This window comes from Oncorhynchus keta, chromosome 19, assembly GCF_023373465.1.
Source record: "Oncorhynchus keta strain PuntledgeMale-10-30-2019 chromosome 19, Oket_V2, whole genome shotgun sequence".
In the NCBI taxonomy this organism is placed as follows: domain Eukaryota; kingdom Metazoa; phylum Chordata; class Actinopteri; order Salmoniformes; family Salmonidae; genus Oncorhynchus; species Oncorhynchus keta.
In genome coordinates this window covers 59,130,680-59,202,768 of record NC_068439.1, presented here as the reverse complement: position 1 = coordinate 59,202,768, position 72,089 = coordinate 59,130,680, and the positions used below count along the sequence as shown (strand labels likewise).

The following is a 72,089-nucleotide window of genomic DNA, read 5'->3' as shown; positions in this document are numbered from 1 at the left end:
TAAGAAGTTAAATAAATGCTCATTGTCTTAGACATGCTGGATAGAACCCTAAAAACAGCAGAAAGGAGACATGTACATATGGGCCATACATATTAGGCGTCAGTGTAAAGGAGGATGGAGAGAGTGCAGGGGGAGAGAGAGTGCAGGGGGAGAGAGAGTGCAGGGGGAGAGAGAGTGCAGGGGGAGAGAGAGTGCAGGAGGAGAGAGAGTGCAGGAGGAGAGAGAGTGCAGGAGGAGAGAGAGTGCAGGAGGAGAGAGAGTGCAGGGGGAGAGAGAGTGCAGGGGGAGAGAGAGTGCAGGGGGAGAGAGAGTGCAGGGGGAGAGAGAGTGCAGGAGGATGGAGAGTGCAGGAGAAGGGAAAGTGCAGTAGGATGGAGAGAGTGCAAGAGAAGAAAGAGTGCAGGGGGAGAGAGAGTGCAGGAGAACCAGACTGCAGGAGGAAGGAGAGTGCAGAAGGAGAGAGAGAGAGTGCAGGAGGAGGGCGAAGAGAAAGAGAGAGTGCAGGAGGAGGGCGAAGAGAAAGAGAGAGTGCAGGATGAGAGGGCGAAGAGAAAGAGAGAGTGCAGGATGAGAGGGCGAAGAGAAAGAGAGAGTGCAAGAGGAGAGTAAGAGTGCCAAGGAGGAAGGAGTGCAAGAGGAGAGCGAGAGTGCAGGAGGAGAGACAGAGAGAGAGTGCAGGGGGAGAGAGTGAGAGTGCAGTGTGAGAACCTTTCTTACCATTCTGCTGTGCTTCTTGTGACAAGAAGGAGAGGCTGTTGTTCTTGATGCTGTAGTGAGCCACGATGTAATGCACGTCCAACGCGTGAGGCTGAGACGGCAACTCGTGCCACAGTGTGACGTCATATCCTGTGTTCAGGTCTTCCCCACCATAGACAATAAGTAGTTGTAGCGATGAGACAAGATAGCAGCTACTAAAAACAATTGGATACCACGAAATTGGGGAGAAAAGGGGGTGAAATTGGTGAAGTGAAATGAAAAAAGTAACTTGTTACAAAAATAAATTAAAAGTTAAAAACGGAAAATTGGTGCGTGCATATGTATTCACCCCCTTTGCTATGAAGCCCCTAAATAAGATCTGGTGCAACCAATTACCTTCAGAAGTCACATAATTTGTTAAATAAAGTCCACCTGTGTGCAATCTAAGTGTCACATGATCTGTCACATGATCTCATTATATATACACCTGTTCTGAAAGGCCCCAGAGTCTGCAACACCACTAAGCCTACCATGTGAGTTCTGTTACACTCACAGACAGGCACCTCCAAGCAACCGGCACCATGAAGACCAAGGAGCTCTCCAAACAGGCCAGGGACAAAGTTGTGGAGAAGTACAGATCAGGGTTGAGTAAAAAAAAAAAAATTGAAACTTTGAACATCCCACGGAGCACCATTAAATCTATTATTAAAAAATGGAAAGAATATGGCACCACTACAAACCTGCCAAGAGAGGGCCGCCCACAAAAACTCACGGGCCACGCAAGGAGGACATTAATCAGAGAGGCAACAAAGAGACCAACATTTTTTTAATATATTTTTTTATTTCACCTTTATTTAACCAGATAGGCTAGTTGAGAACAAGTTCTCATTTGCAACTGCGACCTGGCCAAGATAAAGCATAGCAGTGTGAACAGACAACACAGAGTTACACATGGAGTAAACAATTAACAAGTCAATAAATAACACAGTAGATAAAAAATATAAAAAAATAAAAATAAATAAAAAAAATTATAAAAAAATAAAAGATAACCCTGAAGGAGCTGCAACGCTCCACAGCGGAGATTAGAGTATCTGTCCATAGGACCACTTTAAGATGTACACTCCACAGAGCTGGGCTTTACAGAAGAGTGGCCAGGAAAAAGCCATTGCTTAAAGAAGAAAAAAATAAGCAAACACGTTTGATATTCGTGTGGGAGACTCCCCAAACAGATGGAAGAAGGTACTCTGGTCAGATTAGACTAAAATGTAGCTTTTTGTCCAACAAGGAAAATGCTTTGTCTGGCGCAAACCCAACACCTCTCATCACCTAGAGAACATCATCAGGGACTGGGAAACTGGTCAGAATTGAAGGACTGATGAATAGCACTAAATACAGAGAAATTCTTGAGGGAAACCTGTTTCAGTCTTCCAGAGATTTGAGACTGGGACAGAGGTTCACCTTCCAGGAGGACAATGGCCCTAAGCATACTGCTAAAGTAACACTTGAGTGGTTTAAGGGGAAACATTTAAATGTATTCGAATGGCCTTGTCAAAGCCCAGACCGCAATCCAATTGAGAACCTGTGGTGTGATTTAAAGATTGCTGTACACCAGCGGAACCCATTCAACTTGAAGGAGCTTGAGCAATTTTGCCTTGAAGAATGGGCAAAACTCCCAGTGGCTAGATGTGCCAAGCTTATAGAGACATACCCCAAGAGACTTGCAGCTGCAATTGCTACAAAAGGTGTCTCTACAAAGTATTGATTTTGGGGGGGGGGGTGAATAGTTATGCACGCTCAGGTTTTCTGTTTTTTTTGTGTCTTATTTCTTGTTTGTTTCGCAATAAGTAAATAAAATTGCGTCTTCAAAGGGGTAGGCATGTTGTGTAAATTAAATGATACAACCCTCCCCCAAATAATCCATTTTAATTCCAGGTTGTAATGCAACAAAATGGGAAAAATGCCAAGGGGGGTGAATACTTTCGCACAGGCACTGTATGACTACTTTCCATTTACCTCTCCTTCTCTGCAGGTTGTCACTAAACTAACTGAGCCCTCCAGAAGAAAACTATCTTTTTAAATACCTGTCTAGATCCTCCCTCATTTCCACGAGGATTCTTTCCATGGAACTCAACAAAGTTATAGAATACCTGTTACTTGGGAATGTGATCACGTCACATCACAACGATGGCATTGTCAGTGATTGACTGACTCTGAAAGAGCACCTTCACACACACACACATTGACACACATGCCAAATGGGGGGCGTCAGTTATCCTCATTTCACACACTCATCCATCTGTTTGTTTGTGGTTGTGAGCTAGATATACAGTACCAGTCAAAAGTTTGGACACACCTACTCATTCCAGGGTTTTTCTTTATTTTTGGACTATTTTCTACATTGTAGAATAGTAGTGAAGACATTAAAACTATGAAATAACAGATATGGAATAATGTAGTATGCAAAAAATGTGAAAAACAAATTTAAAAAAAGGCCCTTTGCCTTGATGACAGCTTTTTCACCCTGGCATTCTCTCAACCAGATTCATGAGGAATGCTTTTCCAAATGTCTTGAAGGAGTTCTCACATATGCTGAGCACTTGTTGGCTGCTTTTCCTTCATTCTGCGGTCCAATTCTTCACAAACCATTTGAGGTCAGGTGATTGTGGAGGCCAGGTCATCTGACACAGCACTCCATCACTCTCCTTCTTGGTCAAATAGCCCTTACACAGCCTCTTTACAATCAACCAAGAGGAGTCGCTTGATCTGAACTATAGTGGAGTTTCTGAGAACTTCAGTGTGGCATATAGCAGGGAGAACGTGTGTTATCCCACTTGTAGAGAAACGCGGGCATTGTGTCAGAGCAGGCTACGGGACAGAGGACACCACCCAATGACATGGTCCAGTAACAGCTCCTGTAGTAGACAAATTAACAAGTCTAATCAAATTACTCCTCCAATTTACTGAGGCCTTCTCTTTACCACAGTGTTACTGCAGAATTATGCGTGTAGGACACTCTCTCTCCCTCTCTCTTTCTCTCTGCCCCTATGTCTCTCTCTCTCTCTTTCTCTCTCCCCCATATGTCTCTCTCTCTCTATCTTTCTCTCTCCCCCTATGTCTCTCTCTCTCTCTCTTTCTCTCTCCCCCTATGTCTCTCTCTCTCTATCTTTCTCTCTCCCCCTATGTCTCTCTCTCTCTCTCTTTCTCTCTCCCCCTATGTCTCTCTCTCTCTCTCTTTCTCTCTCCCCCTATGTCTCTCTCTATCTTTCTCTCTCCCCTATGTCTCTCTCTCTCTCTCTTTCTCTCTCCCCCTATGTCTCTCTCTTTCTCTCTGCCCCTATGTCTCTCTCTCTCTCTCTCTCTCTCTCTCCCCTATGTCTGTCTCTATCTTTCTCTCTCCCCTATGTCTCTCTCTCTCTCTCTTTCTCTCTCCCCCTATGTCTCTCTCTCTATATTTCTCTCTCCCCCTATGTCTCTCTCTCTCTCTCTCTCTCTCTCCCCTATGTCTTTCTCTCTCTCTCTTTCTCTCTCCCCCTATGTCTCTCTCTATCTTTCTCTCTCCCCCTATGTCTCTCTCTCTCTCTTTCTCTCTCCCCCTATGTCTCTCTCTCTCTATCTTTCTCTCTCCCCCTATGTCTCTCTCTCTCTCTCTTTCTCTCCCCCAATGCCTTTTCCTCTCTCTTTCGCTCTGTCTGTGTCTATTTTGCTTGATTGTTCATTTTGCCACACTCATACTGTGTGTGTGTGTGTGTGTGTGTGTGTGTGTGTGTGTGTGTGTGTGTGTGTGTGTGTGTGTGTGTGTGTGTGTGTGTGTGTGTGTGTGTGTGTGTGTGTGTGTGTGTGTGTGTGTGTGTGTGTGTGTGTGTGTGTGTGTGTGTCTGCGACATGTATATACAGTATGCCTGACCTTGTGTGCGTGTGTGGTTGTTCGCCTACCCAATTTTCTGTTTACCCATTTTCATCTGACTGTTTATTTATTTCCAATCCTCACATCTCGCCTTGTGTGTGTATCTGTTTGTGTGTGTGCGCGGCACACTCTGTGTGTGTGTGACCGTTAATGCCTCGCTGTGGGATGCATTGATTAGTGCCCCGCTGTGGCTCAGTTCCCAGCTGTCCCTGCGGCCGGCCACTGATTGAAACCAATCAGGCTTGCGATGGCCCCACCGCCGTGACCCTTCACCCCGCCCACCCCCGCCCTAATCACCTGCTGATTGGCCCTCGCTGAACAACCCCTCCCGTCGGCATGGAAGGTTAATTTGGCCGTCGGATGGAGCGGCCGGGAGGGAATAGGAACGTGCGTCTAGCGATATTGAATGGATATAGCCCACCTGTCAATCAGACACACTTAGAGGAGCTGGGAGGCTGGCTGGTTGGGAGGAACGGTGGTGCTGGCATGGCAACGTTGCATTTTGGTTTTCTGTCTGTTTGGAATTATTCATACATGTTTCAGTTCTTTATGCTTCAAAAACTTGGGTACATTTTCAAATGAAAAGCACAAGCAGCTATTATAAAATGTTACTCAGTAAACAGGACGTTCCAAGTATTTACCTTGTTTTTATACACATAAGGAAGCAATATTATGGGGTCATGACGGCGATGTTCATATGTGAGTGTGCCTGGTCTATTTCAGAAAGATCTATCATTGAATGTGGACAGCTTCTCTCACTTCTCTCAGCTGATGATCTTACTCACTTTATGTCTTCTTACACTGCAGTAGTGTAAGTTGAACAGAGGGTGGCACTGTTGCACTGACAGGCATATGCTCCACACCATCCTCAGAGAGGAAGAGGAAAATACGAGAAAATACGAGAGAAGAGCGCTCTAGAGTAGGGTCGTCACTAGTTACCACAGCCACAAAGTCCTAAACCCCGCCCATTTCCACAATTTATCTTCTTACAATCTGATTTTAAACCTTAACCTTAACCACACTGCTAACCTTATGCCTAACCCTAACCTTAAAGCAAGACCAACATTTTTTTTTATTTTTACGCTCCGGACTATTTTTATTTGTGGCTGTGGTAACTAGAGGAAACCCTGCAGGTCAACATCTTTTTCAGTTCAAGCTCATGGGTAAGGCTACATTCTGGTATTGCGGTTCATGTTGTGGGCTATGGTGTTGTATTGTGTTGAAGACAAGACTTTTTAATTAAATCTCCCTCGTCTTAACACACACTGTTTGGCTATAAGTCCACTGACTTCTTTGCTGAGAAGAGCATTCAAACTATCCTCACTACCCCAGCTTTCAGCATTCTCCTTTCTTACAACTTGATAGCACACCTCCCCTACCTCCCGTCCCTATAGTCTCTTTATTCTCTCAGTCAGTTAGTTTGTGCTCTGTGCTCTGTGTGTGTGTGTGTGTGTGTGTGTGTGTGTGTGTGTGTGTGTGTGTGTGTGTGTGTGTGTGTGTGTGTGTGTGTGTGTGTGTGTGTGTGTGTGTGTGTGTGCGTGCGTGCGTGCGTGCGTGCGTGCGTGCGTGCGTGTGTGTGTGTATGCTTGTGTGTGTCTGTGTGTGTATACAGCGTGTGGCAGTTCCTCTCCCTCTCTGTCTCTGGTGAGTAGAATAACTCTGCCAGATTACCATATCATTACCATATAATTTCCATGTCATTACCTTACCGCTGCCTGTGATGGTGTGTGTGGACTCAGTATCAGATCATCAACTCTCTCTCTATTCCTTTCTCTCGCTCTTTCTCTCTTGCTCTCTCTCTCTCTCTCTCTCTCTCTCTCTCTCTCTCTCTCTCTCTCTCTCTCTTCTCTCTTGCTCTCTTCTCTCTCTCTCTCTCTCTCTCTCTCTCTCGCTCTTTCTCTCTCTCTCTCTCTCTCTCTCTCTCTCTCTCTCTCTCTCTCTCTCTCTCTCTCTCTCTCTCTCTCTCTCTCTCTCTCTCTATCTATCTATCTCTATCTCTACCCCCCCTCTCTCTTTCTCTCTGACACTCTTTTTCTCTTTCGTATATTGTCTCTCCTCTTTTCATGTAAACATAGTATTGTGACAATGATAATGCCAGTATGCTAATTGAAATAACAGCAATTAGCACTTTCCCATTAGTGCAATGTCCATTTCATGATGGCCACTTATTTTTAATGGATGGATGGACCTAAGAAATCCATTCTCTGTGTTGTACTTTTGACTGTTAAAGCGGGTATACTTTCTGGTTTATCAAGCCAGACTCTATTGGATTACGAGCTAATAATGCATATTTGAAATGGAGTGATTTCTCAAGAAACCAGGACAAAAAGAAACCATGAGGTTTGGGATTTCCACGAGATTTAATCAATAGAATGGTCCTTTGGAGTATGGATTGTTGCCATATATTTGACTATTGTATTTAAACGCATAATTGAAAAATAATTGATCAAAGTTGGCATATTAATGACGTTTTGGCCTTACACAGGCCTCGTAATCATGTTTCATCTGTAGGTGCTACATATGAAGCTTTACCACTTGCTCTGTAATATGAGTAGTATTTTGAGTTCAATAATAATTTCCTTACATGATTATTAAAAAAACTAAATGTTTTATTTGGCTAATTATTCAATATATTGTTGAACATAATACTGTATACTTTGCTGGCATAAGTTCCAGAGTGGGACCTCTGCTACTTTTAGATTGATGACCCAATTTGTAAGCATTACCAACAGAATGAATGTGAAAATGGATTCAAAATGGTCACCGTCTGTAGCGCCATGCGATCGAGGGCGGTGATATAGCCATGCCAGGCAGTGATGCAGCCAGTCAAGATGCTCTCAATGGTACAGCTGTAGAACCTTTTTCAACCTCCTGAGGTGTGTGTTTCGACCATTTTCAGTCTAAAATGATTTGGATATATATACTCTACGGGCATATCAAAGTCCCAGCGTGGGATTTCTGCTAGTTTTGAAGTTATGGTTTATTTTATACAGATACATTTGGCATAGTAGTCAATGTAACAATTCACAGCCTCCCTTTTAATTGTCTCATTGCACATCCTCAAAATCATCAGCCAACATGGCCGTCAGTATGACCAGGGAGCTGATCGTGTACTACAGGAAACGGGCGGGCGAGTTCGCCCCCTCCACATCGACGGGGCTGCAGTGGAGCAGGTCGAGAGCTACAAGTTCCTCTGTGTCCAAATCACTTTAGACTTCAAATGGCCTCAGCAGGTTGAAAAAGGTTATACAGCTGTACCATTGAGAGCATCTTGAATGGCTGCATCACTGCCTGGCATGGCTATATCACCGCCCTCGATCGCATGGCGCTACAGAGGGTGGTACATCACTGCCTGGCATGGCTATATCACCGCCCTCGATCGCATGGCGCTACAGAGGGTGGTACATCACTGCCTGGCATGGCTATATCACCGCCCACGATCGCATGGTGCCACAGCGGGTGGTACATCACTGCCTGGCATGGCTATATCACCGCCCTCGATCGCATGGCGCTACAGAGGGTGGTACATCACTGCCTGGCACGGCTATTTCACCGCCCTCGATCGCATGGCGCTACAGAGGGTGGTACATCACTGGGGTCAAGCTACCGGCCATTCAGGACATCTACAGTGGGGCAAAAAAGTATTTAGTCAGCCACCAATTGTGTAAGTTCTCCCACTTAAAAGGATGAGAGAGGCCTGTAATTTTCATCATAGGTACACTTCAACTATGACAGACAAAATTAGGAAAACAATCCAGAAAATTACATTGTAGGATTTTTTATGAATTTATTTGCAAATTATGGTGGAAAATAAGTATTTGGTCACCTACAAACAAACAAGATTTCTGGCTCTCACAGACCCGTAACTTCTTCTTTAAGAGGCTCCTCTGTCCTCCACTCGTTACCTGTATTAATGGCACCTGTTTGAACTTGTTATCAGTATAAAAGACACCTGTCCACAACCTCAAACAGTCACACTCCAAACTCCGCTATGGCCAAGACCAAAGACCTGTCAAAGGACACCAGAAACAAAATTGTAGACCTGCACCAGGCTGGGAAGACTGAATCTGCAATAGATAAGCAGCTTGGTTTGAAGAAATCAACTGTGGGAGCAATTATTAGGAAATGGAAGACATACAAGACCACTGATAATCAAAATGATCACAAGAACGGTGTACAAAAATCCCAGAACCACACAGGGGGACCTAGTGAATGACCTGCAGAGAGCTGGGACCAAAGTAACAAAGCCTACCATCAGTAACACACTACGCCGCCAGGGACTCAAATCCTGCAGTGCCAGACGTGTCCCCCTGCTTAAGCCAGTACATGTCAAGGTCCTGGAGTGGCCTAGCCAGTCTCCAGATCTCAACCCCATAGAAAATCTTTGGAGGGAGTTGAAAGTCTGTGTTTCCCAGCAACAGCCCCAAAACATCACTGCTCTAGAGGAGATCTGCATGGAGGAATGGGCCAAAATACCAGCAACAGTGTGTGAAAACCTTGTGAAAACGTTTGACCTCTGTCATTGCCAACAAAGGGTATATAACAAAGTATTGAGATAAACTTTTGTTATTGACCAAATACTTATTTTCCACCATAATTTGCAAATAAATTCATTAAAAATCCTACAATGTGATTTTCTGGATTTTTTTCCCCTCATTTTGTCTGTCATAGTTGAAGTGTACCTTTGATGAAAATTCCAGGCCTCTCTCATCTTTTTAAGTGGGAGAACTTGCACAATTGGTGGCTGACAAAATACTTTTTTGCCCCACTGTATATCAGGCGGTGTGGAAGAAAGGCTTGGAAATTTGTTAAAGACTCCAACCCCCAAGCCATAGACTATTCTCTCTGCTTCCGCACGGCAGGCGGTACTGGTGCATCAAGTCTTGGCACCAACAGGCTCTTGAACAGCTTCTATCCACAAGCAATCAAATCAAATCAAATTTTATTTGTCACATACACATGGTTAGCAGATGTTAATGCGAGTGTAGCGAAATGCTTGTGCTTCTAGTTCCGACAATGCAGTGATAACCAACAAGTAATCTAACTAACAATTCCAAAACGACTGTCTTATACACAGTGTAAGGGGATAAAGAATATGTACATAAGGATATATGAATGAGTGATGGTACAGAGCAGCATACAGTAGATGGTATCGAGTACAGTATATACATATGAGATGAGTATGTAGACAAAGTAAACAAAGTGGCATAGTTAAAGTGGCTAGTGATACATGTATTACATAAGGATGCAGTCGATGATGTAGAGTACAGTATATACGTATGCATATGAGATGAATAATGTAGGGTAAGTAACATTATATAAGGTAGATTTGTTTAAAGTGGCTAGTGATATATTTACATCATTTCCCATCAATTCCCATTATTAAAGTGGCTGGAGTTGGGTCAGTGTCAATGACAGTGTGTTGGCAGCAGCCACTCAATGTTAGTGGTGGCTGTTTAACAGTCTGATGGCCTTGAGATAGAAGCTGTTTTTCAGTCTCTCGGTCCCAGCTTTGATGCACCTGTACTGACCTCGCCTTCTGGATGATAGCGGGGTGAACAGGCAGTGGTTCGGGTGGTTGATGTCCTTGATGATCTTTATGGCCTTCCTGTAACATCGGGTGGTGTAGGTGTCCTGGAGGGCAGGTAGTTTGCCCCCGGTGATGCGTTGTGCAGACCTCACTACCCTCTGGAGAGCCTTACGGTTGAGGGCGGAGCAGTTGCCGTACCAGGCGGTGATACAGCCCGCCAGGATGCTCTCGATTGTGCATCTGTAGAAGTTTGTTAGTGCTTTTGGTGACAAGCCGAATTTCTTCAGCCTCCTGAGGTTGAAGAGGCGCTGCTGCGCCTTCTTCACGACGCTGTCAGTGTGAGTGGACCAATTCAGTTTGTCTGTGATGTGTATGCCGAGGAACTTAAAACTTGCTACCCTCTCCACTACTGTTCCATCGATGTAGATAGGGGGGTGTTCCCTCTGCTGTTTCCTGAAGTCCACAATCATCTCCTTAGTTTTGTTGACGTTGAGTGTGAGGTTATTTTCCTGACACCACACTCCGAGGGCCCTCACCTCCTCCCTGTAGGCCGTCTCGTCGTTGTTGGTAATCAAGCCTACCACTGTTGTGTCGTCCGCAAACTTGATGATTGAGTTGGAGGCGTGCGTGGCCACGCAGTCATGGGTGAACAGGGAGTACAGGAGAGGGCTCAGAACGCACCCTTGTGGGGCCCCCGTGTTGAGGATCAGCGGGGAGGAGATGTTGTTGCCTACCCTCATCACCTGGGGGCGGCCCGTCAGGAAGTCCAGTACCCAGTTGCACAGGGTGGGGTCGAGACCCAGGGTCTCGAGCTTGATGACGAGCTTGGAGGGTACTATGGAGTGGGTCTAGGGTGTCAGGTAGGGTGGAGGTGATATGGTCCTTGACTAGTCTCTCAAAGCACTTCATGATGACGGAAGTGAGTGCTACGGGGCGGTAGTCGTTTAGCTCAGTTACCTTAGCTTTCTTGGGAACAGGAACAATGGTGGCCCTCTTGAAGCATGTGGGAACAGCAGACTGGTATAGGGATTGATTGAATATGTCCGTAAACACACCGGTCAGCTGGTCTGCGCATGCTCTGAGGGCGCGGCTGGGGATGCCGTCTGGGCCTGCAGCCTTGCGAGGGTTAACACGTTTAAATGTCTTACTCACCTCGGCTGCAGTGAAGGAGAGACCGCATGTTTTCGTTGCAGGCCGTGTCAGTGGCACTGTATTGTCCTCAAAGCGGGCAAAAAAGTTATTTAGTCTGCCTGGGAGCAAGACATCCTGGTCCGTGACTGGGATGGGTTTCTTCTTGTAGTCCGTGATTGACTGTAGACCCTGCCACATGCCTCTTGTGTCTGAGCCGTTGAATTGAGATTCTACTTTGTCTCTGTACTGACGCTTAGCTTGTTTAATAGCCTTGCGGAGGGAATAGCTGCATTGTTTATATTCGGTCATGTTGCCAGACACCTTGCCCTGATTAAAAGCAGTGGTTCGCGCTTTCAGTTTCACGCGAATGCTGCCATCAATCGGCAGTTTCTGGTTAGGGAATGTTTTTATCGTTGCTATGGGAACGACATCTTCAACGCACGTTCTAATGAACTCGCAGACACAGACTATCTGAGTTAACTTTGTATCTGTATTATTTAGTTTTAGTTTTGCACTCTCTGTGCACACTCACAGGGCCCTACACACACACAGGGCCCTACTCACACACAGGGCCCTACACACACAGGGTCCTACACACTCACAGGGCCCTACACACTCACAGGGCCCTACACACACACAGGGCCCTACACACACACAGGGCCCTACACACTCACAGGGCCCTACACACCCACAGGGCCCTACACACACACAGGGTCCTACACACTCACAGGGCCCTACACACACACAGGGTCCTACACACTCACAGGGTCCTACACACACACAGGGTCCTACACACTCACAGGGCCCTACACACACACAGGGTCCTACACACACACAGGGCCCTACACACACACAGGGTCCTACACACTCACAGGGTCCTACACACACACAGGGTCCTACACACTCACAGGGCCCTACACACACACAGGGTCCTACACACACACAGGGTCCTACACACTCACAGGGTCCTACACACTCACAGGGCCCTACACACTCACAGGGTCCTACACACTCACAGGGCCCTACACACACAGGGTCCTACACACTCACAGGGTCCTACACACTCACAGGGTCCTACACACTCACAGGGCCCTACACACTCACCGGGTCCTACACACTCACAGGGCCCTACACACTCACAGGGCCCTACACACACAGAGGGTCCTACACACACACAGGGCCCTACACACTCACAGGGTCCTACACACTCACAGGGCCGGGCCCTACACATGCACAGGGCCCTACACACTCACAGGGCCCTACACACTCACAGGGCCCTACACACATACACATACTCATTCCATCATCTGCTCACTCACACATAATATGCACATACATTTATACTGACTCTACACACACGCACACTCACTTAAACACATGCAGTTGCTACTCTGTTTATCTTATTTCCTGTTGCCTTGCCACCTTACCCCTATATATACAGTATCTACATCTATTGATCTACTGTCCCTGCACATTGTAAATATGGTAATGGAACTAACTTTGCATATAGTATACTTACTTACTTACTGTGTTCTTCATATTTCTTCTTATTTTTAGTGTGTTGTTTTCTAGTATTACATTTAACTGATTATTGCATTGTTGGGTTTTGAGTTTGCAAGAAAGTCATTTCACTGTGCTCGTGCATGTGACATTAAAAACTTGAAACAAATGTACATCAAAAATGTTCATTTTTATTATTCATGTCTATAATTGTTCAATATTAATGTAAGAAAATTGGTATTAAAATAAAAAAACTATTGATATTACAGAACAAGCAATACTTTTAGCTTTGAAACATTATGGAGTCGTGGGTAGTGGGTAAGGCCACAATGTCATAAATGTGCAAAATATGATCAATTATTTCTCAATTATGCTTTTAGATACAAATATTATATATATTATGTCAACAATCTTTGTAAAACAGGAAATGACAACTTTCCCTAAATAATTTTACTTCTGGGTGAGCGAGATTAGTTTGAACCCTATCCCAAACTTGAACCCTTACCTTAACCACTCAGAATGAATGCCTACATTTAACACTGTTGCCTAAATTTAACCAAAACCTCGGAATTCATTCCTAAATTTAACCAACGAGGTAAGTTTCTGTTTTGTGCAGAGTACCTCACAGTCAGCCATGTTAGATCCATTATTGACTAACCCCTATCTCACAAAGTCAGCCATGTTGGCTCCATTATAGACTAACCCCTGTACCTCACAGTCGGCCATGTTGGCTCCATTATAGAGTAACCCCTGTACAGCACAGTCAGCCATTTCGGGTCCATTACAGAAAAGCGGAGCCATTTAGAAAGGGGGCCATGTTTGAGGTCGCGCCCTTGTTTATATGGGGAGCTGAAGCTGATGGTTTTAAAATGGCGTCCAGCTGGTGACAGAGCCTTGATTGCAGCAGAGGGGCTTCTGCGTACCACCCACTCCTGCTGTCCAACTACACTCCTCTATCTTCTATCACTTCTCTATCCCTCCTCTTGTTGTCTCTGGGCTCTTTATTTACTCTCTCCCTGGATCTGTTTCTATACTGTCTCTGTGTTCTCCATCAACTTATCTCTGTATTTTCCCTTTATTCTAAAGCTCTCTCTTACTCATTCACTCACAACCTCTCCTTTCTTCCCTTTGTCCCCTTCCTCTCTCTCTCTCTCTCTCTCTCTCTCTCTCTCTCTCTCTCTCTCAAACACACACACACACGCACGCACGCACGCACGCACGCACGCACGCACGCACGCACGCACACACACACACACACACACACACACACACACACACACACACACACACACACACACACACACACACACACACACACACACACACAGTTATACAGTTCTCCTGCAGACCCAAGTGATGCATGGCAGTAGAGTGTGTACATTGTCTGTGTGATGGATAGGACTACCCATGGGTAAATTACAGTGTGTCGCCTCCACCCCCAAGCTTAAATAAAAACACTCCTCTATATTGAGATCGAGAGAGGGAGAAGGAGGGACATGGAGAGGACAAGAGAGGGATAGAGGGGGAGAGGAAGAGAGAGAAGGGAAGAGTGGAAATGAGTGATAAGGAGATGGATTGAGTGAGGTGGAGAAGGAGAAGGAGGGAGAGGGAGGGAGAGCGGGAGTGCGGCCACCTGGGAAAAAGGAGTTTGTATGTTGTTCAGAGTTGATCTTGTCTCAGGTGTTCACTGGACTCATCGTGATCATCATTCCCAAGACTCTCTATCCTAGAGAGGGAGGAAAGGAGGGAGGGAGGTGAAGAGGGAGGGAAGGAGGGAGGTGGAGAGGGGAGGAGGAGGGTCGCAGGCAGCAGATACAGATGTTGTGATTGTTTTTGTGTCAGTGTGAAATATGATTAGTGTTCTCTCTCATTAGGGAGCTGATCAGCCTCGTGCCTGGCCCCTCACACACGCTCGCTTATGCACACACACACACACATATGCTTGAGCTTTTATTTTTGTGTGGCATCAGTGTGTGTGTATGTTTGTGTGTGAGAGTGTGTCCTCATCTCAGCAGCGAGTGAGTGATTCCACAGGCTGTTGGCATTGAGCCAATGGAGCTCAGAAGGGAAAAGGAAAGAGAGGAGAGAGATGGAATTAAGAGAGGAAGAGAGAAGAGATGCAGATCGAGGGGAAAGGGAGAGAGAGGCAGGGGCTGTGTAATTAGTAGCAGGTTTTATGCAGTTCTTTGCTTTTCTGTAATTAAAAATGGAGAGAGAGAGAGCGAGAGAGAGAGAGAGAAAGAGAGAGAGAGAGAGAGAGAGAGAGAGAGAGAGAGAGAGAGAGAGAGAGAGAGAGAGAGAGAGAGAGAGAGGCAGACAGGCAGGCAGGCAGGCAGGCATAGTTATTCTCCCTTTTACTCTGCTTCAGGGGCAGGTGTGTATAGGTCTGGGAGAGAAGTCCAATAAACCTTGCCATTTGCCAAGTGAACTTCACATTGCAATTGATGAAAATTACTGTGTTGAAACAAGCTAATCATTGTCTTTTGTCATTGGTGAGGATGAGGAGGAGGATGAAGAAGAAGATGGTAAAGAAGAAGAGGTTACTCAAAGTATTTGGGCCAGTGCATTGGGGAAGATGAGGATGATCATCTAGAGGTTATGTGTTAGGTCCTGAGGATGATGAGAATGATGAGGATGAAGGAGTTGGTGTGCTGTAGCAGTGATGCGTCATTGATATTCATAGCAGAAGATGCTGATGAGGAACCCTATGCAGTAACCCTGGGCTACCTCTATACTGCTGAGCTGACTCTTTCTCCGAGCAAAGTTGGCTCTTAAGTCTTCTCTCTCACTTCCTCTTTTCTCTGGCTTCCTCCCCCCTTCCCTCTCATCTCTTCTTCAACTCCATTTATGTCATTTCTCTTATCTGTTTTTTCTCCCGTCTCTTTCGGGATCACTTCCCTTCACTCTCTCTTCTCTGCTCGTTTTCCTGTCTCCCCCTGACTCTCCCAGGCTTTTGAGTTAGGCCCGGCTGATGCATGCAAGTAACTCACCCTACCAACCACATCAATCCGACCTGCCCACCCAGGTGAGGCACAGCAGCCATTTTGTGCCAGAACACTCACCACACACAGGCAGTGGCGAGCCGAGCAGTGGTTGTGCCAACAAGAAGCTGGGGATAATTAGGTGACGTACTGTGAATTGGGACTTCAGCCAGGACACTGGGGTTAACACTGCCACGAGTGTCATGGAACATTTAGTTCCCACGTATTAACAGAGTGAGGTCCTTGGCGTAACATTGCCCACAGGACGGCACCCCTTTCAGGGAAGTATCCCCGTCAGCTTTCAGACTAGAAGGAAGTGTCCCTTAGTGGCCCTCCAGCACCAGAATTCTGATTTTCACAGACCATGCCTAAACTTATGTAGGTTCAAATAAAATACCAGCAGAGGGATAGCTGTGTGTGTGTGTGTGTGTGTGTGTGTGTGTGTGTGTGTGTGTGTGCGTGCGTGCGTGCGTGCGTGCGTGCGTGCGTGCGTGCGTGCTTGTGTGTGTGTGTGTGTGTGTGTGTGTGTGTGTGTGTGTGTGTGTGTTGAGTAGCTGCAGTCCAGAGATACAGCCTCTGCAGACAAATATGAAGAATGACATTTCTCTGTGCTCTCTCTCTCTCTCTCTCTCTCTCTCTCTCTCTCTCTCTCTCTCTCTCTCTATCTTTCTGATTGTCTCTGTGTCTCTCCTCGTCTTTTACTCTCTGAAATACTTTGTCTCTCTCTCTCTCTCTCTCTCTCTCTCTCTCTCTCTCTCTCTCTCTCTCTCTCTTTCTCTCTCTCTATCTCTCTCTCTCACACACACACACAGCTTCCCAGGGGCTCTCAACTGTGATAGCAGTCCAGCACAACCTTGTCATTCATCCGACTACTGATACTATCCTCTTTTCCCTCCTCCCCTCCCTCTTTTTTTCTGCTTCTCAGAAGAGAGACGTGAGCGTGTGTGCAAGAGAGAGCAAACTGAGAGGAGAGCTGAGAGGAGAGCTGAGAGGAGAGCTGAGAGGAGAGCTGAGAGGAGAGCTGAGAGGAGATGTTGCAATGTAGCCAGAGAGAGAGAGGGAAAGAGAACGAGACAGAAGCAAAACAAGTGAGAGAGAGGGGGCGAGGGAGATAAAGAGACAGCCAGCGAGAGGGAGAGCTAGCACGCTCACGAAAAACACTGATATCCTCTCCTGCTTCTTCTCCCCTCTCTTCGTGCTCATCTTCCCCTCCTCCTCCCCTCCTCCCTCTCCTCCTTTGTGCTGTGTCTCAGTGGTGCTGGCTTTTGAGTGGCAGGCCGTCACAGATCAGCTCCCAGCTAAAGCAGGGCTGCCAGCCCTGGGCTGACGGATCAGGACCAAGCCTAAGTGGGTTTATCAGTCCGGCGTAGAGCCCCCCTCCAAGACACAAAGAGTGGGGAAAATACACACACACACAGAAGCACACACACACAGACAAGCAGACACACACAGGTTAAATCACACGCGCACAAGTTCAGATACGCACACACACACACGCAAAGAGGAGGGGTTATTAGACAACCAAAGCAAACCTGCGAGTGAAAGTGCCTTACTGCCTGCCTGCTAGCAAGAGATGTGACTGGATTCTTAAGCAGCCAGCAAGATGGAGTGAGGGGCTGCTGGATACACACACACTCACAGGCTGAGAAGCGCAGGCGTGCGCACAACTGAACACACACACAGGGTTCAGGTACATATGCTCAAACTAGAGTTTGTCTGTGCATCCATAGTAGCAATAAAATCACAGTATCGAATTGCAGTACGTACAGAATCGTGAGAATCGCGATATGCATTGTATTGGCACCAAAGTATTGTGATAATATCGTATCGTGAGGTCCCTGGCAGTTCCCAGCCCTACTCTGGATTTGGTATACGTGTTTGTGCAGATTTCCCTGTCTGTAAGTGTAAAGACTTTGCTTTACAGTATTTAAGGAATCGTCATCCATGAGAAAAGAAAAACTATTTTGAACACCTGTTGAAACTATACTTGCTTAAGTAACCAGACACTTTCAGGGTATACTGTACAAACAGCACTGTCTTTCTGATTTAGGAAAACATAAACACCAACACTACTTCACATCCCTGCAATGGATTGTTTTGAGATTATAATCAGGTGAGAAAGTAGTACTAAACTATGTAAAGTAATTCTACATGTCATTCTTCAGGATTTGGATAAATCGCTTATTTCTCCTCAGTAAATATGTGTGTGTCGATATGTTCTCTGTGTGTAGGCCGAGTTCCTCTCTCACTGTGTGTAGTGGGGATATCTCGTTGTGTAGCTGTGGAAGAGGCAGTGCTAATTATGTCATTAACACAGTAATTAGCTGCATGTGTAATTGGTGGTGTATACATAAGGCAGGCTTCAGGTTGGAAAACACACACATCACCTGAACTCATCAACACCAACCAACCAACCAACGGCCCATCGTCATATCAATGTAGACATATACACACACAGAACCCTCATGATATCAAACATCTACACACACAGACACACACACACACACACACACTTGGCCATGTCAATAAAGCTCTTAGAGGCTTGAGATGTAAGGGTTGCAGGTATGGATCGATTGGCTGGAGCTCTAAGGAGTGAAGTGTGTGTGTGTGTGTGTGTGTGTGTGTGTGTGTGTGTGTGTGTGTGTGTGTGTGTGTGTGTGTGTGTGTGTGTGTGTGTGTGTGTGTGTGTGTGTGTGTGTGTGTGTGTGTGTGTGTGTGTGTGTACTGTAGTAGGGGGTAGAGACAGAGAGATGACATTTTCATCTACTGGCAGGTTGACACATCCTCTGGGAGGGGCCATGAGAGGGGGAGGGGTTAGACAGGGTTGATTGACACGTGTGTGTGTGTGTGTGTGAGAGAGAGGAGATGGAGGAGAGAGAAAGGGAGAGGGTGGTGGAGGAAGAGGAAGAATGAAGGCGATATCAGAGAAGAGAGGGGACAAGCAGCAGCTAGGAAGAGGAGGAGAAGGGAGGATTGTCAAGGTGACGCTCTGGGTCTTATCCATTACACATAGGTTCTGTTTGTTTAGAGGAAACGACATGTTCGCCTTCCCAGGAAATGACTCCTTTGCCTGTGTAAGATCCTCCCTGGAATGGAGACCGCTGCACTCAGCTCTTTTCCTCCTTTCTCTTTTTTCTCTCCTTCCCTTCATCTGCCCCACGCTCCATCCATCGCTCGTCTGTCACGGCGGGGGTGCAGCCAATCCATCACGGGTCGGAGCTAGGCGAGGCATCAGTATGTTTGTTTGTGTGTGCGAGCGTGTGTATGGCACATTCAACCCCTCCAGTTAGTATGTATCGATGTGTGTGTGTGTGGGGGGGTGTAGGTGTGTGTGTGAGTCTGTGTGTGTTTCCTCCCTCCTCACCTGTGCTTAGGCTTTAATAAACACTACCCTCTATGTGGTGTGACATGCAGGAAATAGATGTGCTGTAGATTGGTTCTGAGTGCTCTTTGCATTCTGATGGATTGCTGTGCAGGGCACAACCACGCCATGCAGGCCTGGAAATATGATGAAATAATACCACCACGGTGAGTGTAAGAGAGAGAGAGAGAGATGCAAGAGGTGTTGTAGAAATCTGTGAGGCATCGGTTCCCTCTATTCTTGCGCTGTATACTGTATGGGAATATAGTCACCATACAAACTGCTCAACTAACTATCCACTGATCTTAACACTGATCCTAACACTGATCCTAACCCGAGCACAGTGTGCGTGTGTCTGTGTGTGATGGTGTGCGTGTGCATACTTGTGTCTGTGTGTGTGTGTCTGGTGTGTATGTGTAATCTGCCAACAACTCTAAGGTAAATGATATCCCATACGCCCAATGTTTATTGCTGTAATAGACCTACCCCAGTCTGGGTGCATGGTAGTCCACTACTTGCCCTATTAAACTATTACACTAACAATCTCCTATTGAGCTATTAGCCCTTCGAGCCGAAGCCTGGGAAAGCCTGGATAACTGATGGCCTGTTGTTTTATTTACATTCTCATTTAGTTTTTTTTATTTGTCTTGTAATAACCTTCTGTATTTATGAGCCTATTTTCAGAGTTGTTACTGGAACAAATGTGAGTGTGTGTGGTTGTGCGTGTGTGTGCCCGTGTGTGTGTGCCCGAGTGTGTGTGTGTGTGTGTGTGTGTGTGTGTGTGTGTGTGTGTGTGTGTGTGTGTGTGTGTGTGTGTGTGTGTGTGTGTGTGTGTGTGTGTGTGTGTGTGTGTGTGTGTGTGTGTGTGTGTGTGTTGTACTATACTGACAGATGTATCACACACCCTCATCTCCCAGTGTGCTGTCTATCATTGTGGTTTTCTGTTGAAGATAAAGGGTGGCAATGTACTGAGTCTGACACAGACTTTGTTGGGCGTCACAATCTCACTCCATCATAAAACATTGAGCTGCATATATAACATTTCATTGGTGTTTCGGTCCCTAATCACTCAAACTGGATTCAGAAGTTATCTAGCTCTTTTTCCAAGACGAAAAGATGCACCTCAAACATATGTGAATGTACTGTGTCTATGTTTCAGTTATGCAGCAAACTCATACACTGCAGGAGCTCTCTCTCTCTCTCTCTCTCTCTCTCTCTCTCTCTCTCAGCGGTGCTGTTTACAAACCACTGCTCCTACTGTATGTAGCCAGTGTATCAGATTATAAATAATGCAATGTGTGTGTTTATGAACCCAACACCACTCCCCCCTCTCCCCCTCTCTCTCTCTCTCTCTCTCTCTCTCTCTCTCTCTCTCTCTCTCTCTCTCTCTCTCTCTCTCTCTCTCTCTCTCTCTCTCTCTCTCTCTCTCTCTCTCTCTCTCTCTCTCTCTCTCTCTCTCTCTCTCTTTGCTGGGTTGACCCTACCTGACATGTGTGTGCGATTTTATTGAAAAACAAACAATCAATGAAGAAAATAGATTTGATTCACAGTCGGTGTGTGTGTGTTATCCTTACACTACTTGTAGCCTGTACCATTTTTTTCTTACTTTAATCTTGAAGTATTTCTCAATTGCAATGCTTCAAATTGATACAGTATGTTTTGTTGTAGAGCGTCAATAACACTGACCATTGGCTGCAGCCATGACCCTGATCAGAGTGTGTCATGCCAGTTCCTCTGACCTTGACCATGACTATGACCACACACCGTTAGATGTTAATCATCCGTGGACACACACACACACACACACGCACGCACACACAAACACTGTCCATCGACTCAGGCACTCACCATAACCACACCACTGATGAGCTTCCTGCTGAGCTGCGGGTTGAGCCTGACTGTCTCTGGAACTCTGGAGGGCTGGTCTCTCGTTAACCCCACAGCCCTATACTCTCACCTGGGCAGAGCTGTGTGCATGTGTGTATGGGCAGGCAGAGTTGGCAGGTGGGTAATAGAGTCATTAGCAAGCGCAAAACAATAATGGTGTGTGTGTGTGTGTGTGTGTGTGTGTGTGTGTGTGTGTGTGTGTGTGTGTGTGTGTGTGTGTGTGTGTGTGTGTGTGTGTGTGTGTGTGTGTGTGTGTGTGTGTGTGTGTGTGGGTTTGTGTGTGGGTGCGTGCGTGCGTGCGTGCGTGCGTGCGTGTGCACTATAGTTTATACAATTAGATTTGACTGAGGGTGTCATCAAATATAATTAAAAGTACCCTATTAATCAATGGTTAAGATACTTTTACAGTGCATTCGGAGTATTCAGACCCCTTGATTTTGTTACGTTACAGCCTTATTCTAAAATCAAATCAAATTGCATTAGTCACATGCGCCGAATACAACCTTACAGTGAAATGCTTACTTACGAGCCCCTAACCAACAACACAGTTTTAAAAAATATGGATTAGAATAAGAAATAAAAGTAACAAGTAATTAAAGAGCAGCAGTAAAATAACAATAGCGAGACTATATACAGGGGGTACCGGTACAGAGTCAATGTGCAGGGGCACCGGTTAGTTGAAGGAATATGAAAATAGTCTGGGTAGCCATTTGATTAGATGTTCAGGATTCTTATGGCTTGGGGGTAGAAGCTGTTTAGAAGCCTCTTGGACCTAGACTTGGCACTCCGGAACCGCTTGCCGTGCGGTAGCAGAGAGAACAGTCAATGACTAGGGTGGCTGGAGTGTTTGACAATGGATTAAATAGTTTTTCCCCTTCATTTTTTTACACACAATTTACACACAATACCCCATAACGAAGAAGCAAAAACATGTTTTTAGACGTTTTTGGAAATGTATATTTAAAAAAAATGAAATATCATATTTCTATAAGTATTCAGACCCTTTACTCAGAACTTTGTTGAAGCACCTTTGGCAGTGATTACAGCCTTAAGTCTTCTTGGCTATGACGCTTCAAGCTAGGCACACCCGTATTTGGGGAGTTTCTGCCATTATTCTCTGCAGATCCTCTCGAGCTCTGTCAGGTTGGATGGGGAGCGTCACTGCACAGCTATTTTCAGGTCTCTTCAGAGATGTTCGATCAGGTTCAAGTCCGGGCTTTGGCTGGGCCACTCAAAGACATTCAGAGACTTGTCCCGAAGCCACTCCTGCGTTGTCTTGGCTATGTTCTTAGGGTCATTGTCCTGTTGGAAAGTGAACCTTCACCCCAGTCTGAGGTCCTGAGTGCTTTGGAGCGCTTTGGTTTTCATTAAAGATCTCTCTGTACTTTACTCCATTCATCGTCCCTTGATCCTATCTAGTCTCCCAGTCCCTGCCGCTGAAAAACATCCCAACAGCATGATGCCCTAGGGATGTTGCCAGGTTTTCTCCAGATGTGATGCTTGGCATTCAGGCCAAAGAGTTCAATATTGGTTTCATCAGGCCAGACAATCTTGTTTCTTATGGTCTGAGAGTCCTTTAGGTGCCTTTTGGCAAACTCCAAGCGGGCTGTCATGTGCCTTTTACTGAGGAGTGTTTTGCGTCTGGCCGGTCTACCATAAAGGCCTGATTGGTGGAGTGCTGCAGAGATGGTTGTCCTTCTGGAAGATTCTCCCATCTCCACAGAGGAACTCTAGAGCTCTGTCAGAGTGACCTTTAAGATCTTGGTCACCTCCCTGACCAAGGCCCTTCTCCTCCGATTGCCGGGCGGCCAGCTCTAGGAAGAAACTTGGTGGTTCCAAACTTCTTCCATTTTAGAATGATGGGGCCACTGTGTTCTTGGGGACCTTCAATGCTGCAGAAACGTTTTGGTACCCTTCCCCAGATCCCCAGATGCCTCGACACAATCCTGTCTCAGAGCTCTACAGACAATTCCTTCAAACTCATGGCTTGGTTTTTGCTCTGACATGCGCTGTCAACTGTGGGACCTTATATAGACAGGTGTGTGCCTTTCCAAATCATGTCCAATAAATTTAATTTTCCCCAGGTGGACTCCAATCAAGTTGTAGAAACATCTCAAGGATGATCAATAGAAACAGGATGGACCTGAGCTAATTTCAAGCCTCATAGCAAAGGGTCTGAATATAGTTTTTTAAACGTTTTTTATACATTTGCATGAAAAACATACACTTTGTCATTATGGGGTATTGTGTGTAGATTGATGAAGATTTTCTATTTATTTAATCAATTTTAGAATAAGTCTGTAACGTAACAAAATCTGGAAAAAGTCAAGGTGTCTGAATACTTTCCGAATGCACTGTGTATCGACATTCTTAGGACCGTTTCAAACGTCCGAAATCAAAGTCTGTTTCTGGTGATTAAGCTGGGAAAGGGCTTGTTACATAAGCCAGTTTGTCCACGTTTTATTGTTATTCAGAGAATATCTGATATATTTGGATTTGGATGTGATTGTAACTCCAGCAGGGGAGAACGCTGTGCATTCCTGCTTCCCCAGATAGAGTGAAATGAAATGAAAATAAAATTAAATGAGATGCTCTTCTCTCTGATCCTGGTCTCAGCCCTTTCCTCTGCTCAATCTCAACCCATCCCTCCCTACCTCCCTCTCTCGCTCATCCTTCATTCCCTCCCTCCCTCCCTACCTCCCTCTCTTGCTCATCCTTCATTCCCTCCCTCCCTCCCTCGCTTTCCCCTCCCCCACATACCCCTGGGTAATCAGGGTGCTCTCTCATTCCGTGGCACACGGACACACATTGATCTGGTTCGCGCACACACACACACACACACACACACACACACACACACACACACACACACACACACACACACACACACACACACACACACACACACACACACACACACACACACACACACACACACACACACACACATTGATCTGGCCCGCAGGTCAAGTTCAATAGGAACAGCCAAACTGCTCTTTTTTCAGATTGTTCTGCAGTGTATGGTTCTGCAGTGCACCGCAAGGAGCTCACACACGTTCACTATTTTGCACGCACACACAGAGCAATAGACACATAGTCATGCAGGCATGCACACTCATCCACACACTCCATAACACAACTGTGTCTCATAGGCTCCGGCCCTGACCTGGAAACCACCCAAAACACACGCCATGTACCTCTGAGATACACATAAAACATCAACCAAATTAGAACCTCGTGTTTTTTATTTCACTACACACCATCACACCATTTCTGTAACTGTGTGTGTGTGCACATCCATTTGTGTGTGCGCACACACATAATTAAATCTCAGGGTGAGGTTGTGTGTATGTGAAGGAAGGTGGGGGTTGGTGGGGGGATCCCACTCTGCTAAAAGTGTCTCTTCCCTCGCTCTGTAATTTTTATTCTGTTATGATTCTGGAGTAATTTATCCCACTGAGAGAGAAGGAAAAAGAAGGAGATTCAGAAAGGGGGGCAATGGAGAGACTGAGAAAAATTGAGAAATAGAGAGGGAGAGAGAGGATGAGGAAAAAGAGAGAGGGGTAAAGGGATAGAAAAAGATAGAGAGAAGAGAGAGAGGAAGTAGGACATGAAAGATTGATGCAGAGAGAGAGGGGGGGGTAAGAGGAGAGAGGGAGGGAGAGAGAGAGAGAAAGAAAGAAAGAGCGAGAGGAAGAGGGGGAGGGAGAGAGAGAAAGAAAGAAATAAACAGAGGGAGAGGCAGGATCCAGAATCTGGAGTGCCATGCTTTGATTTAGCAAAGCAAATTAAATTTTGTTTGCTTTATGCAAAAAAGCAGTGTTGGCCTCAACCAGCCTGATTCCACTGGAGGCGGATTATCGCTAATGGGAACTAGCTCCCCACAAATTCATGCTACAGGGCTACCACTAACGGATTTAGTCTCATGCATAGAGATGGGATATGCTACATGAATTAGCTTAGCGCTATGTAGCCAAGCAACTCTCTTCTAACCCTTTGAGATCACAGGACCAAATTAATTGGCTAGGTTGCTGGAGTTTCGTTTTATTCTTACGGAATAATTTTTTATCCTGTCCTCCAAAAGCTCACTTGATATGCATGGAAAGAACATATTTGCTATTGTGCCTTGACAAAAGCAATCTGTCTTTCTTTCTTTCTTTTTTCTTTCTTTCTTTCTTTCTTTCTTTCTTTCTTTCTTTTTGTGGCTCAGCCATTCTCTTGTGGAGGGAAAATGTTTGCTAGGGTTGGTACATAAAAATGTGCTCCTGAACACATACATTCCTACACTCTTAGAATAAAAAGGTGCTATCTAGAAAAAGGTTTCAGCCGCAAACCCCATTTGGAACCCTTTTTTACAAGAGTGTATGTACAGAACACAACACACTACAACCCCACACTACAACCCCATTCCTACACACACACACGCACACACACACACACACACACACACACACACACACACACACACACACACACACACACACACACACACACACACACACACACACACACACACACACACACACACACACACACACACACACACACACACACACACACACACACACACACACACACACACACACACACACACACACACACACACACACACACACACACACACACACACACAGACTATGTCGCTCTGGCAGTCTGTCTGTCTACTTGCCCGTTAAAACTCTCAAATTCCCAATGCTTAGGGATACCTTATTGAGCTCATGAATATCTCTGTGCCCCGGGGTAACCAGGGGTAACCATAATCAGGAAGTATGGAGATAGTAGTAGGCTTAAAGCTGGGTTAGAACCTAGGAAAGTGTCAGAACAGAAGTAACTACTATAGGAAGTAAAGGAGAGAATCACTGCCTGGGATACATATTAAAAGACAACAACAAATACTTACACAATGTTGTGTACGTATGTGTAGACGCAGAGAGAGAGATAACAACCGTTATTGCTCCCTGAGGTCTTGGCTTCATCCATTCCGGGTCCATCTGGGTCTCCATTTTGGCTCTGTGTCAGAATGTGATCTTTAGATGCAGTAGTAGTATAGTCCACCCTCCCAGCCGGCCCATTAGACACAACACTTACTGTGGTGTACATATGAGTGAATAGGGAAAGGGTCAAAGACAACTGACCGGTATCCTAAACATGACCACGACAAATGGCCACCAGGGAAATGTGACCTTAGAAATGATTAAAGACAGCTTGAACACCACAGTAATCAATTACTGGAGTCACACTAGAGCAGGTTTCCCCAACTACTAGGAATTTGGCCCACGGGTGATTTTATTAGTAGCCCGGGAGGAGGGTTGGGGGCTACTATACGAGAGATTGTTTGTGAGAAGATTACCTCTGCCCTCTGCAATTAAAATCGTTAAATTAACCAATGGCAGTGTTCATTGCTAAAAGAGATACCTATTCAACAAAATGGGAAATCTGAAGACTTCATGACCGAGAAACAACAAGCTAAGTTGGAAGGGATAATCAAACTCGTGAAATCACATAAATCATTCTCGTAAATGTAATGTGCGGGGTTACAGGACTTGAAACTAGAGTGGAAGCGGGTAACACAACTTCCTTCCTTCTGTTCGGGCAGGAGAAGCTGGGTCCCATGCCACTCATTAACATTGTGCACCACACGGATCAACTCCACAACGGCTCTCACTGTATCATTGTAGGGATCCACAGCTTCGAAGTCAAGCAGCGAATTGTTTACCTTGCAGCGGAATCCGGGGCTCTGACCTATGCAGGTAAGAGGATCAGCATCTACCCAGACCTAAGTGGCAAACTGCTAAAACCGAGGGAGACCTACAACAAAGTGATATTACAGCTAAGAAAGCTAAACCTGAGATGTGGCTTCATCTACCTGGCAAAAGTCATACTGACCTTTCACAACACAACACGTTTTTCACTACCATGGAGGCTCAAGACTTCTTCGCAAAGCACATCAAACCCAACACACAAGGGGACAAGCCGACAGATGGAACCCCATAACTGGCTCATTATTCAGGTATGCTGTCCATGCACAATCACACAGCCTAGCCTATGGCTATGATGCTGCCCTCAGCATAAGAAAATGATGAGGACACCCATCATGTTTGGTTACAAGGAACGATGTTGCTATTATTGCTGAGCATTGAACTTGTCGTAATTATATTGCCTATGTTCCAGGACATTTACACAGTGATGACACCACACCAATTAATGAACAATGGACAATATATGGCTGTGTCATTAGTACTGTGACTGTTTCTTGAGTGGGTACAGCGCATTGAATCAATTTAGACTAAATATGACCATATAAGTTGATAGCTATCCCCATACTAATTTTTCTTTCATTTTGTATTCATTTTTTTTGCTACAGGCAAGGAGAGATGGCCAGTCCCGTATGAGATACTACCTCACAATTGATTTGAGTCTTTTCTTCCTGTTGATTCCTGTCCCCTCCGGTCCCCAGCTGGTTAGGTTACAGAATGTATCTCCCAGGGAGGACTTGCCCTACAGACAATGATGGATTATTATAGAAGATCTTAGAGTAAAGACTCAACTTGTTACTCACACCCTCTTCTTTTGTTGTACATAGCATAGAGCACTTGAAAGAGGGCAAATGTAGGTATAAGGTCATTTTTAATAAATTAAGATAATGGATTAAGTGCTATTGGTTCTACAGCTATCCTATTTCTGACGGTTTATGCACTAGGCTTTCATATCTGTCATATCTTTCTTTTCATTTTCTTTCATTTTTCCGCATTACTTAAATACTGGAAGTCAAACGATACCCCCCAACGTTAGGACAATAGAATAATCAAATGCTTTATCATTTAAATTTTGAAAAAAAAATCTGTCTACAGACAGAAACAACATAACACAATATAAAGTCTTACAAGCATTAGAAACAACATTGGGTGTGGATACGGTGGGAACATGTGGGTCTGAGCAAGTGTGACATCATACATTTTTGTGGAAATGTACGTAAATGTTAAGTTAAGTCTATTGTTTTTTCTATGTGCATTGCCTTCGGAACTATTCAGACCCCTTGATTTTTTCCACTTTTTTTTACATTACTGCTTTATTCTAAAATTGATTTTTTTAAATGTCAAAAGTCCTCTGCAATCTACACGCTATACCCCATAATGACAAAGCTAAAACAGAAATACCTTATTTACATAAGCATTCAGACCCTTTGCTATGAGGCTTGAAATTAGCTAAAGTGCATCCTGTTTCCATTGATAATCCTTGAAATGTTTCTACAACTTGATTGAAGTCCACCTGCGGAACATTCTATTGATTGGACATGATTTGGAAAGGCACACACCTGTCTATATAAGGTCCCACAGTTGACAATGGATGAAAAAAAAAAAAAAAACACCCAAACATGAGGTTGAAGGAATTGTCCATAGAGCCCTGAGACAGGACTGTGACGAGGCACATATCTGGGGGAGGATACCAAAGAATGTCTGCACCATTGAAGGTCCACAAGAACACAGTGGCCTCCATCATTCTTAAAGGGAAGAAGTGTGGAACCACCAATACTCTTCCTAGAGCTGGTCGCTCGGCCAACTGAGCAATCGGGGGAGAAGGGCCTTGGTCAGGGAAGTCACCAAGATCCCAATGGTCACTCTGACAGAGCTCTAGTGTTCCTCTGTGAAGATGGGAGAACCTTCAAGAAGGACAACCATCTCTGCAGCACTCCACCAATCAGGTTGTCACATGTGCTCATTCTCCAGCCTCTAGATCACCAGGCTGCTCGTTATGGCGCACACCTGTCACCATGGTTACTCGTACCTGCGCATCATCAGACTCACCTGGACTCCATCACTTCCCTGATTACCTTCCCTAGATATGTCACTCCCTTTGGTTCCTTCCCCAGGTGTTATTGTTTCTGACTCTGTGTTCATGTCGATGCGTTGTTTGTGTTTCGTGTTCATTGTTTCTTTCATTTATTAAAACACTCACTCCCTGAACTTGCTTCCCAACTCTCAGCGCACTCGTTACACAGCCCTTTATGGTAGAGTGGCCAGATGGAAGCCACTCCTCAGTAAAATGCCAAAAGGCACCTAAAGACTCTTAAACCATAAGAAACTAAATTATCTGGCCTGATGAAACCAAGATTGAACTCTTTTGCCTGAATGCCAAGCATCATATCTGGAGGACACCTGCCAACATCCCTATGATGAAGCATGGTGGTGGCAGCATCATACTGTGTTATTCAGTAGCAGGGAGTGGGAGACTAGTCAGGATCAACGCAAAGGTGATCGGAACAAACTAAAGAGAGATCCTTGATGAAAGCCTGCTCCAGAGTGCTCAGGACCTCAGACTGGGGTGAAGGTTCACCTTCCAACAGGACAACGACCCTAAGCACACAGCCAAGACAACGCAGGAGTGGCTTTGACACAAGTCTCTGAATTTCCTTGAGTGGCCCAACCAGAGCCTGGACTTGAACCCGATCGAACATGTCTGAAAAGACCTGAAAATAGCTGTGCAGCAATGCTCCCCATCCAACCTGACAGAGCTTGGGAGGATCTGCAGAGAAGAATGGGAGAAACTCTCCAAATACAGGTGTGCCAAACTTGTAGCGTTTGCAAACATTTCTAAAAACCTGTTTTTGCTTTGTCACTATGGGGTATTGTGTGCAAATTGGTGAGGTAAAAAAACTATTTACTCAATTTTAAACGTAACAATGTGGAAAAAGTCAAGGGTTGTGAATAGTTTCCGAATGCACTGACTGTATGTAAAATAAAAATGATATATTTTTAAAAGGTACGGCAATTGCACCATCCACAACCACAGGGGTCTCGAGAGGTGGGTGAGCTCAGCCCAATCCATTACTGGGGGCACACTGCCTGTCCTCCAGGACGTCTTTCAGCACCCGGAGTCACAGGAAGGCCATGAAGACATCAGCCACCCGAGGTCCTTGATGACCTGTTCACCCCGCTACCATCTAGAAGGTCGGAGACAGTAAAGGTGCATCAAAGCTGGGACCGAGAAACTGAGGCCATCCGACTGTTAAATAGTCACCACTAGCCAGGCTCCTGTCCTGAACGTAGTTGCTGTTACTAGCCAGCCACCCAGTACACAACCCTACATGTTAGAGTCATTTCTGTTGTTGTTTTTTTACCTTTACTTAACTAGGCAAGTCAGTTAAGAACAAATTCTTATTTTCAATAACAGCCTAGGAACAGTGGGTTAACTGCCTTGTTCAGGGGCAGAACAACAGATGTTTACCTTGTCAGCTCAGGGATTCAATCTTGCAACCTTCTGGTTACTAGTCCAACACTCCAACCACTAGGCTACCTGCCGCCTCATTGAACACTGGTCACTTTAATCATGTTTACATCCTGTTTTACCCACTTTATATGTATATACTGTATTCTAGTCAAGGCTCATCCTGTATAACTACTGCTGTACACACCTTTTCTATTCACATAGTGTCCATACACACCATTATAATGTAAAAGTGGAAATATGTTTTTAGAAATTCTTACAAATGAATGAAAAATGAAAAGCTGAAATGTCTTGAGTCAATAAGCATTCAAATCCTTTGTTATGACAAGACTAAATAGGTTCAGGAGTAAAAATGTGCTTAACATGTCACATAATGAGTTGCATGGACTCACTCTGTTTTCAAAAATAGTGTTTAACGTGATTTTTGAATGACTAGCTCATATCTGTACCCCACACATACAATTATCTGTAAGGTCCCAGGGAGGTTTTCCAATGCCTCACAAAGAAGGGCACATATTGGTAGATGGGTCAAAAGAGAGAATAGCAGACATGGTGAAGTTATTGATTACACTTTGGATGGTGCCTCAATACACCTAGTCACTACAAAGATACAGGCGTCCTTCCTAACTCATTTGCTGGAGAGAAAGGAAACTGCTCAGGGATTTCACCATAAGGCCAATGGTGATTTTAAAACATTTACAGAGTTTAAGGGCTGTCATAGGATAAAAGTATGGATGGAGTATGGAGTATGGATCAATAACATTGTAGTTACTCCACAATACTAACTTAAATGACAGAGTAAAAAGAAGGAAGCCTGTACAGAATATAAATATTGCAAAACATGTATCCTGTTAGCAATAAGGCACTAAAGTAAAACAAACAAAAATATAACAAAATGTTGCGAAGAAATTAACTTTGGGGCAAATCCAACACAACAAAATCACTGAGTATCACTCTTCAAATTTTCAAACATTGTGTTGGCTGCATCCTGTTATGGGTATGTTTTTCATCTGCAAGGACTATGGAGTTTTTTCAGATAAAGATAAACGGAATAGAACTAAGCACAGGCAAAATCCTAGAGGAAAACCTGGTTCAGTCTGCTTTCCAACAGACTCTGGGAAACAAATTAACCTTTCAGCAGTACATTAGCCTAAAACACGAGACCAAATATACATGAGTTGCTTACCAAGGCAACATTGAAAGTTGCAGGTTTTAATTAAATTGGCTTGAAAATCTATGGCAAGACTTGAAAATGGCTGTCTATCAATGATCAACAACCAACTTGACAGAGCTTGAAGAGTTTTAAAAATAATAATGTGCAAATATTGTACAATCCAGGTGTGCAACACTTTTAGAGACTTTCCCAGAAAGGTGTAATCGCTGCCATAGGTGATTCTAACATATTGACTCAGGGGTATGAATACTTATATAAGACGTTTCTGTATTTAATTTTCAATAAATTAGCAAACATTACTAAAAACATGTTTTCACTTTGTCATTATGGGGTATTGTGTGTAGATGGGTGAGATCATAAAAACAATTTAATCCATTTTGAATTCAAACTGTAACACAACAAAATGTGGAAAAAGTTAAGGGGTATGAATACTTTATGAAGGCACTGTAATCTATATTCCGGACTCTGCCATTGCTCGTTCTGATATTTTTTAATTCCTTTCTTTACATTTTGGGGATTTGTGTGTATTGTTTTGTATTGTTCGGTATTACTGCACTGTATTTCACTGCACCTGTGATAACATCTGCAAAATATGTGTACCCGACCAATACATTATATATTATTTGTTTTACATATCTTACATACTTCATCAGAAACTAAAGCTTATTGGGCAGTTCTATCTCTCGACACAGATAAAGGTTTTGATAGAATAGAATGGTCATATCTTTGGTCAATTTTGAAACATATGGGGCACGGCTCCAATTTCATTCATATGATTAAAATACTATATGCCAATCCCTCAGCCAAAGTTATAACAGGCGATACCTGCTCTGTTCCATTCAGAATAACTACAAGTAGCAGACAAGGTGATCCCATCTCACCTCCGCTATTTTATTGTCTATGAAGCCATTGGCCCAGGTAATTAGACAATTGAAAGAAATCAACCCTAATATCTCTCAATTCTACAGATCATCTCATTATATGCTGATGATATCTTACTTTATCTAATCATATATCTATAATATATATGATATTATATATCATATAATTTATCAAATTATATAAAAAAAATTGTAACCAGGAACCAGCAGAATATCTATTGTCAAAATGAATATATCGCCAAGACTGAATTTCTGTAGGTCAATTCTTCCCTTGTCTCCCCCTTCTGACTATTGTGATAAAGTCCGTAGTGTGGTTTCCACATGGCAGGGTAAGCGATCCCGGATAAAATGAACATAATTACAAAGAGGGAAAGATGTAGGAGGACTATCCGTACCAAACTTTAAATTGTATTTACAGACACTTGTATTTTGTCCCATCCTAAATTGGTTTAGACATGATTCTTTCACACCCTGGCTGAGTATTGAGAGATATGGTATCCTATTGCCCTGGAAGAGGTGGTTTTCACTGATACTGTATATCCCTTAGACAATGTAAACTAAGATTCGGTCCTATTATTGCAAAAAAATCTCTATTTGTCTCAAAATTGAAAAACAATGTTACTGGGAATCAAAATGGCATTCACATACTCCAATATTTCACAATAATGCCTTGCGATCTGAAGAGCGGACTTTTGTATCCCCTCAATGGTCCAAAATGTGAAATACGTACCTTGCCGATATCATGGACGATAATGGTTTGAGAACATTCCAAGATTTGAAAGACATACACATTACCAGGCAACTCCTTTTTTTCAAAATGTACAACTTAGGTCAGCTATGATGGCATATGGAGTCCCTTGGGAAACCCAACTACCAAACCATCCAATGATGGGATTTATAAATAAATGATCTGGGCCCCCGAAAGGACTGATCTTCATAATATACAGTATGTTGAATACAAGGGGCCGCCCATTTTGTGACGATAAACGACATTGCAACACAGCGTTACGCTCCGTACCTTCCGTCTCCATAGTGTGTAGATTTACCTTAAGGGGGGACAAAAATAAGAGGGTCCCTGAATGGTCGTCCTCCATACACATTCCCATCTTTAAAGCCACAGAAAGAGAGATCAAGAAATGGGGAAAGAGGGAACAGTGAAGAGACAGCTGGAGCCCGTACATTGAATAATTGTAGAGAAAAGAGGGAGGAAGTATTTTGTGTAGGATCAATATGGTGAAGTTTTAGTGATCACCAACCCTAGTCCCGGAGAGCTACAGGGCGTGCAGGCTTTTGTTCCAACCCAGCAAGCTTGATAATTGGTTAGTGAAATCAGGTGTGTTACTGCTGGGCTGGAACTCAAACCTGCACCTGTCATAGCTCTCCAGGATGACCATTATAGACTGTCACATAAGCTTCCTTGATTTGAAGTTTGGATCGTCACCCATCAATGGCTTTATTGATCATTATTGGTCATTGATACTTTGGCGTGTGATTGCTGGATCAATTTGGTCAGTCCTGCAGTCCAGCGTACATCTCTTGTGCGTGGTTCTGACAAAGTCAATCATGAGTGAGAACCCAATTGCTTTCTCTCCTTTTCCCTTCTCTCTCTTTCTCTCCCTTTCTGTCTTACAATATCAGAAACAGACAAAACCACACATACACACACACGCTCACACACAAATGCATCATATCTCAAGCACTTCCATCGAATGCATTTAGGATAGATTTACCTGCCCATCTCCAATAACAAGTGAAGATTGACAGTCCACAACGGACCCATCCATACATTTAGATTTACCACTGTTCCAGCCCATAGCGGGAGTCATCCATACTGAATACGTGTAAATGTTACCCCGTGGTGCGTCCATTTGTATGGATGGCTGTAGATGCATCCGTGCTATGGGCCACAGCGCTATATTGTCTGTATAGATCTACTGAGATTGACTTGTGTTTTAACCCCTGAGTTGGCCATCAGTATTGATTAGAGTGGACTTAGCCTGGGTTTAATCCGTGCTTGGCCCGTCACTATCGATCGGGGGGAGCTTTCAAGTGGGTTTAACACCCCCTTCCCCTCTCCTCTGTTTCTACGCTCTTTCTTTCTTGCTCTTCTTTCGTTACTCATCCAAGTGGAGAAGTGGAGGAGAAGAGGAGTGGAGGAGAAGAGGAGTGGAGGAGAGGGGCTAAAAGGGATTCACTATCATGTACAGAAGCAGATGTGACAGACATACCTCTCACCAGGACATTACACACTGTTACAGTGCTCCTCCAATAAAACTGTTAAATATGACCATATTAGCTCCTCTATCCTGGGTTTGTTCAGGACATTATACAGCGTAACACAAGATTCATTAATATATGTCACTGTTAGAATGCTCCCCAGTGAAATATGACCACTCACCGAGTGGTGGGAGATGTTCCCTTGTTTCTTTATGGGTCCATTTTAGATGGTCATATGCTACATTCTGTGGTTCCATCCGTGTGTGTGTGTGTGTGCATGCGGCTGTGTGTGAATTTGCACTCATCCTGATATTCGTGCTGTCTCTGTGTGTGTGATTGGCAGAATATGACTTTATTATACTGTGTGTGTGTGTGTGTGTGTGTGTGTGTGTGTGTGTGTGTGTGTGTGTGTGTGTGTGTGTGTGTGTGTGTGTGTGTGTGTGTGTGTGTGTGTGTGTGTGTGTGTGTGTGTGTGTGTGTGTGTGTGTGTGTGTGTGTGTTTGTGTGTGCGTGTGTGTGGGGTGCTGAACGTAGTGTGGGAGACGGAGAGTGTGCTTGGCGTTTCTCCTCCATTCGTCCTCCCAGAGGCAGATCAGGCGGAGGGGAAATAAATTGGAGAAAGAGAATAAATCAATGCTAAACTGAGCGCCAGCGAGACCTCCTAACCCTGACTCACACACAGGCGCACACACACACACAGGCACATTATATCCAGAGAGAGGAAGGGAGGGAGGGAGGAAGGAAGAGAGAAAAGGAGGGACGAAGAGGGAGAGAGAGAGAGAGACCTCATAACCCTGACTCAAACACACTGCACTATAGGGAGAACAATACGACCAGGACTGGGTGTATTTGCACTGGGAAAAGGAAGACACAAACACACATACACACACACATCATATCCTGTACATAAAACAGAGTATACATTATTAAATAGCCCACCCAAAACAATTTTACAATCTCAAACATTATGCTATTACACATTTGTTTTCACAATGGAAATACGAATACGACGCATAAGCTTGTGTAAGTGTAAGCTGGAGCATACAAGTCTTCAGAGGAGAGCTATGGTGATAGGAGTGGGGGTTGGGGTATAGAGATTGAGTTTGAGGTATAGAGATTGAGGTTGAGGTTGGGGAAAAGGGCCAAGGCTCTTCAGTCTTTTCCATTCTCCTGCAGTCCTCCAAACCTCTTCTCTCCTGAGTGCAGCCAGCCCACTGAGACCTGATCTAATGCCGAGTGCCACATGTGTTGGAGACGGGGAACTTTGAAGAGAAACTCACTGGGGGTGGGTGCGTGCGTGCGTGTGTGTGTGTGTGTGTGTGTGTGTGTGTGTGTGTGTGTGTCTCGCTCTGTCTAAAGGGCTGTTTGGTGTGTTCTGCACAGGTCGAGATGGGGGAGGTGGGTTCTTGGGGTCTTGCATTCAGATGTAATTAGTCGACACAAAGGCCTGGTTAAAGCTGGAATCCTCCGAGCCCCTCTCCCTTTGATTATGTGGGCCAGCTGTGGAGGAATGGCCATTATCTCCCTGTATCCAGCAGCATAAAGGAAACCCCCCAGCCTCACTCACCCCTGCTTTAGGGTTCCCACAGGGGGAGGGCCATGCTGTGGTCACCCCGTTGTACACACATACACACAATTAGCCTGCTCCTTGCCAAGAGTGTGTACTATCTGTATTATAAATATCATAAAGCGGAAACTCACTGCGCGTGGGGACACTTACCCCATTAGAGTTGGAGAAATTGAATCTTTACAGCATGCAGGCCATATAATTACTGTTAATGTAACACTCAGATTCTCTGTCATTAACTCTCAGTCTTTTGAATATATAGTCAGCTGAGGCTCCTGAAACAGAGAGACAAAGCCTATCTAACTGGCCTGTGTTGACAGCCGCGCCAGTCCTTTGACTGAATTAACACATACTGTAGCCTGTCTTAAAAACAGGACACACATCGTTTATGCGTTATTAAGTATTGTAATTGGGCGGTCAGTAGTTTGCATATTACACCATTAGGGTAATATGTTTTGCTTCTCTCTGCCCATGACCGTTGGAGGCCCCCCAGTGACAAGTTCGGTAATTCTCGGAATTATGACCTAATCATCACAAATGTTCTTTCGATCTGGGTGATTCATTATAGGCTTGATTGATGCCCAGATCGGCTACTTTATTTGATTCTTCAATTCGTTGATTTATATGTTATATATGGAAAAGTGCATGACTTTTTAACCAATTCTTTAAGCTATGGTATGCAACTTGCATTGAAGTAACTTGATCTCAAAATGATCTTAAAGTTGCATTCCGTAAACTTTCCACAATCAAATAGCCCTGTCAATGATGAGTCTGTAATAGGCAAATAACAATTCCTTGATCATTTTTTTAATGGCATCCCTATCAAGTTTCTTGTATAATCTATTGCCACAGAGTGGTAGGTAGGACAGACACCATTTTCAGTTTACAAACAGCACCATCTTCCTGATTCCCTGCTAGTTCTGGTTCTTGGAGGTAGAACAAACATTGAACAAAACAGAACAAATTAAATTTAACATCCCTGCAAATAATTCAGTTTTGGTGTTAAGTAACTACAAAATTATTTCACAAATCTCCCCAAAACAATAGTGTAGGCTTTATTTCAATATTTGAAATGATTTATATAGTTGGCACCTATACAGTTTATAATAAGTGTCACATAATATCCAACACTGTTTTGCCTTCTCTCTCATGTTATGCATAGAAAACTATATTTATTATCAGTCCTAATTATTATCACAAAACAAATGCCCTTCATCCTGTGTTCTAGACTACATTATCACCTGCTGTGTTCATGAAAACTATGGAGCACAGGTGTATTTGCCTTTGATTATTTGTAATTATTCATGTTCATCTTTATTTATTTATTTTAGGTGGTGGGCCAAAGCCAAAAAACGTGAAGTTGATCAATCCCTGACGAGGGAAGAGATTATTTTTTTGGTAAATTACAATAAAACATTCATATGATGACTATAACATTTGTTGGCACCTTCAATTCCTGAACATGTTCTCATAAAAAGTATATTTAACACACTGTCTGCCCAAGAAAATATAAACTTGGTACCAATCAGAACTCCCGAACATATCCCTCATGATGAAGGCAGCCAATGGCCTGTTTCTATTTACCATGTAAACACAGCTATGTAAAAACGCCAGCTGCTGTCTGATGAAGTGGACCAGATATAGCTAGCTAGCTCCCAAACTGAAATAAGAGAAATATCTGTTTTCGAGTGCACTTGATGCATAATCCAATACGAATGGTCTTGATCGTATGAAGAGGTATCTCCGTTGACCATTTAGCCAATTTATTGAAAGTTAGCCAATGTTACAGTTTCGACTAGCCTAGCCAGCTATTGTAAATGTCCATTTGTGTTTCATTAGCTATATGTCTGTGAATTAAAAATGTTTTATCATGTTTTGGCATGATTATGTCTCATTTGAAGTGACTAGCTGCAGGCTTAAAGAATCATTCAATTATATACTTTGCATAGAAACCCGAATGAAAGCATGCAGACGTGTCATGAACGCTAGACAGCTGCATATGCATATTAGCCAATACATATGGCATAGCCTACACATATAGCGTACTTTGCAAATTGTAATACAATCTTCTCTAAAACCAGTTGTACAATGTACTCTGCAATAAGATAACCAGAGTTTGATTTCTAAACCAGATGAGTTCTCAAATAGCTGCTGCCCAATACCATGGTGGGCCTGCATAGAGTTGGATGCATTGGAATATAAGGTATGGAGAATGATAGAGGCTGTAGGATTATAGAAAAAGCAGTAGGGGAATGAATGTTTGAGTTCAGTGAATGTGAGTATATTTAGGTGGTTCCTACTAACTTTCTAAAAGTTGATGATGCCAAAATCTGGCCAATCCATCCATCATTCTACTAACTACGAGATATGGATTTCTATTCAAAGTCTCCAACCGTCCACAAAGGGGAAGTGTTTCATTCCCTTTGACCTACACTGTTGGAGCTCGGCACTTAAGATGTCCACTGTACCCTGCATTTACATCTGCATCCCTGTGCATGTGACTAACAAACTCTCTGAATCAAAATATACCCCCCCCCACACACACAAATGTATTATTGAGAATAAGACTAGTAAAATACACCAAGTGCAATTTGTATATTTGGCTATGCATCAGCAGTTTTTCTCTTGTTATGTCAGTCACTCAATTAGCTGACAATTAGCCATGTCAATTGTTTGACTGATAGCTAGATTAACTCTCTAAACTTGTTGTAATCATGGCCGAATACTGACTGGGCACACAGGGCACATGCCCAGGAGCCCTGACCTCCAGGAGGCTCCCATTGATTTTGTTGGTCATTCTCATTCAGATATCATATTAACATGGCATAAGTCATGGCAAAATGTGTAGAATTGCAGGAATTTAGCATTAAAGGCTCCCACCAGAGGGCAATGCCGCCACTATTTCTACGTAATTCCTGTCCGATAGCGGGAATAAATGATTTAGGATCCACCTCCAAAGAATGACGCAAGCTGCTAATGCATATTCACAAATTAGGGTGGGGAACGTTGTGGTGATTTCCACGTGGATTCAAAAATTAACAATAAGTAGACACTTGTTATTTCTTGCTGCACCAATCAAAACCATTCATCTTGTGGCGATGGGGGGAGCGAGGTTCCAAAATGATATCATATCACACACAATTTTACCATTTATAAAATAGCATTTATTTAATACAGACTAGCTGAAAAACAAGTGAAAATGTACAAATTATCCAATAGAATATAATACTTTGCTGGTAAAAAGTGGAAGTGCAAAAATGCAAGTTTGCAAACCCTATTTTCATTTTCTGCATGGCTCAAATGGCCAAGTGTAGGCTACAGCAAAAAGCTGTTTGGATCAGCCAAAGATGATCTATTATATTGCTCAGCTCAGTCACGACTTGTAAAGAGGAAGAACATTGCAGGTGTTTCTGATTAATAAACAATGCCATGATGGTGGGTGGTAACAGTTTTTTTTAAATAGCCCTGAAAAGAAACGTAGAGTGAAAAGTATTAGCACGTCATATCATAGGTGAAACATATGGCATTGACACAGAAAATATCCAAAGTTACCACTGGATTTCCCACTTCAACCCCAAATATATCATACTTTGACTAAAACAATTACTTATTGACTTAAATCATTGTGCAACGTTATGGGTATGATATGGGCATTATCTTTCAGCTGGGGAAAAAAACCCACTCCTGTGGGTGTTTAAAACTACAAAGATGTATTTCCACCCCATGGAAAATGTGTAGAATTGCAGGAAATGATCTGTAAAACGGAACAAAAAAAATGTATCTGCCCCATGGCATTTTTTTTTTAGAAATTCATTCAATTTGTTATAAAATTGCAACATTTTCTCTCCACACCATGGAAAAATGTATAGAATTGCAGGAAATGAACTTTTACAACTTAAAATGTTCTCTCCTGGGGCCACTAAAATGTTTTGCTGCAAGGTGGGGGGCCCCTCAACCAAATCTTACTTAGGGCCCCCAAATGGCTAGAGCCGGCCCTAGTTTCATGCATATACATTTGAACAAAGAACACCATCCCAAATAGTGTTTCACCATTTATTGGGTACGGAGACAAATAGTAAAGGTGTCTCAGGCCGTATTTGAATTATCTAAATATAGTGTAACCAATCAATGTATATCAGGTGCCATGGAAGGCACAATCTTACAATGTTGCAGTCCAGAAATGAGAGCTTTACCATCTGCCAAAACGTCTGGGTTTCTGATGGAGACTGTAGAACTGTCAACAACACATGCTTCAGTACCCCTCCCTTCTCTCTAGGATCATTTGTGTGCCCAGGCCCGTTAGGCATATCAAAATAAGCCCACCCTCGTCACCAATGTAGCTGACCGATGTTGAGAGAGACAAGTGCTTTAGCATGTGTGTGGTCCAGAAACGAGAACTCATCCATCTATGGCAAAAGTCCGAGCTCCTGATTGGGACAATAGAATTCTCCCCACTGCATTTTACAATAGTAAAATAATCTGTCTGTAACCTGTTAAACTGATTCTACATTGAATTTAGTATTTGAAATGCTCAAACAAGCACGTGTATCTGTAGTGGGTGTTCCTCTACTCTAAAATGCACAAGACTGTGCAGACAAAATCCCCTCAAAAAAGACAACATTCAAATGCTTATGTGGTCCCAATGTCTAAATAGTGACGGCAGGGCGAGTTCAAACTGCAGTAGAATGGTTCTCCTCACAGGTGAGTGAATTGGCCAATGCTTGGTGAATAGCACTTGGTTGATCTCTGGGAGAGGGACACAGGAGAGCTGAATCGATCATCTGAGACAACAACAAAAAAGCGAGAGACAAGAATGAATACAATAAATCATCACAGTGAAGGAATGTAGTTTGTGAGCTTGAAAATGAACATCCTTACAGTCTGAGGCGGGGTTCTCTGCAATCATCCTACTCCAACTATAGACAGGGATAATGTGGCATTTCTTATTTGTGAGTATGAATGAAATTAGTGGATCCTGCCTTTATGACTCGGTTATATTTACACTACTTGTCCAATAGATTTTTGTAGTCTTAAATTATTACTTGAAATAAACGAAAAGCTAAAAAAATCTGTGTCCAGGAATGACATGCTAGCTAGAGATAAAGCTATCTAATCCTGCTAGCTTGCAACAGATCTACTTGTTGTAACTCGCTCGCTAACTAGAAAGATGCTACATTACTATGGTTGCTGGGTTGTAAATTGGGAGAAATGTTACAGCTTGCTAAATGGTTAGATTACAAATAAATAAATACTTTACCCGATAATAGTGTGTCAGGGAGATCTCTCTTGAGCTGTCACCAGCTGTCTACTGCCTTAGGTACTGATAAATTGATTAGCAGAGGTGTAGAGCAGAGAAAGTACCACAGATAGTACACACGTTTTGATTGGTTTACAGTTTAGTACTAGACAGCGTTTGCCTGTCCAGCCAGAGAACATAAAAATAATAAAAATAAATAATAAGTAAATAAAAATAAGTCATTAGAAAATTGCAAGAATTGACATTGCCAACAAACAGAAATGTGTTCAGAATAAATGCATATACACAATATGTCAAAACCAGCTCCTCCCTAGACAGAGATGATAATCTCAAAAACTAAAGCAGGTAGCTAGCTTGATATGGCCCACCACCTATTTGGATCCACATTAGCTTTTGCAGAAGCAGCAGCTACTCTTTCTGGGGTCCACAAAAAAAACAAATGACCTGACAAGTAATTAAACATTGACAGACAACAACAAAACACTGATAGACAACGACAGTCACACAAATGTCAAATACAATAATATAGAAACAATACAACAACAAAAATTATACAAACAAACTAGCTAAAATAATACAAACTAGCTATTGAACTACCTAGTAGGCTACTGTGTATGGGGCGTGTATTGGTACCGGGTTCCAGTGTGGGTGCATGAATTGCGAAGTTTACCAAACAGGCACAGAATATAGGGGCACTGTGGGTGCCAGTGGGTTAGAGAGGATATTTATTCACCACTCTCTCCTTGGCCCCGAGGTGCCCTCTTCGCTTGCCTCCTTTTATTTGCTGTGTCGGCCGAGCAAGCTGCTCGAATGGGCCCATTGGAATGGAACGAAAAGAAGAGGCAAATGCAGCTGTGACGTGGGCGTTGTTGTTCCATTCAATGCGCTCGCTATGGCAACGGGGCAGAGGGCCGGGAAAAATGCGCCCCTTCTCTTTGGACAGCATCGCGAGAGGCAGCTGGAGGCTCCGTGACAGTTAATATCCCACTGCTCTGAGCGCAAGCCTCCATAAATACAGGTCTACACAAAACAAGGATTTTCTCTAAATGCAACTCTATAAAAAATTAAAATGTAAAAAGATTATACTGTTTGGTGAATAGGTCTAGGCTATATTTATGCCAGGTCGCAGTTGTAAATGAGAACTTGTTCTCAGCTAGCCTACCTAGTTAAATAAAGGTGAAATAAAATAAAAATATTTGAGCAAAAAATTATACACATTTGCACAAATGATATAGCCCATGGTTCTTATGCATTTTTACGCATTCAGTTTGTGGATGTTTCTCACAAAAAAATATTAATAGCCTACTTATTCACTTATAAAAGTTTATCCGAAGGTAAAGTTTAATGACTCGTTTTTTCCACTGAGATAAGAGTATATCCAGTGTTTCTCAGTCAACCCCAGCTTTTCACTCTGCCTTGTAGTTTGCAGCAGGACTGCCAGTATTGTTGGGGCGAGTGATAGGGGCTTCTATAGAACCTCCCGTGACCAATGAGCGTGGTGCTGTCAGGGGTAACCACATCTGTCAACCGTTCTTGGCCAATAAAGAGCGGAGCGAGGCGGACCTCAGGTGCGCGCCTCTGCGTCCCCTTGGCACGGCGCCAGGGAGAACGAGAGAGAATCCTAGCTGCCCCGTGGCGGAAAAGAGTAACTGTCAAAGGCAGCTTCTTTAACAAGAGAGCTATCACTTCGGCTCCGAGAGTTATGGCGACCGCAGCGTCCAACCACTACAGCGTCCTGACTACCCCCAGCAGCGCGCCGCCGCCGCACTCGGAGTCCGGGAGCATGCAGCAGGCAGCGGCGTACAGGGACGCGCACACCCTGCTCCAGAACGACTACACGCTACCCGGCAGCGGTCATCCCCTCAGCCACGCGCACCAGTGGATAACGGCTCTGTCGCACGGGGACGGGGCTCCGTGGCCGTCGAGTCCCCTCGGAGAGCAGGACGTGAAGCCAATTCTACAGAGCGACCGGGAGGAGCAGCAGAATTCCGCTAGTCTACAGCAACAGCAACAGCAGCAGCGACATCCTCACCTAGCGCACCAGGCGCATCACGACGCCAGGGCATGGCGAACGAGCACGGCCACCACGCACATCCCCGGTATGGCGACGTCTGACGGCCAGAGCCTGGTGTATTCCCAGTCTGGGTTCGGCCTGGGGGGAGCAGAGCAGATGCACCACCACTCCTTGCGGGACGAAGACCACCACAGCCACAGCCCGCACCTGAGCGAGCATGGAGGTGGGGGCCAGTCGTCTCTCTCGCACCACCAGCACGGGGGACACCCCGAACACTCGGACGAGGACACGCCAACTTCAGACGACCTGGAGCAGTTTGCCAAGCAGTTCAAGCAGCGGCGCATCAAACTGGGCTTTACCCAAGCTGACGTGGGGCTAGCGCTCGGGACCCTTTATGGAAATGTATTTTCCCAGACCACTATCTGCAGGTTCGAGGCGCTTCAACTAAGCTTCAAAAACATGTGTAAACTCAAACCACTGCTTAACAAGTGGCTGGAGGAGGCGGATTCCACCTCGGGGAGCCCCACCAGCCTGGATAAGATCGCGGCGCAGGGGAGGAAGAGGAAAAAGAGAACCTCCATCGAAGTGGGCGTCAAGGGGGCTTTGGAGAGCCATTTTCTCAAAAGTCCCAAACCCGGCGGCGCAGAGATCACCTCCATAGCGGACAGCCTGCAGCTGGAGAAAGAAGTTGTGAGGGTTTGGTTTTGTAACAGACGGCAGAAAGAGAAGAGGATGACGCCCATTGGAGGACAGTTACCTGGAACTGAGGACATGTATGGGGACACACCACCTCACCACGGCGCTCAAACCCCTGTACAATGATCTGAAACCTGTTATAGTAAACACACGGATCCCTAAAGGATATGAATGACCTTTATGTTTCTCTGCCGGGCCAGTTAGCATTGGACTGTCGCCAGTGCTAATTTTGGACCTATGGAACACAGTGGGAATACCGAGTGTTGGAACTAAAGCACTACACCCCAGACACAGCGAGAGCTATGTGGAGTTTTCATGCAGTGGAGATGCTACGCGCAATAACGGCTACATGGACCGTGTTTGGTGTGTGTGCTAACCAAAAAAAGGTTAAATATCATTGACATCAAATCGATGTTTATGGCCAAGACGTGTAAAAAAAGAAAGACAGTATAGGCTGTGTGCACGAGCCTACCCGCGGGAAACAGGCATACAAGTTGCAGCCGACAGTCGGTAAATAAACGCCATCTTTCAGTCATAACAAAAGCAACAGGGGTTTAACACGGTCGAAGCTCAATACACCTGCTGAACCATTTAATACTAGCCAGTGCCATCACCAGCGTATTATTATTTAACCTATTCGTATTGTTATTATCAATGTATTATTATTATTATTATGTTTCTACCACAAAGGCAAAGCATATACCATGGTTATACTGTGTATTTCCAGAGTCATATAAGGCATGCATACATGGGAAAAGGGACATGGGATATATTGAGATGTATTTTGAGATGTATTTAATCAATAAATCAATATGATCAATATTTAATCAACTTAATTTTAATCAAACATTTGTCATAATTAGTTTAAGTTTGACTAACTAGCCTATATTTGAATTGTAGTTGGTTAATGACCATCAAAAATAGTAAACACGGTAGATAATACACTGTCAACAACATATTTACCAAGGGACAATATCTCAGTTATATATGTGGTCAGATTGTATCCAAATAATCTAAACCCTTTTTCTTCATAAACATTAAACTGTCATATAATAGGCCTAAATAATAATCATAATAACAATAACAATAATAATACAGTAATAATAATTGTGGCTTTTGTATGCCTTGGCAAGGCACACACCACGGGGTCAAAATAACCATGAAAATGAATTCATTGTATTTTCCCTTGACACTTCGTGACGTGTCCATCATCGTGTACATTTGACCGTTCTGCGCGACTTTTTACAGTAGGCTATGTGTTGTATTAGTACATTTATTTATGTGTTTCCAAAATGCTGTGACCAGAAAGACCGAGACTGTAAAGACCCATACCATATCACTGAAGCCTGCCATTTGCCTTCGTTTCGTAAGAAGAAAATAACGGAATATATATGTACCAGCTCTGTCTTCAGTGGCTCTAATTAATCTATACAATGATTAATTCACTAAGAAGAATTATTCGTGGGATGTAACTTTATTTGTTTTTGTATGGCTTTGTATGTTTGTTTGTTTGTTGAATTTCCTCTTGTAGACCAGTGCCAAAGCACAAACACGTGCACTTGCTCTTGTGCCACTCAACTTGTGATATGTAGGCTATCTGACAGCATGCAGGGTCGGGGTCAACTTTGGCAATTCCTGGACTAAATTCAAAACCAATGACAATAGTCCAAATGTGTAAGCTATTTCGAGAACTTGGATTTGAATTTGAATGGTGTCAGGAGGAGGCTGATTCGGGATTTGAAATTGAAAGACAGAAAATTGAATTAAATTCATGGGAAATTCTCCACATAGGCTACTGACAAAAAATGGATTACATTGGTATAGCAAATCTATACCCCCCCCACACACACACACACAATCAAACTAGTCTAATATTTCACTGATAATACATAATAATACATAATCGAATGTAACATAAAATAAGCCTATGACACAAGTAGGCCTTGAATTAGTGAAAAGGCTCCCTAGGAAAATACTAATTGAGTAGGCCCACACATTGAATACAAAGAATTGGTGGAATTCAATTTAATTAAATTGTATTTCCTGTCATTCACATTCAAATGTAAATAATATTTTCTTGACAATTCAAATTCAAACTCAATAGGTTGGATTGGATGTGAGTTCATACGTATTCTGAATTGACCCCGATCCTGTGACTGATCAAAAGAAGGGGAAAATAAAATAAAAATTGCACAATTTCTATATTATGCTTTTTGTCATTAAAATGTATTTGTTTTTTATAATCCTTTTGTATTCTGTTCATATTATTTGAGCCTGACGAATGGATCACGGCTGTCACGCACAACGCTGTCGCAACAGGCTTGAGCGCACGAACCTGCGTTATAATTATGGATTTTATCAATCTGTCTTGGTTGCTTGCACAAAATGTCCTTCAGCGGTTTCCGATAACTGTATATTACCGCTGATTTGCACAGATATTGTCTTGGGAAAAGAAATCGTGTCGTTACAGAAGTAGCCTGTTAATAACGTTTATACAAAACATTATATTGTTCTTACTTCGACGTTATTTCTGTGTCCACTATTGGAGTCACCGTTTTCTACATGTTGCAAAGGTGTAGGCCTACAAAATAAACCAATTGCGACAGTTATAAAAACAATTTGCTTTTAGACGTCTTTATGGAGAATATACGATTACAGTGTTTCTAAAAAGACCCGCATTTCTTACCTGAAATGCAATAAAATCGCAGAAAAACGATATGCTATTGCAGGTTATTATGTGTAGACAATCGCACCAAACTTTGTGAGCAGGACTCAACACACGGTCAGATAGCATACCCTAAACTCGCAGTCATGTTTGAACAGGCCCAGTACTAATCATTTCTCAAATTCAGTCAATACAAATCAACATTCTCGACCACCAATACATGAATGCGCTATTGAATAAGTATTTAAACTGGTAAATTATCACTTTTGGTACCTTTCACTTTCAAAATGCCAATGACATCTTTTTTGGAAAAGGAGAAAGACATTATAAGTGGCTATAGACAGGCTTACCGGGAACATCGGTGGGATTTTATTACTTGGGCCTATAAATTAAAGCTAATTCCAATTTTTGAGAATGTATGAACAGCAAATTATTATGTTGTGATGTAGGATAGTTATTGGTTGTATAGGAGTTTTTATCGTCGAAAACATTCCTGATTTCTGTATAATAGCTTACCATTTCTGCTTCAGGGTGTCCTGTCCTTTTGCAGTCTATGTGGTCCTACTGCCTCGGAGGAAAACACGGTGGGGTGCTGCTCCGTCAACCTCTGTAACAGCCTCAGAGTGCCATCTAGTGGACTGTACTGTGTATCGCTTCAGGTTTGGCTTGTGGTTCAAACAGCCTATTGCTGCTGTTTTTATCACTGAGCACTTACATCTCTGCAAGAGATGATCTCATCTTCTGGCTCACTCTCCTTTTTATATCCTTGTAATAATCTAATACAAAGTCATCTGCAGTCGAAGAAACCCTGTATCGAACTGAGAGAGAGAGAAGAGAGAGAGAGAGAGAGAGAGAGAGAGAGAGAGAGAGAGAGAGAGAGAGAGAGAGAGAGAGAGAGAGAGAGAGAGAGAGAGAGAGAGCACGAGAGAAAGAGCGAGAGAGAGAGGGAGAGAGAGAGAGAGAGAACGAGAGAAAGAGCGAGAGAGAGAGAGAGAGAGAGAGAGAGAGAGAGAGAGAGAGAGAGAGAGAAAGAGAGACTGCCCTCAGCGAGGATAAACAGATCCTTGATATTGGCAATAGGACATATATGTCAGTTTGCAGGGATCTCTACACTAAAGTTACAGTAAGGGCAATGCAGCCTCCTGTCTTCACACACAGCATAGTTCATTATGAAATATACAGTATTTCAGTTGTGCAGAATATGGCCATACTGTTTGTATGCATGCGTTCACAAGAAAGAGAGTGAAAAGAGAAGTGTGTGTGTGTTTAAAGGAAATAGACAGAAAGGGAAATAAAAAAGAGAGAAAACACCATTTATGTGTGTGGGAGAGAGAGGGGGAATGAGAGAGTGAGTGTGTGTGTGTAAACCCAGCTCTCTGGAGGACCCTGCTGCCTCGATTCTGTCCTATCAGCAGGCGACCATCTGCCCTGCTCCCGGCCCTCAAGCTCCTACAGGCACTCTCTGCATTATTCATGTCATTACACACACACACACACACACACACACACACACACACACACACACACACACACACACACACACACACACACACACACACACACACACACACACACACACACACACACACACACACACACACACGCACACACACGCACACACACACACACTGAGTCCTCTGCCGCCGGCTCCAGCACTGTAGTCTGCCATCTCTGACTCACCAGAGCTTTATAATAATAGGATGCTGCTCCAGTGCCATTGTCTGAACTGGATTTCCCATTTCAAAACAGAGTGAGGCAAGGCATGAGAGAGGAGAGCTACCCACTGTCTGTATGGAGAGACCCTTAACGGATTTCAATCACAATACGGCCACAGACTGAAAATGAGCCAAAGTCCTCCAAATCGTATTCTTTAGCTCTTATTCTCTGTCTTTACCTTTCTGTTTGTCTGTCTCTCTGTCTTTACCTTTCTCCCTGTCTATGTCAGTCTTTCCCATCACCCCCCAGTCTTTCCCCACTCCGTTTTAGACCCTTCTCTCATGCACCCCCCTCTCCACAAAGAAATGGGCAACCAGGCTAATCCTCTCATATTGTTGGCTTGGCTTAGTATTGTCTTAGCACACTAAGAGGGACACTGAGACAGATGTGCGGGTGATAACACAAATTGATATACTCACAGTATATCACAGTAAATGATGATAAGATATGTCTAGGGGACCTATGGAGTTGTATGACGTTGAGCCCTAGATGCTGAACACTGAGAGAGAGAGAGAGAGAGAGAGAGAGAGAGAGAGAGAGAGAGAGAGAGAGAGAGAGAGAGAGAGAGAGAGAAAAAAAGAAAGAGAGAGAGAGAGAAAAAGAAAGAGAGAGAGAGAAAAAGAAAGAGAGAGAGAGGGGCAAAGAGAGACAGAGAGAGACCAACAGAGAGGGGGGGAGAGAGAGAGAGACAGAGAGAGAGAGGGACAGAGAGAAAGAAAGTCAGACAGTATAGTACTGATAGCAGACCTAGGATTGCTAACTCTGTCTATCATGCAGAGGTAAAACACAATAGAAACAAAAACACAAAAACTAAAACACAGGTAACCACAGTAAAATAAAATAAAAACACAGGTAAAACACAATAGAAAACAAAACACAGGTTACATTTTCTTTTTAAAATCACGCATGGTAAAATGAACACAGCTATATTTAATGAAATATTATGAGTAATTATTTTTCATACAGCCACTCATCTCTAGTGGTAATACATTCATAGGAAGTTCTTATCTATTATGTTACAGAGTTTTTCTTTTAGCTCATATACACATTTTCTTTTTTTCTCACCTATATCCAGTATACACTATGAGAGTCCACACATTTTTCAGCACACACAATACAGACTGACTATGTAACATCGCTCTAGTAGTCTAATAGCACAGATCTCAACAAGGAAGTGAAACAATAGGACTGAACTCTGACCCCTGACCTTTGCTATCTGTAACGGAGTGGAACAAAGTTGGCCATAGACACTGATCTAAGGTCAGTTTTGCATGGCCCTCATGGTTAAGGTATAGATTAGAGAAGGGACAGCTGATCCAAGATATGTGACCATGGGCAACTTCTATCTAGTATCCTAAAGAGGACCCTGGAAAGCCTATGTCAATGGTAACGTTCCACTTGGCACAAAGCTAAGCGATGAGGTATGGTAGGATGAGGATGACACAATCATTTTTTGGTTTGTTTTGAGAATAGATGTGTACTAGATAAGGGACATCATTAAGCATGCCCATTGGTAGTAGGGGTTTGACACGTCTACTGGAACAAATCATAATCATCAAACATTATTTTAACATGTCACGATTCCACGGTTGAAATGAAATTGAGATTACATCATAGTTTTGACAAACCAATGGCAACCCAGTTCCAGTAGAATAAGACAACTGCACACAACATAGACGTACAACGACACACAACTCATTACCGTGTTCAAATAGGAGAGAATCTGAACAAAGGACAAAAAACAAAAAACCTAATTGGCAGTATTAGAACAAACGTACAAAAATATATAAGAAAATAAATAGCTACATTACATTAGTGCAAAAATAATGCCTCATAACATCCCCTCCCCTCCATAAATACACAAAACAAATAGAAAACAAATAAATAGAAAATAAATAGACTACATATAAATACATAAATAATATGTTGGCACTGGCTTAAGCGGCCAACACCAAGGCTGTGTCTCTCCCCTGGCTCTTATAAGTGAAGGCAAGAAACATGCAGACAGGCTATAGGGAGTGACACAGACAGTGACAGACTGGTATACATCATCTATACACAAAGGCTTGTGTATCACTGTGTAAATTCACACCATGGTACCCCATATGGAGGCGGACTCTGTTTTGTACTCAGATGTGGCGACACTTTCATTGTGCAGGAGAATTAAAGTTGCAATAAGGTTTGTAGAGGATCTTAATCATCATCAGCATCACCATCGTTACCATTACAATCAGTATTGTCATCTTTGCATTACTAACCGCTCCTCCCTCCTTAGAGAACCCGATCTAGCCACACTACTTCACGACTATTCTCTGCTGCCATTAGACAAGTTGAGAGCCTTGCCAAGTTGAGATCCCTGTAACGTCTAATGTGGCCATGTGTATCTATCAATATCTGTGTATGTACATGTATCTGTGTTTGTTACTGTATCTATCTGTAACTGTGGCTGTATATGTATCTATCAGTATCTGTATATGTACATGTATCTGTGTTTGTTACTGTATCTATCTGTAACTGTGGCTGTATATGTATCTATCAGTATCTGTATATGTACATGTATCTGTGTTTGTTACTGTATCTATCTGTAACTGTGGCTGTATATGTATCTATCAGTATCTGTATATGTACATGTATCTGTGTTTGTTACTGTATCTATATGTAACTGTGGCTGTATCAGTATCTATCAGTATCTGTATCTATATCTTTAATCTGTGTCCGTATCTGTATCTGTGTCTTTGTCTATATATGTATCTGTGTCCGTATCTGTGTCTATATTTGTATCAGTATCTGTGTCTGTGTTTGTGGTTGTATCTGTATCTGTGTCTATATCTTTAATCTGTGTCTTTGTCTATATATGTATCTGTGTCTTTGTCTATATATGTATCTGTGTCTTTGTCTATATATGTATCTGTGTCTTTGTCTATATCTGTAACTGTGTCTATATCTGTATCTGTGTACGTATCTGTAACTGTGTCTATATCTGTATCTGTGTACGTATCTGTATCTGTGTCTATATCTGTAACTGTGTCTATATCTATATGTGTCCGTATCTGTAATTGTGTCTATATCTGTATCTTTGTCTGTATCTGTGTCCGTATCTGTATCTGTGTCCGTATCTGTAACTGTGTCTATATCTGTATCTCTGTCTGTATCTGTGTCTTTGTCTATATGTGTAACTATGTGTATCTTTATCTGTATCTGTATCTATATATGTACACTACTGTGCACGCTCAGCTGTGAACACCCAGCCTGAATGCCTGTACGTTGTATGCCTCGAAATCAACACATGACGTACGATGACTCTACGCCCCACACACACACACACACGCACACGCACACACCAGAAATAGGCTAATTAGAATAGACTGTTTCACTGTTTCACACAGCCTACTATTAAGTAAGACTAGCAACCAAAACTGCGGATTATAGTAGTGGTTTCATACTTAGCACAGAGTGAATTGATGCTTAAAGCAACAATGACCATTCTCTTCCTTCTATTTCTAGATAAGATTCATTCTTAAAGGGGGGTGGACAGACCAGCTATATGTGATGAAAACTGAGATGCTGAGCAAAAGCCTTAGTGTTCTTTTCATCTTCTGCATATTTGTGCTCTTTCTCTGGCCTGAGGTACACACATATGCACAGACACACTGCATCACAGTAAACATTAAGACAGGCCAGCGTAGAAACGTAGATAACAGATAACCAGCAGGATAAAGTGTGATTTTCATTGGCACCTATCAGCCATGCAACTCCATGTCTATCTAGTCTATTTCTACATGATTGTTTCATCCACCCTCAATGGCTAAAAGTACACACAACTAAGGATCTCCAGTAGTTCCCTCTCCTCCTCTTCTTTTCTTCATCTGCTATGAAAGAATTGGACAAGTGTAAGAAGAATTGGACAAGTGGAAGAAGAATTGGACAAATAGGCATCCACCATATTGCTTTCACCTATCCAATGTTTTCAGATCTGTGCAGATTATAGAGAGGAGATGAGGAAAGGAAGCCACTTTAGACTTTTGAGATGTCCCCAATCTACAGTATCTGCAACTCCTGCATAACATCAGACAATTCCAAAAAGGATTGAGGAAATATTCAATGGCCTGACTGCAGATGAAAAGTGTCAGTTGGGGGTCACCAGGTAGTTTGGTCATATTTAACAAGCACTGAGATGTTGTATGGGAGAACCACATATTTGCATTATATGACATTGGGATCATATATGTAATTAGCAGGCTATCTATACTATATATACTCATATTAAATCAGATTTGGGATCTGATGACATATTTATATGGAACTGCACTCATCTGCATCTTGTCTGAACAGTGTCTGACATATCAATATAATAAGTCACGGGGTCAGTACGTCAAACACACAATGCATCTCAAATTGGGGGACACAGGTAACACACACCACGTTGTTGCCGTGGTAACAACAACTCGACAATGCAAAACTGGGCAACAGGCGTTGATGTCACCCAGGTAGAGGAGTTTCTCAGCGATGGCGTCATTAACTCCTGATCTTTCTTTTTTCTCAACGCTTTTCTCCATCGGTTTATCTTTACCTCTTTCTATCACTCTTTGGCTGTTTTTCTCTCTATTCCTATTTTACTCAGTTTTTTTTCTCCACTTCTCTATCTCTATTCCTTTATCTATATTCAGGCTTTCATTTCCTGCAGTCCATTGTGTGTGTAGAATCTCTGAATCCATCACTCATTAACACAAACAACAGCCTCTGGCAACAGAAATGCACCCCAGTAATTATTCCCTGCTCAACAGGTACAGGGCGTTGTGTTTGGGGGGAGGGGGGGGGCACGAGACCCATCCAGGCGGTGTGTGTGTGTCTTGTGTGTGACATAGGGCAGTCAACACTTGAGCTGCTCCATCTCAGAGCACTCTGTGTCCATGTCCGAGTCGCAGAGCGAGTGGCCCGTGAGGTCACTGCCTGGTGAGATTGTGTGTGTGTGAGGAGGGCTGGCCTCGTCCTGGAAGGTGTCTGTACGGGAGTAGAGCCCCAGGTCCTGGAGTTTGGACGGGGAGTCGTCGTCCTCTGTGGTGTCATCGTAACAGAAATCCTCCAGATCAACGAACCACTCGGGCCAGAAGCGCCGGCGGATCCTCTCACAGTAAATGGCCAGGTTAATCAGCTCGCCTGGAGCGGATAGGGTGGGTCAAAGGTCAACACAAAGGCAAAGGTCAACAAGCTCAGCTGAGAATGGGTCAAAATGTGGTGTGTTATATTCAATAAAGATGGAGTCTATTCCAGTCTGATTGCTGTTTTTTTACCGTTTTTTTTTTTACATTCGACAATTTGTTATTTTGTGTCTTTCCACATCACCGCACAAACAACACAAAAACAAAACGTCCACTATACAACACATTCCCCAAGGTGATCAACATATGATTTCCAAATTTCCTTAAACACTTCTGTTTAAAAAAAAAATAATTATAATATACAAAATCCAACGTTATGTAGCTACATTGTTCAGTCCTCCACTTTGTTATTGAGGGTAAATATGAGGCCTTCCAATTGATGGTTCCACTTTTCTGCAGCAATTAGACATAGATCACAACACTTTCTCTGATATTGATCATCAATATTTACATTTCCCAACAGACATAATCGTAGAGATAGATGGATATACATTCATAGACACAATGAAATGATAGAACATACATTATCCCAAAATGGTATCACTTTATCAGAAGACCACAGCATAGGTAATAGGGTTCCTTTGTGCTTTTTCCATATCCAACAGAGATGTGACATTTCTGGGTGCATTATATTCATTATGGCAGGAGTGTAGTAAGTCCTATGAATTATCTTAAATTGCAGTAGTTTATGTCTTAGGTTGTAGGAGCAGGTTTTAGCATGTGCACATATCTGTGACCAAGGGTTCTCCTCAATTTCATCCTTTAGATATAGAGTTTGAAATCAACCCTTCACATAACTTGGCAAATCAACTTCTTTGGCATATGAGCTTCTTTCAGTATTTTGTCTATTCTAGATGCCTTAGGTACATCCAGATTCTGTTGACGCAATTGAATACGATTTCAGAATACGATTTATTCTGTAAGAAGTTAAAGAAATCGGCCTTGGATAATCCAAATCTGTCTTGCAGTTGATTGAAAGACAGTAGAGATCCATCATAGTACACAGGTTCAAAATGCATGATGCCACTTTGGAACCGGGATTTAAAGGTGTTGTCATTAAACACGGGAGGTTGTTCCAAATAAAGGCGCCTGGCAATATTGGGTCTTTGAATGGAGAATCATTGGATGTGTCCGTTTTTTCCTTGGACCCGAAGTAGTGAATATATTTTAGATCCTTAAGGTATTACATTTATGGCTTTGATACTCCTCCATGCACAGGATAGTCTGCTGTCCATTGTTAAGTGAACGCAGGTGTGCAGCCCAGTAATGCATTTTCATATGAGGTAGTCCAAGACCTCCAGCTGCATAGGGTAAGTGTAAAACAGTCAATTTGACTCTTGAGGTCTTTCCATTTCAAATAAAGTTGGAGAGCAGGCCATGTATTTTATTTAAAAAGTTGCATGGAATTGAAAATGGTAGGACCTGAAATACATCAACCATGGTAATATATTCATTTTGGATTATGTTGACCCTACCTAACATAGAAATAGAGAGAGATCTCAGTCTCTGAACATTGGACTCAATCTTATCTAGTAAAATAAAATATTTGATTTTATAGGCCTCCTCCTGATTGCATGGTATCAGTACATCTAGGTATGTCATATGCGTCTTTGTTCATTTTAAAATGTACTTTCTAAGCTTGAGAACTCATACTTTGAAATGGGCATTATTTCAATTGTCTCCCAATTCGCTTTGAATCCTGATACAGCACCACGTGTCTAACAGAAGTCAAAATAAATGACAGAGAATGTTGTGGTTTAGATAAATAAAGTCAAATGTAATCTACATACAATGATATCACCTGTTGATCTCCACCAATCTCTATTCCCTGGATTGAGCCATGAGTTCAAATTCATGCTAGGGGTTCTGTGGCTAAAGAAAATAAATAACTAGACAAAGGTCATCCCTGTCACGCTGCTTTGGGGGATTTGTACAATAGCTCAATCCAGGAGATAAATACCGGACCAAAACAAAACACTTTAAAGACAGCCAACAAATATGCCCATCCCAACCTATCTAATGCTTTTTCAGCATCTAATGATACTGACACTTTTGGAACATTCAAGTTTTTAGTATGACGGATTATATTGAAAAAATGGCAGAGATTGTTTGATCTGAGTGAATCAACTTTTGTATTACTGTTTGTATGCGGAAAGCCAATACTTTAGCAATGATTTTGTAATCCACATTCAAGAGGAATATTGGGCGGTAAGATCTGCATGACAATGGTTCCTTATCTTTCTTTTTAAGTAGGGTGATTTCCCTCACTGTTGCCCTAACTTGCTATTTATTTATTTTTTGGAATCCATGTAGGCCCTTTCTGGGGAGTAATGTGGCTTGTTGGTGAAACTCACCTTTGATGAGTTGCTCTGGCCTTGTGCCCGGCAGGGTCCACATGGCAGGGGCTAGATGGCTGAACACAGTGGCATCCACCATAGACAGCTTAGGACCCATCAGGTACTTCTTATCACCTACCCAGAAAAACACCAAGAATCAGGGGGCGAGAAGAATGTTGTATGGAAACAAGGGTCATGGGGGTAAAATTTTGACTGGAAATTAGTCCTCATGGTGTAGTATCCTACTTTCTCCAGAAGAGGACAGAATTGTACAATGTACCTTGTTATAAAAGGGATGCTCCTTTAAGCACTTGAAACTGGCCATAGTACTGTAAACCCAAGTAAGTTAATTAAACCACAACGGAACCTACAGCTGGCCTTAGCCATAGTTATGAGATTTACAAGGCTTGTAAGGCTGCAGACTGTACCTTGTGAAATGAGATGGGGATGATGATCTGTAGGATTGTGATTTTAATGATTATCTACAGTATACCCTCACCCTACCAAGTAGGGTGGCCAGCGTCCGCATGTCCTTCTCCATTAGAGCGTAGACCTCCTCCCTGGTGAATCGTCCAATCCCGTGACCGTACATCTCCCTCTTCACGATGCTGCCAGTCAGGCGACTCAGGATCCACTTGAGTAGGTCACTCAGTGGCCCACTCACTGCCAGCATCTTCTGGGTCTCCTCCAGGTTGTCCACCCACTGACAGTACGCTATGGTCCTGTCATCACACACAGACGTGATGTTCGTTAGGTCAACAGTATCTCAAATCCATACGCTGATAAAGTGTGGTCCCGATGGCACAGTTGGTTGGAGCATGGAGTTTGCAACACCAGGGTTGTGAGTTTCAAGGGACAGATGTAATGTTTTGCGACCCAATCACAATCACTAGTTTATCATCCTATCCCTCAGTATCAAATAAATTAGGTCTCCCAACAGAGCAGCATCTAGTGGATGTCTTGCTGTAGTGTCAGGAAGTGTCTCACCAGTAGAAGTGTTCCTCCACCATCTTGGTGACAGCCTGGGACACAGCCTTCTCCGGGGGACTGAGGTTCTTGTTGAGGCTCACGCCCAGCTTCTCCTCCAGGAAGTCGATGATAAACTCTGTACCAGACACCTGCTCCTGGTTGTACTCTATCCATGGCATCTTCCCCTGGGGAGACAGCTTCCCATCAAAGTAGTTCTGCATGACAGAGGGAGAGAGAGAAAGGAAAGAGGAAGAAGGAATTTCAATGGTCTGTTACTCTTCAATAGAAAATGACACAATGTTAGTTACATCAAATAATTCAACTACGCACCAACCCAAACATCACTCTCTCTTTCTCTCTCTCACACGCAAACACACACACACACACCTGGTAGGGCAGGTCCACCATGCGCAGGTAGGTCTCTATCTTGAGGCAGAAGGGGGAGAGAGATGGGACACCACACTTTGGCCTGGAGAACTGGTGGAGGATGATGGTATCTTTAGAGTTCAGCTCCTGTTCTTTCCTATGAACCAGCAAGGCAGTTTGAGCTCCACATTCTAAACACTCATTCCTATACATTTTATTGAAAGCAACTTACAGTTAGTGCATATATTCATTAAATATGTGTGCAGGCCTCCCGAGTGGCGCAGCGGTCAAAGGCACTACATCACAGGGTTAGAGGCGACACTACAGACCCGGGTTCGATCCTGGGATGTGTCGCTACTGCGACACCCATGAGGCAACTGGCCCAGCGTCGTCTGGGTTAGGGGAGGGTTTGGCCAGCTGGGATGTCCTTGTCCCATCGCGCAACTCCTTGTGGCAGGCCGGGCACATACACGCTGTCTTTGGTCGCCAGCTGTATGGTATTTCCTACGACACATTGGTGCGGCTGGCTTCCGGGTTAAGCGAGCAGTGCGGCTTGGCGGGTCGTGTTTTGGAGGACACATGGCTCTCGAACTTTACCCTTCCCGAGTCCATACGGGAGATAGTTCAAGACTGCAACTACCAATTGAAAATCAAAAAATAAATGTGTGGGAATCAAACCCTCAACTCCGAAGTAGCAAGGCCATCCTCATAATAAATGACTGCAAATGATGTCCCAATTCAAACACACTGTACATTATTTTAAAATCTCTGAATATCTGGATCCCCTAGTAGGCTATAGTGCACCCATGACACTTCCACGCTTTTACATATATCTGGAGTCGATTATAGGCTAATAATCAAATTGTACTTTGAAAATAATCAAGGAAATGTTCTTAGATCTTACACAACAATCTCAGGTGCTACAGTAGATCCCGTTTTACAGCTATCTATCATAGAGAGCTTTGCACAATACCCATGCTGAAACTTTCCTCGGGCATGGGCGCCATTGCCACCGGGACGCTACAATGTCAAAACGAGTAGGACACAACCAAGTGAAATATTGCAATACATTATCATGGTCACTGTAGCTGATCCTATTACACGTTCGTACTGACCAACATAGTCACAAATAGGGGCCTTATTAAATGAAAAAAAGTTTAAAGGGAGTTGTTTACATGTAGCCTACTTCTTTGAAGGCGCTGAAACACTAGGACCGCATGTTCTGAAATACTGAGGAGCTGTCCATTTAGCAGTGGTGCTGAAATGCCCACAAACATCAAAAAACAAACGTATTGATCCAGTTATCTATAGAATGCAAAGCACTTCGGTGTAATGACACAGGGAAAGTAAATGAGACAGTAACTACTTAGAAATCGATTTAAAATGGGTCTCTAAGATAGAGTACAGGCGGAGCAAAAAAGGAGAGCTATGAGAAAACACACACAGTGCTAGCCACATGTAAAATAATAATAATAATAAAAAATATATATTAAAAAAACAAGACAGTCAATCAAAATGCCCTTCTGTGTAATACAACAACAAGCTTTAGGCCACAATGATTCCTATTGGTGTAGTGTGAAGTCAATTCAACTCGAATCCCGCATCCATCTCTGTAAGTGTGTTTATCTAGCTGAGTTGGCCATGGGGTTATCGTTGCAGGTAACCCGAGATGTTTTTTTTAAGGACCGCAGCGACCAAACTCAATTCCCCCAGACATTATTTCAGATAGAATCTAGGGATTCTACTGCGAAGCTGCAGTTTTCGGTCACAGATGGTCAATTCCTGTTAGCTAATACATATCCGGGCCTGGCTTTTAGCTGTATACTTCTCTCAAGTGCGAGGTTAGTAAAGGTCATTCTATCACAACCGCAATGTTTTTCTATACTGCAAGACTCGACTCGACAGAAAACGAGAAGACATGTTTGGCTTGGGTACAACCATCTAGCCAATATCACATGCCCGGTCATCCCATGCCCTTGAGAAATCGTAAATAAATAAGAGTCAACCTTTGCAGCAATGAAAATTATCTTATTATATGTACACACAAATATCTCAAATACCAGGCTTCACGCTACATGAACAAATCAATGGATGGTTTTAATTTGACATCTAGTCCTAATAGCCACAATCACTGGAATACGAAGAGGCATAACATTTGCGTGATTCATTGGTTAATGTATTTTCTTTCCATAACGCGACAAACAAGGAATCTCCTTCAAGCGGTACGGGCCGTTAGGCTGCATTCATTTTGGAAGCCTACCTGATGGCGAGCAGCTCGTGCAGTAGATAGGCAGCGGCGGCAAGCAGAGCGCCCCCGGTCAGATAGAGCGTTTTCCGCCACCACGAGTCTGACCCAAGGAGCGGCATGATCCCGCCGTAGTCCTGCAGAGGGTAGGCGATGATGTACCCATACAACGAGAGCTGCTCATTGGAGCCGCACAAGCCGAAGGAGAAGCTCTGGTTCCGTCCAAGATCAACCACAAACGATCGCGTCCAGGCGAACCCGACGCGCCAGTACATTCTTTCTCTCAGTGGCCTTTTTCTGCCTTGCTTTGGCCGGTTTTGGCTTCATCAACGGGGGCTTCATGCGTGCAAAGGGGTCGTTGCGATGCGGGATGCAAGGAAGAAAGGGATAGGGGCCATCTCGCCTGGCGGTTGTCCCGTCCCCGCTTCGGGGTCGGTATCCTCCGCAGCGGATCGTCGCGGCTCTCTCACTCTGCCGCGGATAAGTGACGTCACGATAGCTGTACCTTTGAAACTCTGTTTTTGCGATCAGCTGGGCAATAGCATAGGCTACTCAATTTCCTAGCATCTTCAATGTAGGCCAATTGCATAGGCTACTTTAAAAAAATAACCGTTCCATAAACTTTATAATATACATGTCTGCTTTGCAGCTTTGGTAACACTAACACGTAACGACTCTACATTAACTCTCCTTTGCACTACATATCGCACTAAAGTCATATAGGCCTAACTATTGTATGGTGGTGTAGCCTATGACTTATTTGTTGCAAGATGATCAGTAGTTCTAGAAACTTTTAGACCATTACAAAATTAAATCCAGGCAACACTAGAATGTAGAGCTATACGTGGTGGCCTATACAACTGAGTTAGCCTCGTATCGTAGACCTAAAACCATCCTGAAGTCTCGCGAGTTTATACTCGTTTTCGCTTTACCGATTAATGGATGTATTTATTTTGGGATTATGTCTGTATTGTTTTGCATTACTTCACTTTTGGAGCTAGAAACAAAAGCATTACGCTGCACCCACGATAATATCTGCAAATATGTGTACCGACCAATAAACATTGATTTGAATATTTTGAGTGAAGTGAAGCGAAACGAGAACGGGTCGGTCAGGATGGTCATGCGTCAGGCAACAGCTGAATGCCCCTGAAACACAAATAATATAACACATTCAGTCGTGCAAAGAAGGAGCTATAGCTGCATCAACCCATTTGGTTACTGCAATATTCATTTTATTACCACAATAGATTTTCAAAAAGAAATACAGTTCAAGTAATAGCCAATACTTGACAAACCACACATTTTCATGTTGTGTTTCTATAGAGACAGGGGGAAAACATTAGTAGGCTAATCCCAGTCAGTCAAGTAAACACATATGATAAATGATGGAGCCTGTAAAGGGGAAGGGAACTCTGAGGCAAAAAGGTTGTATCTCAATAGTCTAAAAGCTGGATCCTCACTCTTCTTTATCTTTCATGACTTGCAAACAGCCGGTATGTGAAAGTAATATGGAGCACAACCACAAACAGCCTGATTTCATCTAGATTTACTTCGCATCAGTGTATATGAAGCAACCGATAACAAGGAGAGGAATTCACTTCAGACTATTGGGATGCACCCAAAGGGACCACTAAAATATCCCCCCCGAAAACAAACAAAAAACATCACTTCCCTGCAATAGGACAGTGTGCTCGTAAGTCTTATTACCTTGATAAACAGCTTATTTTGTAAGGCATTCAAGCACCCAGTTCTGGACACAGATGAACATGTACATATCACAGAAACCAAGAGAAACAACCTCTCACACACACACACACACACAACTCCCACTGTATTAATGTACAGAAAATATATCAATATCTACAAGTAAATATGCACACAAAGGTATTGTGACACTTCAATTTGATTAAATACGTGGTACATGCAGACAGAAAACATTGGACCCTTGTGTAGGACTGATTCAATATGCAATCAAGAACACACAGCTAAAAATCCACCTGCCTTCCCCACCAAAAATGTGGTCCTAACAATTCTCCACATAAAAAAAGTAGAATAAAAAATAAAACGTTTTTGTTGCAGGCTAATTACATCATGATAGTAAACACATTTGAGCAGTTTTACTTGAAGCAGACAGCAAATACATTTCATGATTTCTACCCAAGCAAATTTGCCCAATCAAGTAAAACACAAACGATGAAATGAAAGACATGAGTGAAGCTATTTACAAAGGCTGGAGATGTAACAGGTAATGAAGACACTTGAATCTAGTGGGTATACCCCCAGAAATTCCATTCTCCCCCATGACTTCACCTGCTAAGCTCTGTAACCAATCAACGTAGACCTTAGATAACAGGACATCCAATCGAACAGACTTACATCCTTTCAGAACGCATCTCAAACAGTACAGGGTCCAATCATCTTAGCGATACCAGTAAAAAGGACTACTATTCTCCCTGAGGAATGAAGACACTGCCAAATGGGCCACTCACACATCACAATCACTAATGATCAAATTCTCTGGCCCCACGGAGCTCCATATTATATGATTGTTCCCCGAGAGTGTTTCAAGGAAGTCAGGATCATCACAACTCATAGTCCCAGTCCCCCCCCACCCACCCCACTTTCTCACAGCTAGGTCCATAAGGTTTTGGTCGCGTTCCCCTGTTCAGACGTTGAATGCATCAACCAATGGTTGCTAGCGAAGCCGTCAACTGTGCCGGTCGGGCACTATATTGCTATAACATGTGGTTGGCTGATACATAAAATACCTATCCAGGAGTTTTAAGATCTGCCATGCGTTAGCAACACCTGGGCACAGGAACGCGCCCTTTAACTGTTGAGGGATGGAAACACAGGACTGCTGCCGCCAATTGGCTAATGCCAGCATTCCTGTGGCCATCTGATGAGTTATCATATATGAGCCAAGGTGGACGTCCCATTGCCTATGACTGGATGTAAGAGTTATTCTGGTTTCCACTGGAGCTCTGGTCATTGTCACTGGTACACAAACAAAACAAAAAACAGTGAGTTGAGACAGGAAGTGAATGGGTCATGTTAACAGTATATAGGTGGAACACTAAGGTGAGATTAGGATAGATCTCTGTACCTGTTGGGAGGCGGCTTGGGTTTAGGCATCTTGTTGAGCACTGCAGCCATTTCCTTCCTGTCGTCAAAATTCTTCCACTGGTCGTACAGCTTCAGGATGACTCGGATGATCTCCAGGATCTGAGCAGAGCATATACGTTACCGCACAGACAATCAGCTTTCCCCTCCGATTGATGTATTAATATGCCATTTGTTTTGTGTGGCCGTACCTTCTCCATGTCGACAGAGAGCTCAGCAAACCACTGCCTGGCGTCTTTCTGCTGCACCACACAGGCAACATGCAGACATGCTGTGGATGCAGGGGGAAGAATGTGTAACACCTCACCTATATTTTATTGAGCTGAATCTACTAGTAGGAAATGTGAAAGGCCTGACAGGGGGGGGGTGTCTTACCTAGTGCGATCATGAAGGGAGGGTAGAGTAAACAGAGGTCTGTCCTATACGTGTCATTCACTACTCTCCTGTAGAGAAATAAGACAGTGCTTCAATATTCTCATATCAAATCAATACATGCTCCCGCAAACAAAGAAAAAAAAAACACATACCAGGCCAATGGCAGTAGCATGTCCTCCTGCCCCATGTCCTGCACGTACTGCAGCAGGGGTCTGTAGGGGTGGTATACTATCAAACAGCAGTCCTGGAACACGCATTAAATCAGTTAATGAATCCATCCATCCAACAAATGGATGGCATCTAGCATTGAATGTATTGTGACAGAGACAAAAACCTTCTATACTTACCATGAGCTCTAGTAGGTAGAACTCACATTCTAATACCTGTAATGAGGAAAGCAAATGAAGTGCAAACTCAGTTTAGTAAATATATCAGTGTCATAGTCTCAACTTGTATCCCTTTTCTCTATTATCTGGGAAGTATCTGGGAATATTTCCACTATCTGGGAATAACAACATTCTGCTAACTAACCCCTACAGTGTGAATAATCACCTCCTTCATTGCGCCACACCACCAGAGAATCAATTATTGTCTCTACAAGGTGTTAGGACAGCCCCAACGTGGTCCTGGCAACTCCGTGGAATAGGTAGATAAATAACCGGCGCTGCAATCGTATTCCACTTAGCGCCACAGCGATAGATACGCCCCCGTGAGGAGACGCAACCGACCACGGTCAGAATCACCTCCCATGGCGATGGGAGTTTTGCCATAGGCTTGCGGACACTAGTTGTGGAATGTGGCGTCTCCGTAGACGCCAACATACTGATACCTAACTACAACACACAACATATAGGACTCTTGCTGGTGTATAAACTGGGTGGCTCGAGCACTCAATGCTGTTTGGCTGAAAGACGTGGTATATCAGACCGTATAACACGGGTATAACTAAACATTACTTTTTACTGTTCTAATTACATTGGTAACCAGTTTATAATAGCAGTAAGGCAACTCCAGGGTTTGTGGTATATGGCCAATAAACCACGGTTGTGTCGTACTTAAGAACAGCCTTTTTGGCCATATACCACACCACCTTATTGCTTAAGTATAAATATTCCACAATATAGTGAGTGTGTTGCCTCAGAGATAGGTCCCACCACAATGCAACATGATCGTAACATCTAGCTACAATAATGAATTATATTCAATAATTTAACTTCATAATAAATACTACATTGTTTAGCCTAAGAACTGTTCATACAGCACACCCTAAATGATTTCAACAGCAAGGTTAAGTCAGACGTACATGGTTCATTCTGTAAGGGAACTCCTTTGGGAAGGCATAGGAAAATCTTGTTTTTACTGTACAAAACAAAAACACTTGTTAGATTTGACATCAAATGAACGCAACCCATCAGAATGAATGTAGCCTTTGTACCACAGCAAGAGTGTATTTGTCATCTTAAATATAAGATCATATCTAAATGGAAACGCTTCGTGTCTCCTTACTTACACACAGACGTAGCTGCAGAGATCAGACGAGTGTTTGAAACAACACCGAATTCCTGGAAGAGACAGTAACAGAAGGGCTTTGAGGATGCTGTCATGGAGTAGGACGCGGGTGAATTGCACTATCAAAGACTATGTTACAGAGCAGTTAACCCTACCAGTTAACCCTATCCCTACTCTCACACAGACTATGAAAACTGGAAAGGCAATGGGATATCAGGCCATATATACCTCCACTTTGGAGGCAAGGAACACACATGTAGGAGCCATGAGCACTGGGTCTATACTCTTCAGGGAGTACCTGCAGAGGAAAAAATAAGAAAGAGAGAGAGAAAGAGGGGGAGAGATATAAAGAGATTTGGAAGAGGCCCAAAGCTCAGGGCTCCAGAGACCGTTTAAAAAAAATAAAAAATGTATGCGCCTAAGTTGAAAAATGTAGGAGCACAATTAAACATATTTGAAGTAACAAGTCGTTTTCTTTGTAGTAATGGGGAAAGCGTGACGGTGAAAAACGGAGCTCATTGTATTCTCCATGGTACTCAGGGGCTGCGGTACAGTGAAATAATAATTCCAACAATTATCATCTGGGTGATTTTTTTCTAAATTACAATTCCAGGTCATACAGCAAAATAGTTAGGCGCATGTGGTGGCACTGTAGATATTATACAATGCTCCCCTAGTGCCATTTATAATTAGCTGATGAATAGAACACAGTGTTGTTGTTATGAAAATGGCATAAGCACCTGGCATAGAAACGTTTGAAGTAGACGGTTGCTGTAGCAATGACCTGCTGGCGGAGCTTCAGGTGTTCCCCCAGTGCCTGGATCACTGGAACAGAACAATACGTAGAACACAAAGCACATCTAACCTCAATTGCGTCAAACATCAACCTTACAAGACAAACGGCACTGTACAGTGCATTCGGAAAGTATTCAGACCCCTCGACTTTATCCACATTGTTACATTACAGCCTTATTATAAAATAGATTAAATAAAACATTTCCCTCATCAATCTACACACAATACCCCACAATGACAAAGCAAAAACAGGTTTAGATTTATTTAGAAAATGTATAAAAAAATATATTAAAAAAACAGAAATACCTTATTTATATAGGTATTCAGACCCTTTGCTATGAGCTCAGGTGCATCCTGTTTCCATTGATAATCCTTGAGCCATTTCTACAATTGGAGTCCATCTGTGGTAAATTCAATTGATTGGACATGATTTGGAAAGGCACACACCTGTCTATATAGGTTCCCACAGTTGACAGTGCATGTTAGAGCAAAAACCAAGCCATTAGGTCAAAAGATTTGTCCATAGAACTCCAAGACAGGATTGTGTCAAGGCACAGATTTGGTGAATGGTACCAAAAAATGTCTGCTGCACTGAAGGTCCCCAAGAACACAGTGGCCTCCATCATTCTTAAATGAAATAAGTTTGCAACCACCAAGATTTCCTAGAGCTGGCCAAACTGAGCAATTGGGGGAGAAGGGCCTTGGTCAGGGAGGTGACCAAGATCTCGATGGTCACTCTGACAGTGCTCCACAGTTCCTCCATGGAGATGGGTGAACCTTCCAGAAGGACAACCATCTCTGCAGCACTCAGGCCTTTATGGTAGAGTTGCAAGACTGAAGCCACTCCTCAGTAAAAGGCACATGACAGCCCACTTGGAGTTTGCCAAAAGGCACCTCAGACCAGGAGAAGCAAGATTCTCTGGTCTGATGAAGCCAAGATTTAACTAATTGTCCTGAATGCAAAGCATCACGTCTGGAGGAAACCTGGCACCATCCCTACGGTGAAACATGGTGGTGGCAGCATCATGCTGTGGGGATGTTTTCAGCGGCAGGGACTGGGAGACTAGTCAGGATTGAGAGAAAGATGAACGGAGCAAAGTACAGAAAGATCCTTGATGAAAACCTACTCCAGAGCGCTCAGGACCTCAGACTGGGGTGAAGGTTCACCTTCCAACAGGACAATGACCCTAAACACACAGCCAAGACCATGCAGGCCTCAGGACAATTCACTCAATGTCCTTGAGTGGCCCAGGCAGAGCCCGGACTTGAACCTGATCAAACATCTCTGGAGAGACCTGAAAATAGCTGGGCAACGACACTCCCCATCCAACTGGACAGAGCTTGAGAGGATCTGCAGAGAAGAATGGGAGAAAACTCCCAAGCTTGTAGCATCATACCCAAGAAGACTTGAGGCTGTAATCGCTGCCAATGTGGCATCAGTTTTGTACATTTTTTATAAAAACTGGCAAACATTTCCGAAAACCTGTTTTTGCTTAGTCATTATGTGGTATTGTATGTAGAACAATTTAATACATTTTAGAATAAGGCTGTAACGTAACAAAATGTGTAAAAAGTGAAGGGGTCTTTATACTTTCTGAATGCACTGTATACACAAAAGTATGTTGACATTCCTTCAAATTAGTGAATTCGGCTATTTCAGCCACACACGTTTCTGACAGGTGTATAAAATCGAGCACACAGCCATGCAATCTCCATAGACAAACATTGGCAGTAGGATGGCCATACTGAAGAGCTCAGTGACGTTCAACGCGGCACTGTCATAAGATGACACCTTTCCAACAAGTCAGTTTGTCAAATTTCTGCCCTGCTAGAGCTGCCCACAACTTTAAGTGCTGTTATTGTGAAGTGGAAACCTTCAGGAGCAACAAAGTGGTAGGCCACAAAACCTCACAGAACACGACCGCTGAGTGCTGAAGCTCGTAAAAATTGTCTGTCTTCAATTGCAACACTCACTACCGAGTTCCAAACTGCCTCTGGAAGCAACGTCAGTACTGTTTGTCAGGAGCTTCATGAAATGAGTTTCCATGGCCGAGCAGCCGCACACAAGCCTAAAGATCACCATGCGCAATGCCAAGCGCTGGCTGGAGTGGTGCAAAGCTTGCCACCATTACACTCTGGAGCAGAGGAAACTTGTTCTCTGGAGTGATGAATCACACTTCACCATTTGGCAGTCCAACGAATGTACAGTGCAAACTGTAAAGTTTGGTGGAGGAGGAATAATGGTCTGGGGCTGTTTTTCATGGTTCGGGCTAGGAACCTTAGTTCCAGTGAAGGGAAATCTTAATGTTACAGCATACAATGACATTCTAGATGATTCTGTGCTTCAAACTTTGTTTCAGCATGACAATGCCCCCGTGCACAAAGCGAGATCCATATAATAAATGGTTTGTCGAGATCGGTGTGGAAGAACTTGACTGGCCTGCACAGAGCCCTGACCTCAACCCCATAGAACACCTTGGGGATGAGAATAGGAACGCCGACTGCTATCCAGGCCTAATCAGTACACAACATCAGTACCCAACCTCACTAATGCTGTTGTGGAAGCATGTAAGCGAGTCCCCACAGCAATCCAACGAGAGGTCGACCGATTATGATTTTTCACCGCCTATACCGATACCAATTATTGGAGGACCAAAAAAAGCCTATACAGATTAATCGGCCATTTTTTTTTTTTTTTGTAATAATGACACTTACAACAATACTGAATGAACACTTATTTTAACTTAATATAATACATCAATAAAATCAATTTGGCCTCAAATAAATAATGAAACATGTTCAATTTGGTTTAAATAACGCAAAAACAAAGTGTTGGAGAAGAAAGTAAAAGTGCAATATGTTCCATGTAAGAAAGCTAACGTTTAAGTTCCTTTCTCTGAACATATGAACATATGAAAGCTGGTGGTTCCTTTTAACATGAGTCTTCAATATTCCCAGGTAGGAAGTATTAGGTTGTAGTTATTATAGGAATTATGTGACTATTTCTCTCTATACCATTTGTATTTCATTCAACTTTGACAATTAGATGTTCTTATAGGCACTTTGGTATTGCCAGTGTAACAGTATAGCTTCCGTCACTCTCCTCGCTCCTCTCTGGGCTCGAACCAGGAATACAACGAGCACAGCCACCCTCGAATCAGCGTTACCTCTGCAGAGCAAGGGGAACAACCACTCCAAGTCTCAGAGCGAGTGACGTTTGAAACGCTATTAACACGCACCCCGCTAACTAGCTAGCCATTTCACATCGGTTACACCAGCCTAATCTCGGGAGTTGATAGGCTTGAAGTCATAAACAGCGCAATGCTTGACGCACAACGAAGACCTGCTGGCAAAACGCACAAAAGTGCTGTTTGAATGAATGCTTACGAGCCTGCTGCTGCCTACCACCGCTGAGTCAGACTGCTCTATCAAATCATAGACTTAGTTATAACATAACACACAGAAATACGAGCCTTAGGTCATTAATATGGTTGAATCTGGAAACTATCATCTCGAAAACAAGATGTTTATTCTTTCATTTAAATACAGAACCGTTCCATATTTTATCTAAGGGGTGGCATCCATTAGTCTAAATATTCCTGTTACATTGCACAACCTTCAATGTTATGTCATAATTACGTAAAATTCTGGCAAATTAGGCAGCCCAAACTGTTGCATATACACTGACTCTGCGTGCAATGAACGCAAGAGAAGTGACACAATTTCCCCTGGTTAATATTGCCTGCTAACCTGGAATTCTTTAAGCTAAATATGCAGGTTTAAAAATATATACTTCTGTGTATTGATTTTAAGAAAGGCATTGGTGTTTATGGTTAGGTACACATTGGAGCTACGATACGCACCGCATCGATTATATGCAACGCAGGACACGCTAGATAAACTAGTAATATCAACCATGTGTAGTTAACTAGTGATTATGATTGATTGATTGATTGTTTTTTATAAGATAAGTTTAATGCTAGCTAGCAACTTACCTTGGCTTACTGCATTCTCGTAACAGGCAGGCTCCTCGTGGAGTGCAATGTAATCAGGTGGTTATTAGAGCGTTGGACTATTTAACTGTAAGGTTGCAAGATTGAATCCCCCGAGCTGACAAGGTGAAAATCTGTCGTTCTGCCCCTGAACGAGGCAGTTAACCCACCGTTCCTAGGGCGTCATTGAAAATAAGAATGTGTTCTTAACTGACTTGCCTAGTTAAATAAATATTAAATAAAGGTGTAAATAATAATACAATTTTAAAAACGGTGTCCAAAAATACAGATTAATGCCCATAATTTTGGAATGAGATGTTCTACAAGCTTTTGGTCATGTAGTGTATGAAGAGGTAGCCTAGCGGTTAAGAGCGTTGGGCCCATAATTGAAAGGTTGCTGGTTCTAATCCTTGAGCAGACGAGATGAAAAATCTGTTCATGTGCCCTTGAGTAAGGCACTTAACCCTAATTGCTCCTGCTAAATGACTCAAATGTAAATATAGGTCATTGTTGCCGGTTATTGCTAGTAGTGTCAAATGAGATTTGAGGGTAATTCATGTTGTGACATTGTACCATTTCCCTAACAGTAAAACCATTCCCACCACACAGAATTATCATAGCATATGAGTCTGATGAAATACCATTGGCAAAGAAGATCTGCAGTTTCCAGTAGTCTTCCTCAGACATGAACTTGATGTCCTTCTGACGCTCCTTCATCAGGTCCTGCTTGTCCAGGACCCACTGCAGACTAGTGAAATAGAGGAGACAATCAACCACAACGAGCCCTCTCATACACACAGTATCATAACAACAAAACTGCTGATAGGAAATCTGAGAGCGGTGCGTCAGAAATAAACAGAAACACAAAAATGTCAGTGTGGCTACGCTGTCAAACCAGCTCGCTTAGAGGCACAAAAATACTTAGCTGGCTCTACAAATAAACCTCAGCATTCATATCAAGCTAATTACTACTAAGAAAAATTACCACTAAATGTTCGTCCGGTACACTAACACTGACATAATATAAGACTAGAGTGGGCGGACAAGCTGAAGTTAGGTAGCAAGCTAGCTTGCTAACTCTAGCTAGGCCCCAAATCAATGGAGTTTCTTTCCCATACATAGTCCTAATGCATCACGTTCGTACAGAATACTTACTAATGCGAGCTCTGCCAGAAGTTCCCAGCCATGGCTTATGAGTTGAGGTAGAAAATGTTATTTTAAATTGTCTTTATTTTTAAAGATGATACGGGACATAGAGAAGAAAGTGGTCAGCTAATAAATGTGCAGTGCAACACTCAATGCTGTTCTGACGGCGACTGGGGCGTGATGTGCTTGGGTTCCACTTAGCTGGGTCTGGGTTGCTAAATGGGTGGGAAACGCACATCTCTTGTTGTCTAATTTGGCGTGTAAATATACAATTGTTACAGTATCGATGTTGCCTAACCATCAGGGTTGGGATCGATTATGAATTGAGTTGCAACTTGCTCTTTGATTCCAATTAAATTCTTACATATGAATTAAATTTGAATTCACACTCCACAGAAAGAAACATTTTAATTGAATTTTAATTAAAGGAAAAATAATGTAATTAAATGAAATTCAATGTACAGGTCATTCAAATGGCTTATTTATTGTACATATCACCATAGCAATGTTTAATCTGAAATCATGTATGGCTACCAATACCATGTAGCATGAGGTTGAAAGATTTCATTTTAAAAACGAATTATCCTAAAACAATTACAAATAATTACAGTGGTCTGGAAATATTGTAAGATCATGTTGTGGGTTGTCTGTAATAATTCCCCTTCATTTAAATAACATAAGAAGAAAGAAAATCCAGGAATGAATTAGATCAAACACTGCAGTATGCATATCATGACAAAAATACAATTAAAATCAAATAAAATTTTATTGGTCACCAACACGTGATGAGCAGATGTTATTGAGGGTGTAAGGAAATGCTGGTGCTTCTAGCTCTGACAGTGCAGTAATATCTAACAAGTAACATCAAACAAATTACACAACATATACAGTTGACGTCGGAAGTTTACATACACTTAGGTTGGAGTCATTAAAATTCGTTTTTCATCCACTTCACAATTTTTTTGTTAACAAACAAATAGATAAGTCGGTTAGGACATCTACTTTGTGCATGACAAGTAATTTTTCCAACAATTGTTTACAGACAGATTATATCACTTATAATTCACAGTAGCACAATTCCAGTGGGTCAGAAGTTTATATACACTAAGTTGACTGTGCCTTTAAACAGCTTTGAAAATTCCAGAAAATAATATCATGGCTTTAGAAGCTTCTGATACGCTAATTAACATAATTTTAGCCAATTGGAGGTGTACCTGTGGATGTATTTCAAGGCCTACCTTCAAACTCTGTGCCTCTTTGTTTGACATCATGGGAAAACCAAAATAAATCAGCTAAGACCTCAGAAAAAAATTGCAGACCTCCACAAGTCTGGTTCATCCTTGGGAGCAATTTCCAAACGTCTGAAGGTACCACGTTCATCTGTACAAACATTAGTACGCAAGTATGAACACCATGGGACCACGCAGCCGTCATACCGCTCAGGAAGGAGACGCGTTCTGTCTCCTAGAGATGAACGTATTTTGGTGCGAAAAGTGCCAATCAATCCCAGAACAACAGCAAAGGACCTTGTGAAGATGCTGAAGGAAACAGGTACAAAAGTATCTGTATCCACAGTCAAACAAGTGCTATATCGACACAACCAGAAAAGCCACTCAGCAAGGAAGAAGCCACTGCTTCAAAACCGCCATAAAAAAGGCAGACTACGGTT

The 72,089-nt window shown here is 43.1% G+C and overlaps 3 protein-coding genes across 3 annotated transcripts; 1 reads left to right on the top strand and 2 right to left on the bottom strand.

Moving 5' to 3' along the window:
- The first annotated feature begins 40,900 nt into the window (after positions 1 to 40,900).
- LOC118398571 (POU domain, class 3, transcription factor 2-like) lies at positions 40,901 to 45,856 on the top strand. The gene has a single exon (XM_035794057.2). The coding sequence runs from the start codon at positions 42,801 to 42,803 to the stop codon at positions 44,145 to 44,147; it is 1,347 nt and encodes a 448-aa protein (XP_035649950.2). The 5' UTR covers positions 40,901 to 42,800; the 3' UTR covers positions 44,148 to 45,856.
- Positions 45,857 to 49,312: 3,456 nt separating this feature from the next.
- On the bottom strand, positions 49,313 to 60,327 carry LOC118398570 (failed axon connections homolog). Its single transcript, XM_035794056.2, has 6 exons — positions 59,493 to 60,327; positions 57,254 to 57,389; positions 56,885 to 57,081; positions 56,402 to 56,619; positions 55,916 to 56,032; positions 49,313 to 53,559 (listed from the first exon to the last, which is right to left on the bottom strand). Exons 1-6 carry the CDS (start codon positions 59,750 to 59,752, stop codon positions 53,273 to 53,275), a joined length of 1,215 nt encoding a protein of 404 aa, XP_035649949.1. The 5' UTR covers positions 59,753 to 60,327; the 3' UTR covers positions 49,313 to 53,272.
- Positions 60,328 to 60,668: 341 nt separating this feature from the next.
- On the bottom strand, positions 60,669 to 70,645 carry LOC118398569 (cyclin-C-like). The gene is made up of 12 exons (XM_035794055.2): positions 70,430 to 70,645; positions 69,916 to 70,022; positions 65,228 to 65,312; positions 64,716 to 64,785; positions 64,489 to 64,540; positions 64,282 to 64,337; positions 63,326 to 63,361; positions 63,131 to 63,222; positions 62,979 to 63,046; positions 62,795 to 62,874; positions 62,587 to 62,705; positions 60,669 to 62,477 (listed from the first exon to the last, which is right to left on the bottom strand). Exons 1-12 carry the CDS (start codon positions 70,459 to 70,461, stop codon positions 62,423 to 62,425), a joined length of 852 nt encoding a protein of 283 aa, XP_035649948.1. The 5' UTR covers positions 70,462 to 70,645; the 3' UTR covers positions 60,669 to 62,422.
- Between the last annotated feature and the right edge of the window lie 1,444 nt (positions 70,646 to 72,089).

What these genes read in the sequence shown, in the direction of transcription:
- LOC118398571 (XM_035794057.2), top strand. Translation starts at nt 42,801, where the DNA reads ATGAGCGTGGTGCTGTCAGGGGTAACCACATCTGTCAACCGTTCTTGG.
- LOC118398570 (XM_035794056.2), bottom strand. Translation starts at nt 59,752, where the DNA reads ATGTACTGGCGCGTCGGGTTCGCCTGGACGCGATCGTTTGTGGTTGAT. An exon ending in TGGTGGACCTGCCCTACCAG is followed by an intron (nt 57,082 to 57,253) that starts GTGTGTGTGTGT and finishes TCTGTCATGCAG; the next exon opens with AACTACTTTGATGGGAAGCT. An exon ending in GACGCTGGCCACCCTACTTG is followed by an intron (nt 56,033 to 56,401) that starts GTAGGGTGAGGG and finishes TTTTCTGGGTAG; the next exon opens with GTGATAAGAAGTACCTGATG.
- LOC118398569 (XM_035794055.2), bottom strand. Translation starts at nt 70,461, where the DNA reads ATGGCTGGGAACTTCTGGCAGAGCTCGCATTA. An exon ending in CTCTGCAGCTACGTCTGTGT is followed by an intron (nt 64,338 to 64,488) that starts GTAAGTAAGGAG and finishes TGTTTTGTACAG; the next exon opens with TAAAAACAAGATTTTCCTAT. An exon ending in TCCCTTACAGAATGAACCAT is followed by an intron (nt 63,362 to 64,281) that starts GTACGTCTGACT and finishes TCCTCATTACAG; the next exon opens with GTATTAGAATGTGAGTTCTA.